This window comes from Gopherus evgoodei, chromosome 11 (genome assembly GCF_007399415.2).
Source record: "Gopherus evgoodei ecotype Sinaloan lineage chromosome 11, rGopEvg1_v1.p, whole genome shotgun sequence".
In the NCBI taxonomy this organism is placed as follows: Eukaryota; Metazoa; Chordata; order Testudines; family Testudinidae; genus Gopherus; species Gopherus evgoodei.
This window is the reverse complement of record NC_044332.1, coordinates 78,841,020-78,907,524: the sequence shown is the minus strand read 5'-3', so window position 1 is coordinate 78,907,524 and position 66,505 is coordinate 78,841,020. Positions and strand designations below refer to the sequence as shown.

The 66,505-nt window shown below is 59.4% G+C and overlaps 4 protein-coding genes across 12 annotated transcripts in view; 2 read left to right on the top strand and 2 right to left on the bottom strand.

Moving 5' to 3' along the window:
• Window positions 1-17,703, bottom strand: part of STK36 (serine/threonine kinase 36) — a 23,677-nt gene extending 5,974 nt beyond the window's left edge. Inside the window, exons 1-22 of one of the 2 annotated variants that reach the window (XM_030580123.1) lie at window positions 17,653-17,703; window positions 16,129-16,227; window positions 14,467-14,607; window positions 13,820-13,897; window positions 12,599-12,729; window positions 12,229-12,478; window positions 11,063-11,156; window positions 10,616-10,785; window positions 9,711-9,925; window positions 9,035-9,167; window positions 8,749-8,892; window positions 8,118-8,297; window positions 7,736-7,833; window positions 7,109-7,214; window positions 6,683-6,824; window positions 5,658-5,785; window positions 3,797-3,901; window positions 3,318-3,416; window positions 2,859-2,953; window positions 2,133-2,196; window positions 1,047-1,157; window positions 743-817 (exon numbers count right to left, since the gene is read on the bottom strand). In XM_030580123.1, coding sequence (XP_030435983.1) covers window positions 743-817; window positions 1,047-1,157; window positions 2,133-2,196; window positions 2,859-2,953; window positions 3,318-3,416; window positions 3,797-3,901; window positions 5,658-5,785; window positions 6,683-6,824; window positions 7,109-7,214; window positions 7,736-7,833; window positions 8,118-8,297; window positions 8,749-8,892; window positions 9,035-9,167; window positions 9,711-9,925; window positions 10,616-10,785; window positions 11,063-11,156; window positions 12,229-12,478; window positions 12,599-12,729; window positions 13,820-13,897; window positions 14,467-14,607; window positions 16,129-16,212 — 2,643 coding nt within the window. In that variant the 5' untranslated portion in view covers window positions 16,213-16,227; window positions 17,653-17,703. Of the gene's footprint in view, window positions 1-742; window positions 818-1,046; window positions 1,158-2,132; window positions 2,197-2,858; window positions 2,954-3,317; window positions 3,417-3,796; window positions 3,902-5,657; window positions 5,786-6,682; window positions 6,825-7,108; window positions 7,215-7,735; window positions 7,834-8,117; window positions 8,298-8,748; window positions 8,893-9,034; window positions 9,168-9,710; window positions 9,926-10,615; window positions 10,786-11,062; window positions 11,157-12,228; window positions 12,479-12,598; window positions 12,730-13,819; window positions 13,898-14,466; window positions 14,608-16,128; window positions 16,228-16,387; window positions 17,399-17,652 lie in introns of those variants that run through there. The other variant, XM_030580124.1, reaches the window with a different exon arrangement.
• Window positions 17,704-17,988: 285 nt separating this feature from the next.
• RNF25 (ring finger protein 25) lies at window positions 17,989-25,481 on the top strand. The gene is made up of 10 exons (XM_030580670.1): window positions 17,989-18,044; window positions 19,558-19,632; window positions 20,235-20,337; window positions 20,441-20,508; window positions 21,397-21,466; window positions 21,630-21,701; window positions 21,923-22,063; window positions 23,039-23,128; window positions 24,082-24,216; window positions 24,645-25,481. The coding sequence occupies exons 1-10, from the start codon at window positions 18,001-18,003 to the stop codon at window positions 25,401-25,403; spliced, it is 1,557 nt and encodes a 518-aa protein (XP_030436530.1). The 5' UTR covers window positions 17,989-18,000; the 3' UTR covers window positions 25,404-25,481.
• A 3,293-nt stretch (window positions 25,482-28,774) lies between these two features.
• LOC115659910 (mitochondrial chaperone BCS1) lies at window positions 28,775-40,821 on the bottom strand. 8 transcript variants are annotated; one of them, XM_030580678.1, is made up of 8 exons: window positions 40,793-40,821; window positions 37,370-37,753; window positions 36,642-36,781; window positions 36,325-36,519; window positions 35,428-35,491; window positions 34,318-34,487; window positions 33,606-33,723; window positions 28,775-32,635 (listed from the first exon to the last, which is right to left on the bottom strand). In XM_030580678.1, exons 2-8 carry the CDS (start codon window positions 37,687-37,689, stop codon window positions 32,383-32,385), a joined length of 1,260 nt encoding a protein of 419 aa, XP_030436538.1. In that variant the 5' UTR covers window positions 37,690-37,753; window positions 40,793-40,821; the 3' UTR covers window positions 28,775-32,382. The 8 variants fall into 8 exon arrangements, with proteins under 8 accessions (XP_030436538.1, XP_030436535.1, XP_030436537.1 ...); XM_030580675.1 differs by lacking the exon at window positions 40,793-40,821 and adding an exon at window positions 40,201-40,286; XM_030580677.1 differs by lacking the exon at window positions 40,793-40,821 and adding an exon at window positions 40,201-40,219 and having other exon boundaries at window positions 37,370-37,756.
• Window positions 40,822-40,901: 80 nt separating this feature from the next.
• On the top strand, window positions 40,902-61,723 carry ZNF142 (zinc finger protein 142). The gene is made up of 9 exons (XM_030580668.1): window positions 40,902-41,016; window positions 45,812-46,144; window positions 46,931-47,617; window positions 49,288-49,551; window positions 51,418-52,230; window positions 53,341-53,518; window positions 55,366-58,612; window positions 60,126-60,231; window positions 61,022-61,723. Exons 2-9 carry the CDS (start codon window positions 45,862-45,864, stop codon window positions 61,495-61,497), a joined length of 6,054 nt encoding a protein of 2,017 aa, XP_030436528.1. The 5' UTR covers window positions 40,902-41,016; window positions 45,812-45,861; the 3' UTR covers window positions 61,498-61,723.
• Window positions 61,724-66,505: the final 4,782 nt, after the last annotated feature.

The following is a 66,505-nucleotide window of genomic DNA, read 5'->3' as shown; positions in this document are numbered from 1 at the left end:
TTACATTTTCAGGAAGCCCGTGTGTGCCTCAGTTTCCCCCCATTTGCGCTGTTACCCCATCGGGGGGAAGGACCGTTTGGTCGCAGGGCAAGCTAAGAGACAGGTATGAATGGCATGTAAGGACTGGCTGACCCCCCATCAATGCAGAATCCGTGAAGCCATCCCCAGGCCATTGACAGCCAGCAACCCAGAGGGAAACGGATTTTCCCACCTCTCAGCAGGGAAGCAGAGCCATGCCCTTCAGCTGGAGAACAAAGGACTGGGAAGGGATGCGGCGGGGAGGGGGGGGGAATCAGGGCTAGTGGCAGGAAGGAGTCAGGGCTCTCGCCTGGGACCTATGGGGTTTGCTGCAGTTAGCTGGGCTCTGGGCTGACCAGAGCGGGCTAGGGATTATCCTTCACTTCTCTCTGTGGCCTGTCGAGACAGTGCTGGGCAAGTCACTGTGAATGCTCAGTGAGGTGCACTCATCCCTGTGGAGTGGGTGGCACTCTGTCCCCACTCAGCAGCGCTCACGGGGTGAAGCAGGAGGCCACGGGGCTGACCCTGGAGAAGGAGTGAGACCTTACGGGGGTCTGGCACACAGAAGGGGCTGCACCAAGAGACCGATCCACAGCTGGGGGCGTAACCCCGAGCGTGTGGATCTGGGACACCTGGTTTGAACCTGGACCACCCCCCCAACCCCCAGCAGCTGCCCTCCCACCAAGGCAGTCCCGGTGCCAGATCCACCCAGGCAGCGAGGTACCTGGGCGAGGAGCTGCAGCAGGAGAAGCAGGAATCCATCGTAGAGGCCGGCGCCCAGGGGTAGGGGCAGGTGCAGCTGGAAGAGAAGTGGGGCAGGAGGGGCCCAGGTCAGCGCTGGGCATGGGGCTCTAGAACTGGGCAGTTCCAATCGCTCCCACGGCATCAGACGGGCCGGGCTGGATTCGTGCTGAGCCGCAGGTGGCCTGGTCAGGGCGTCCCAGCCTGTCCGTCCCCTCGCTGGGGTGCACTGGGGGTTCCTGGCCGTGCCCTCCCACGGGGCAGCTCCCTGGCTGGTCGCCTCTTACCTCAGCAGGCGCGATGAGTGCATTCGTCATGGCCGACATGGCCTCCTCATGCCCCACCTTGATGGCTGCACCGTGCTGGCCGAGCTGAGCCAGCAGGAATCCCGCGGCGCTCTGCAGGGGAGGGGGGAGCTCAGCACTGTACAGTCCGGGGATACACACAGCTGGCCACACCCTTCCTCCGGCATGCCTTCCCCTGCCCATGGGGATCTGGCTGTGAGCATCTCGCCCCAGGTGTAGGAACAGTCAGACTGACCCCCATCCCCTGCCCATGGGGATCTGACTGTGAGCATCTCGCCCCAGGTGTAGGAACAGTCAGACTGACCCCCATCCCCTGCCCATGGGGATCTGACTGTGAGCATCTCGCCTTGGGTGTAGGAACAGTCAGACTGATCCCCTACCCACGCTCACAGGAATCTGACTGTGAGTATCTTGCCCTGGATGTAGGAACAGTCAGACTGACCCCCTAGTTCCCACCCATGGGGATCTGACTGTGAGCATCTCGCCCTGGGTATAGGAACAGTCAGACTGACCCCCATCCTCAGCCCATGGGGATCTGACTGTGAGCATCTCGCCTTGAGTGTAGGAACAGTCAGATTGACCCCCTATCCCTTGTCCCCAGGGATCTGACTGTGAGTGTCTCCCCCAGAGTGTCTGTGAGTGTCTCCCCCAGACTGACCCCCTCCCCCTGCCCATAGGGATCTGACTGTGAGTGTCTCCCCCGGATCTAGGAACAGTCAGACTGACCCCTTGCCCCCTGCCCATGGGGATCTGACTGTGAGCATCTCCCCTGGATTTAGGAACAGTCAGACTGACTCCTTGCCCCCTGCCCATGGGGATCTGACTGTGAGCATCTCGCCCTGGGTGTAGGAACAGTCAGACTGACCCCCTCCCCTCCGCCTGTGGGGATCTGACTGTGAACGTCTCCGCTCGAGTGGAGGAACAGTCCAACAGCAGCCAGCTCCCCGATTGGGAAGGGTTAGGCAGAGATGCAGGGCTCTGCCCATACACAGATGGGGGTTAGGCCGTTTCAAGCCCTCCCGGGATAGGAGCCAGTTGGGAGGGGCTGTGCCAGGGGGACGGACTCACCACGAGGGAGACGACAGCCGATTGGGTGAAGAGCTCAGCAGCAGTGCTCACCACCAGGTCCACCCTGAAACACAGCGACCCAAACCCAGGCATCAGGAGAAGCTGGGAAATCGCTCCCTGCCGGGGACTGACTCACCCCAGCAGGCCCTACAGAGCTGGGCAAACTGCTCACAGACAGCAATCACTTCCCCCAGCACGGAAAGGCAGCCACCTCTGGGAAGCAAGGCAGCAGCTGGGTCCCGGTACACAGCAACACGGTGACACAAGAGCCCGTAAGTCAACAAACCGCCGGGAACTTTCGGGGGGGGCGGAATGAAGCCAGGGCAGGAGAGTCCAGAGCCTGCTTCTTGGGAAAAGCCCGGAGACTAAGGGCTTCAAATGGTACCGCAGCAGCCCAGCGCCCCCTAGTGCCGCACTGGGGTCTGTACTGAGCCCCACATCCTGTTCCCCGCAGCCCAGGGCCCCCTATCGCCCCGCTGGGGTCGGCGCTGCAGCCACAAAGCCAGAGCCTGAAACGCTCTGCCCACGCGGAGGTCCAGCACTAACCACAGCCCTGCCCCGGCGGGGATCCCAGCTAGGAGCAGATCTCGCCACGGCCACCAGCCACTGGGGAGGGGGCATGTGGAGTAGACTAGACCGACGCCCCCCCAGCTCACCCCCCCGCAGGCGCTGACTGGCCAGTGTCCCTGCCCAGGCTGGGTGCGGGGTGGGGGCAGACACGCTTACCGGGGAGGGAGAGCCTGCAGCTGGAGGGTGAGCAGGGCCAGCAGGTGCAGCGACATCTCGCAGGCTGCCAGCCGCAGCTGCTCCCCCATCGGGACCTGCAAAGGGAGAGAGCTCAGGGCAGGGGGCAGAGACCTGGGCGGGCGCTGGGCAGGAGGGCAAAGACAGCCAGGGTGGGCACCACTGAATCACTGGCCTGCTCAGACCAGAGGCCAACCTGGGACAATGGTTCCTCTCCCAGTTACCTCCACCCTCCCTCCCCCTCCTCTCACTAAACTGGACCCAACTCCTCCCCTGCCAGGCCCTGGCTAACCTCCCTCTCCCAGGCCCCTTTCCTCTTCCCCCCACCTTACCCCCCCATGATTCTTGGTACAGTCCTCTCTGCTCATTCTGCACCACTAGGGCCCCACGTCCCTCTCTCCCCCACCCCCTGGGGGTCTCCGTGGGGCGAGAGGGACGTACCTCGCCCTTCAGCAGCCGCACCAGGGAGCTCGGCACCTGCTGCCCCTTTGCCAGGAGCCGGCACAGGCTTCTACTGGCGTGGCAGCAGGAATACAGGACCTGGGGGCCAAAGGGAGAGCAGAGGTCAGCGCGGGGGGGACACAGAGCAGGGAGCCCAGCTAGGAAAGGAGAAGGGGGAGGAGGTGTCCTGCCCCCGGGAGGGGAACAGAGACCCATGCCCACACTGCAGGCCGCGGTGGGCTCGGTTTCATGGTGACCCCACATCGCAGGCAGGCCCCAAGGGACCCAGCGGGCAGAAGGCAGGAGGGCCAAGGTCTGCCCCCATGACAGCAGCGGGCCCATTACCATCTGGCATGACTGGTGCCCGTGGGTGCCGCGCTGTGGGAGCACGGCTGGGGGCCACGCCACCCACTGCCCCATGCCACTGACCCCACCGAGGGGCAATGGAGGCACGGCGGGGTCAGTGCGGGACCCGTTACCTTCAGCACGTTCAGGGAGCAGGCCGGGCGCTCGAGTCCCGCCAGCAGCCTCGCTAACAGCCGGCTGTTTTCCTCCGCCAGCTTCTCTGCCACCTGCTGGGCCACCTGCGGGAAAAGCAGCCAGGAGGATCACAGACCCAGAGACCCGCTAGCGACCGAAGTGGTAGGGGGCACCTGCCGCAGGGAGCTGGGGGCTGCTTCAGCATGGGGCGCTCCTGCCTCTGAGCCAGAGCCTGGCGCTAGGGGGCACTGCGCTGCAGGCACTCGGTAGGGGGCGCTCTGCCCTGGCAGGCAGTGCTGGTCCCAGCACGGCACTAGGGGGCGTGTGCTGCAGGGAGTGGGGTGGGTCAGTAGGGGGCGCTCTCCTCTGGCAGTCGGTACTGGTCCCAGTATGGAACTAGGGTGCTGTGCTGCAGGGGGTAGGGTGGGTCAGTAGGGGTCGCTCTCCCCTGGCAGTCAGTGCTGGTCCCAGCACGGCACTAGGGGGTGTGTGCTGCAGGTAGTGGGGTGGGTCAGTAGGGGGCGCTCTCCCCTGGCAGGCAGTGCTGGTCCCAGCATGGCACTGGAGGTGTGTGCTGCAGGGTGGGGTCAGTAGGGGGCGCTCTCCCCTGGCAGTCAGTGCTGGTCCCAGCACGGCACTAGGGGGTGTGTGCTGCAGGTAGTGGGGTGGGTCAGTAGGGGGCGCTCTCCCCTGGCAGGCAGTGCTGGTCCCAGCATGGCACTAGGGGCGTGTGCTGCAGGGTGGGGTCAGTAGGGGGCGCTCTCCCCTGGCAGTCAGTGCTGGTCCCAGCATGGCACTGGAGGCATGTGCTGCAGGGTGGGGTCAGTAGTGGGCGCTCTCCCCTGGCTGTCAGCGCTGGTCCCAGCACGGCACTAGGGGGCATGTGCTGCAGGGAGTGGGGTGGGTCAGTAGGGGGCGCTCTCCCCTGGCAGGCAGTGCTGGTCCCAGCATGGCACTAGGGGCGTGTGCTGCAGGGTGGGTCAGTAGTGGGCGCTCTCCCCTGGCTGTCAGCGCTGGTCCCAGCATGGCACTAGGGGGCGCTGTGCTGCAGGGAGCAGGGTGGGGTCAGTAGTGGGCGCTCTCCCCTGGCAGTCAGCGCTGGTCCCAGTATGGAACTAGGGTGCTGTGCTGCAGGGGGTAGGGTGGGTCAGTAGGGGGCGCTCTCCCCTCCCAGTCAGTGCTGGTCCCACCCTGGCACTAGGGGGTGTGTGCTGCAGGGAGTGGGGTGGGTCAGTAGGGGGCGCTCTCCCCTGGCAGGCAGTGCTGGTCCCAGCATGGCACTAGGGGGCGTGTGCTGCAGGGTGGGGTCAGTAGGGGGCGCTCTCCCCTGGCTGTCAGCGCTGGTCCCAGCATGGCACTAGGGGGCGCTGCGCTGCAGGGAGCAGGGTGGGGTCAGTAGGGGGCGCTCTCCCTAGCACTCAGCGCTGGCCCAATGCCCAGCACGGCCCTGGAGGAATGCCGCCTTCTCTTTTGAAGAAAGTGTAACTCCGTGGCCCAGCCCGCCCAGGACTGTTAAGACCCTCTCTCGCTGTCTCTGCGCCTCAGTCGGGGTCTTTACCCAGCGTCCTGCTCAGACCCCCGTGGGGCTAATCGCATTTTCCCTCCTCAAATTCCCCCGTGTGTTCCACTGGCTACGGGAGCCTCCTTTACTCCCTGTGCTGAGCTGCTGGGTGGCACTGCTGGGCGCTGTTAGACACCTGCCACTTTCCACCCCAGAGGTGCCTGCACGCCAGTGTCCGCTGGGCAGCATCTGTAAAGTGCTCTGGATCAGGCCAGGGTGGTGGCAGCGACCCCGCTGGGAAGCGTCACCTCCAGCCTCACAGGGCCGGGAAGGAACCGTGCGCGGCCCGAGCTCCTGACCTGCTTTTTGGCCTCCTGGCACCCGTTCCGCCGCACGGGGAGACTGCAGACTGCGGCCAGTGCTGCTGTGAAGACATCTGCCCCACGCTCCCGCTGCTCCCGTGCAGCTCTCACCTCCCGTGCTGGCTCTGGGCAGGGACAAAAGATCAAAGAAGACACGTAATTATGAACAAAGATCGGGCTGCTGAGAGAGACCCAGCTGGAAAATTAGTGCACAGGGGCTGCGGGTCAGGAGTGAGGGGCACCGGCGAGCTGGGCAGGGGCAGGGCTGGGCTGGCAGGGGGCTGCGGGTCGGGAGTGAGGGGCACTGACAGAGCTGGGGAGCCCAGGGCTTGGCTGGCAGGGGGCTGCAGGTCGGGAGTGAGGGGCCCCAGCAGGGCTGGGGAGGGGATACCAGGGCTGGGCTGGCAGGGGGCTGCAGGTCAGGAGTGAGGGGCACCGGCAGAGCTGGGGTGGTGGAGGGGGAGAGAACTGGGCTAGCTGGGGGCTGCAGGTTGGGAGTGAGGGGTCCCAGCAGGGCTGGGGAGGGGATACCAGGGCTGGGCTGGCAGGGGGCTGCGGGTCGGGAGTGAGGGGCACCGGCAGAGCTGGGGGGGAAGGCAGGGGAGCCCAGGGCAGGTCTAGCTGGGGGCTGCAGGTTGGGAGTGAGGGGCACCGGCAGGGCTGGGGAGGGGATACCAGGGCTGGGCTGGCAGGGGGCTGCAGGTCGGGAGTGAGGGGCCCCAGCAGGGCTGGGGAGGGGGTACCAGGGCTGGGCTGGCAGGGGGCTGCAGGTCGGGAGTGAGGGGCCCCAGCAGGGCTGGGGAGGGGAACTGCCTGTTCTACCCCTGGCTCTGATCAGGGCCATCGGCCATTGACTTTCCCCAGCACTAAAGTGAGGCCCAGAGAACCGTGGGCAGTGACTGCAGCTCGCTGGGACTCGCCAGCCCGTGGGGCCGGAGCAAGCCCAGCCTCTAGCCCGATGTGGGGCTACCCCACCAGGGGGGATATCCCCTCACTCATCCTAGGGGCGGGGGCAGCGTTACCTTCCAGGGTGGGCTGCGCCATGGTGGCCCCCTGGAGGAGCGTGTCCAGCAGGGGGCGCTGCTCGGCGAGCAGGCCGGCGTAGAAGGGCCCTGACACACAGGGGCTGCTGCCGTCCATGTGCTCACAGAGCCGGGCGAAGCACTGCAGAGACCCAGAGAGCCGCCATCACCGCAGGGCAGGGCAGGGGAGGCCGTGGGCGGAGGCTCTAGGCCTGAGAGGGGAGGGGCTCCCGGATGATCCTGGGCCATGACCGCGAGGGGCTCCGGAGCCCGCAGGACTGACCCTCCGGGGCAGGACTGGCAGAGGGGCAGGGAGAGGCACAAGGAAGGAGCGAGGGGACGGGAACGGGGCCGCACGCAGGGCCACAGGAGCGCCCGGGTGGTGCCCAGCGAGTGAGCACGGGGGAGCGGGAGGGGCACCTTTACCATGCTGCTCTGCTCGCCGAGCCTCGTCTCGACATCCGTTGGCTGGGCCAGCAGCTTGGGCAGCAGGGAGAGGAAGCCGGCAGCCGCCTCGTGGAAAACCTGCAGGCTGGGGAAGGCGGGTGTTGGTGGAGGCGAGGCACGGGGGGCCAGGGGTCACCCAATGAACTGCACACTTAACCAGGCAAAGGGACCAGCTCTCCCCACGGGATCCGCCAGCTGCGCCCGTACCGCAGAGCCCCCGGGGGAGGGGAGGGCAGCCCAGGGAGGCAGGCATCTGGCTAACGGGCAGGTCAGCCCCAGCGGAGGTGCCGTGGCCCAGTGGGGAGGCCTCAGGACTGGGAGACAGAAGGTCTGAACTCATCAGTTCTGCTACCCTGTGGGATCCGGGGGTATCCCTCCGTGCCTCAGTTTCCCCATCTGATCCTGACTGTCCTCCACAAGTGCTCTGAGAGCTCTGGAGGACACCATGCTGTGGAGGGGCCACATTCAGGTCTCTCCCCCTATGCAAGGATGGAGCCGGCACATGTGGGGCTAGTGGGGAGAAGGGTGGGAGGGGATCTCAGTGTAGTGCCTCTCAGAGACTCCGGTTCCAGTACAGGCCACTCCCCCCGCCGGCGGCCACTCTACCTTCTCCTCCTCCGGCTCTGCTCCAGGTGGGACTCACTGGTGAAATAGGCCATTATCACGCCAACCAGGTCCATCAGCAGCGTGATGCACCAGGGCTGCTGTGGGAGCAGGAAAGAACCCATGTGCCAGGGAGCGCCACTCTGACCGGCTGGCAGTGCCCGGACCTGGGGCACCACAGGACCCTTCCCCCTCTGACGGGCTTGCAACGGAGAGCACACCCAGCGCTGGAGCGGGGCCATAACTGGCCTCCAGAGAGCTCACGCAGCGTGATGACAGAACAGCCTCCAGGGGGCAATAGCCCCCCACCGCCTTTTGCCCCGGCGGCCTGGCACGTCTCAGCACGGGCAGAACTAGCCTCTGGGGGGGCCATGCGCACACCCACCTGCCTGCTGCTGGCGCTCTGCAGCATTTGCCCGAGCATGTGCAGCAGGAACTGAGGTAAATCCGCGGCCCGGCAGAAGCTGCACAGAAGCTCTGAGTCACAGCCGGTGGCAAGCAGGTTGCCCAGGACGCGGAGGGCAGGGCGGAGATGAGACGCTCCCTCCAACATCCCCTCCAGCACCTGGGAAGGGAGAGGCCAGAGAAGGGACCTGTGATGGGGGCACCCTGGTACTGGCATAGGCAGCATGTCTGCCAGCCACAGGGCTCCCCTCATCCCAGGCTCTGACCCCGAGAAGGTGCCCCAGGGGCACCAATGCAGGGGGAGGGGAAGGCTTCCCGTGTCCTAGGTGCTTCCTTCGCCTGTCTCCATGCCTACGCAAAGCACTTACGGAAGAGAGTCAGAATCATGATTCCCCCATTCTGCAGATGGGGAAACTGAGGCATGGGACACAGACACACACTCTCTCTATCCCCCTCCCTCCCTGGGTCCCGCAAGGTAACACGGCTGACAACCGAGTTCAGACCTCCTGCCTCCCAGTCCCGAGCCCTTCCTTGAAGGGCGAGCCGGGAATAAGGAACCGCTGCAGCTGCTTGCTGGCCCCAGCCCGCTCCCCCCGGCTGGCTCCACTCGCCTGCTGGCTGGAGAGCTGGAGCCGGGCCCGGATGCGCTGCAGGAAGGCCGGGTCCCCCAGAAGGCTCAGGGACGTGCTCAGCTGCATGGTGGCGGGTTCCGTGGCCTCGATCAGTTGCTGCCATTCGTCGTCACTATCCAGTTCCTAGGTTAAAGGGCCCAAGAGAGGGGAGACGGCCACTTCGATACCATCAGGCTGAGGGGAGTGGGGCCACGCCTGCCCCAGACTCCCCAGCGCCCTCACGCCAGCTCCCAAGGGCCCCAGCCCGCACCCCGTCACGTCTCACCTCGTTCTCCAGGTCCACGGTCTCAATGCTGCGCCTGCCGTGCGGCCCCACCTCACTGCCCCGCGCCGGCACGGGAGCCCCCATCTCCACATCCGGGAACTCCCGCTCGTAATCCTGTGTGATCCGGTGCTCCCTGCCCAGGAAGGAGTACAGCTAGAGACCTTTCGCTGACGGGGGCCCCCCAGCCCAGTCCCCCCGCCCCGCCCGGAAACCCACAGAGGGCACCTCTGCTGTGACACAGTTGGGAGGGGGGTGGATTGACCTGGGAATGTCCTTTAGTTTTACCGGGGCTGTCTGCATGGGGGATGGGAGAGCAGGGGGTGACTTTAGGGGAGGGCCAGGACGGGGGCTGGGGTGAGTCGACACCTTTACCCAGGAAACTGGACAAGGGGAGAGGGGGAGAGAAGGAGGGGGCAGAGCCTGCTGGAGGGGTTTTTGGTTTCAGTTCTGGGCTGGCTGGGAAGAGGCAGGAACCCCAAGTCTGGGGTCTAAGCTCCTTGCCCCCCAAAAGAACCTGGCTGAGGGGTCCTGGTTGTACCTACAAGTCCTGCTTGGGACTGTTCCTGTCGGCTAATAAACCGTCTGTGTGACTGGCTGGCTGAGAGTGACAGGGAATCGCAGGAAGGGGGGGGTGCAGGGCCTGACTCCCCCACATGCCGCGACACCTGCCCCTCACCGTGGCGTCGGGGGAGGCTCAGTTGTCTCCCACTCTGCCTCATTGGGCTCCTCCCTCAGGACGGCTTGGGTCTTATCTCCAGGAGGGGATCCCGGAGCGCGGGCTGCCTGCTCCCCAGCCCTGAGAGTGGCCTTCCCAGGGGCTGCTTTGGGTTTGTGCCCCAGACCTCCTCTGGCTGCCTCCTTTTTACACGGCGTGTCTGCCTTCAGCTGCTCCTGGAAGAGACCAAAGAGCTTCAGCCAGGTTAGATCTCTGTGTAACTGACCAAGCCCCCACACTCCTGCCTCCACCCCGCTATCATGGGGGTGGAGGGGTCTCTCCCTGTGACCAACCAAGCCCCAGAGTCCTGCCTCCACCCCCCTATCATGGGGGAGGGGGTCTCTCTCCCCGTGACTGACCAAGCCCCCAGACTCCTGCCTCCAGTCCCCTATCATGGGGGAGTCTCTCTCCCCGTGACTGACCAAGCCCCCAGACTCCTGCCTCCACTCCTCTCGGGGGGAGGGGGGGGCTGCCTGTAATTGACAAGCCCGACACCCATCTCCCTGTAACTGACCAAGCCCCCGCCCCCCCCGACTGTCACCCAGCCCCTGGGGCCATATCTGTGTAACTGACCAATCCCTCGGGCTCCTGTCCCCACTCATTCCCCCCAGTCATCAGGGGATCTCTCTCCATGTAACTGACCAACCCCCCAGACTCCCATCTCACTCCTGATCCCCCATGGGCCCTCCCCGTGTAACTGTCCCAACCACCTCCCACTTCCTCGGGGACCTTCAGGGGGAGGGGCCCTGCTCAGTCTCTCGCCCAGCCCCTGGCCATGTTCCCTCCTAGGCCCGGTGTGTCCCAGTGAGCGCTCAGCCCGGCTGCAGTGCAGGCTCTGCCCAGCCCACAGGACACCAGGCACACACCTTCTTCCGGGCCTCCTCGGCCATCTTCTGCCGCGCCTTCCTCAGGATCTTGGACTGGCCGCTCCTGGGGGCCAGCGAGTGAGCCTGCTTCTCCTTCAGCGCCTGCAGCTCCGGGGGCAGCTTGCTGGTGAAGGGGTTCGCGATCCCGTGTTGCTCTGTGTCATCGATCACTGCCGGGAGTGGGGGGGTGAGCCCAGTCAGGGACCACAGCAACCATAACAGGGGGTGGGGGAAGCACCGGGGACTGGAAGGGACAGGCCACCCCATGGGCACTCTGGAGACTGGCATGGGCTGGGGGGTTGGTGTCTCAAGGGGCGTTTGGAGACAGTGCCGGGCGAGGCAGTTGCCCATTGCATCCAGGGGAGATGAGGCAGAGGGGGTGGCCGGGCTGCGGGTGGTGATGGTGGCTTTGCACTCGGTCCAGCAGGAACGGGGGGGGGCACTCACTGGTGACCCGTCCAGCGATGAAGGGATGGCACAGGAGCTCCGGCCACGACAGGCGCTGGCGAGGGTCCTTCATCAACAGGCCTTGCAGGAAGCTCTGCCCAGGGGCACAGAGACCCATTGTCACACTCCTCTCTTCTCTGTGCCCCCACAGTTAAGAACATAAGAACGGCCGTACCGGGTCAGACCAAAGGTCCATCCAGCCCAGTATCTGTCTACCGACAGTGGCCACTGCCAGGTGCCCCAGAGGGAGTGAAGCTAACAGCCAATGATCAAGTTGCTGGCTCTTGCTGGCACACAATGAGCTGGACATGTGCACTAGCCTAATGGGTAGTCAGGACTCCTGGGTTCCATACCTGGCTTTGGGAAGGGAGCGTGGCATAGTGGGCAGAAATGGATAAAAATAAAATAAAATCTGAAGATAGACCTATCTCCTAGAACTGGAAGGGACCCTGAAGGGTCATTGAGTCCAGCCCGCTGCCTTCACTAGCAGGACCAAGTACTGATTTTGCCCCAGATCCCTAAGTGGCTCCCTCAAGGATTGAACTCACACCCCTGGGTTTAGCAGGCCAGTGCTCAAACCATTGAGCTATCCCTCCCTCCCCATATTTCTGCTGAACTGACTGAAATAGTTCAAAGCTTTGATCTCATCATTATGCTTCAGAGTTAACATCCCGTGAGATTAATGGGCCAGTCTACGTCCCTCAGAGCTGCTGCTTCAGGCTGTCTACAAACTCAGGCAGGCGTTGCTGGCTCTTCACAACCGTAAGGCCTGGAAGCAATTTGTTTAAACGGAAGCTGAGATTCCAGAGGACGATTCAGCAGCAGGAGGCAGATCCTGCACTGAACGACACACAGAACATGCAGGGCCCTGACTCCCCTTGCAGCCAGCTCTGTGGTGAGCCCCCGCAGCCATCCAACCGTGCACACCAACACCGCTCACCAGGGAAGGAAGTGAAGAATCCAGTTTGCAAGGGGAGTCAGTGGAACCGCTCATGATTCCCAAGCAGGAATTTGGCCTGGACTGGCCATCCCCGGGGAAAGGGGGGTTCAGTGACCTTGCCTGACGAGGGGCTGTTGGAGCCATGGGAGGGGAGGGGGCTGTCCGGAACTGGGGCAACAGTGGCTCTGTGGGATGCAGGGGCCTGCCCATCCCTCCTCCTCGTTACCTTGAACGAAGGGCTCATGGCTTTGGGCCACTTGATGGGGTCCCTGACGATGAGGCTGACCAGCTGGAAGATGCTGTTGGTGTAGAAGGGCGGCGTCCCCACGACCAGCTCGTACAGGATGCAGCCCACAGCCCACAGGTCGGCCGTGTGGTCGTAGGGCCTCTCCTGCACCAGCTCAGGGGCCATGTACAGCGGGGTGCCCTTGATGGACGTCAGCACCATGGTGTTGATGCTCATGGCGCGAGCAAACCTGCCGGACAAGATGAAGCCCCTTAATTCTGCCTCTGAGAGCCCCGCCCCCAGCCCAGGAACTCTTCGAATGCCCCAACGTTCCCGATGCCAAGGGCATGCGAGTTCCTCGGGCACCTACCCGAAGTCACAGAGCTTGATGACGCCCCCTTTGCCCAGCAGGATGTTCTGGGGCTTCATGTCACGGTGCAGGATCCGGTGGGAGTGCAGGTAATAGAGGGCGGAGACCAGCTGGGAGGCGATGTCCTGAACCTGAGAGACACCGCAACCCTGAGGCCTCCGCGGCCGAGTCTACATCCTGACCACAGCTCTGCCGGCGTTCCTCACTCCCGACCCGCAGCCCCTGCTAGCCCAGCCCTGGGCCCCTTCACAGCTCTGCCGACGCCCCTCACTCCCGACCCGCAGCCCCTGCCAGCCCAGCCCTGGGCCCCCCCCACTGCTCTGCCGGCGCCCCTCACTCCCAACCCGCAGCCCCTGCCAGCCCAGCCCTGCGCCCACCGACTGCTCTGCTGGCGTCCCTCACTCCCGACCCGCAGCCCCTGCCAGCCCAGCCCTGCCCCCCGCAGCTCTGCCAGTGCCCCTCACTCCCGACCCGCAGCCCCTGCCAGCCCAGCCCTGGGCCCACCGACTGCTCTGCCGGCACCCCTCACTCCTGACCCGCAGCCCCTGCTAGCCCAATCCTGGGCCCCTACACAGCTCTGCCGGTGCCCCTCACTCCCAACCTGCAGCCCCTGCTAGCCCAGCCCTGGGCCCCCACACAGCTCTGCCGGTGCCCCTCACTCCTGACCCACAGCCCTCTGCTAGCCCAGCCCTGTCCACACACACAGCTCTGCCGATGTCCCTCTGTCTCAACCCATAGCCCAAGGCTTTTCAGACACCCAGCTCTGCCAGGGCCCCTCAATCCTGACCAACAGCCTCTGGTTATCGCAGTCTTGGGCTCCCCGCCCAGGCACAGAGCTCTGCCATAGCCCTTTGATCCCGACCCACCCCTCATCCCTATTGCAGCCCTGGACACAGGTGAGCAGTGGGCTGAGACGCAGCCAGTTCATGTCACTTGTAGCCTAAGGCTAGATTTGAACCCAGCTCGCGTCGAGGTGAAAGGTGAGTTCTCTCTCCCGCTTGGCCAATCAGAGCCTTCCCGCCCCTGCCTCTGGGCTCCGATTCCTTCCCCTTTGGAGGCTCAGCCCCAGACCAAAACCTCAGCAGTGTCCAGCCAGCTGATATCCACTTGTCTGAAGCAGCAACATCGGCACTTCCTGCAGGACCATGAGCCCCCTGCCACCCTCCTGCCCCTGGCCTGACATGACTCCGACTAGCCCTGATGCGTCAGTGTCACAGTTACCTGCTCCTCTGGCAGATTCCCATCATCTTCCAGGATCTGGAAAAGCTCCCCCTCCGCGTAGTCCGTCACCACCACCACCTGCAGGGGGGCAGCAGGAAGGAATCGTGGGAGCTCGGGGAGCAGGTGCAAACCCCAGCTGGGTCCTGGAGACCCCTGGGGATGGGGTCCAGTGGCTGGAGCATTGATGCTGGGAAACGCACCAGGTGAGGATACTGTTTCTAGCACATCTGGCCAGATCCAGAGACCTGGACTTAGCCTTTGCTCAGACAGCCTCCTAGTGGCACTCTGGGGTGAGGCCTCGGGATTTAGCCCAAAGGGCAAAGGAAACACCCTGCTGGGCCCTGGGGAAGGGGAATCACTGGGGGACCCAGCAGAGGGAGACAAGAGCTGTGCAGTCTGACCGCGGGACTCACCCGTGCAGCAAGGCACAAACCCAGCCGCCGGCAGATGGGGCAAGAAACATGCAGCAGAGTCACTGGAAAGGCCAATGCTTGCTCCTTCCAGCCAGGGCCACCTGTCCTGATGGCATCGCTGGAAGTATCAGCCCATCTCTAGCCCCCGCGGGAAGGGCCCAGCTACGGCTACTTGGGAGAACCTGTGCAGCTGACAATGCATGCGCCACCCTACCCTCACACAAGCCCTCTTACCTCCTTGTCGGTCTCGAAGCTGTCGAGCATCTGGACGATGTTGGGATGGTGCAGCCCCCTCATGATCTCAATTTCCCGCTGCAGGTTCTTCAGCTCCTTCTCCGATCGCCCGACTTTGGGGATGAACTTCAGCGCCACCACCTGCCAAAGCAGACAAAGCTGGGAGCTGCACCCACCACTGCTCCCACCCAGGCCCCCGTCAGGCAAGGATCAAGTAGTGACTGCTAGAGTGGAAGGCTACGGCCAGGTCTACACTCCCCTACCACTGCACATAGGGTGAGCAGATGAGGGAGAAAATATCGGGACATATGAGAGGCGGGCAGGTGGGGCTAGCAGAGCAAACAAAAAAAAGTTGAGAGCAGGGGGGGAGAGAGGAGCGAGTGCTGCCAGGGGAGCAGCGAGAGAGAGAAAAAAAATAAAAAGCCGAGTGCTGCCGGCGGAGCAGCGAGGGAAAAAAAAAATAAAAAAGGGGAGTGCTGCTGGCAGAATTAAATACCGGGACAAATTGGGTCCCGACCAAAAATCAGTCAGGACACGGGACAAACACCTAAATATCAGGATGGTCCCCATTTTATCAGGACGTCTGGTCACCCTAACTGCACGTAACCTTAGCACTGGACATGGATTAAGGGGATCCCAGAGTTTCCTGTGTTTCAGTGTTCATAACTTTTAAAATCTTGAAATGATTTTCTTCAAACATGATTAACTGGTAGATCTCAGCAAGATCTACAAAACAAGCTAGGGTTGAAAAACTTCAGTCATTTTAAAAGTATGACAATTCAGTGCTGGGAAATTTTGTAAAGCGTGAGTGTAGCTAGGTCTGCCCATGGGCAGGCTGCATCTTTCTCTGGGGTTCTGATTTTTAAAAGTTGCCTCAGGTTTCCTGGGTGGAATCTTGCACACACTGACTCGTGCAAATTGTAGCACTTAGTCATATAACTGCCTTTTTCTGCTGCAAATCAGGTAACAGACATCTAAGAGCCACGAACTGCATCTGTAATGAATTGTAGGCAAAACAGTGGGTGAACAGTTGTGCCAGTAGAAATGAAGGTGGGGTGAAAGGCCTTTCCAAAATCAGTGTGTGAACCTGTAGAATTCATGACAGCTGCAGCTGCACAGGCTCAGTAACTAAGCTGCAAATTGTCAGGAGTTAATCAAAACCTATTTTTTATCTAGACCAAACCAAGGTACCAGACCTCAGTGAGATTCTGCACAGAACAAGTTTCAGATGTTGGTTGCTTTTGCTGCACCTGTCTAAAAGGTACAGGGAGAATCAAGCTGTCAAATTCAGAAATAACCAGAAAATTTAAAACAAATTAATTTCCCCATCAAGTGCAAACAAAGCCTAGAATGTATCAGCCCCTAAGGGGAATGTTCCAGAAAGTGCTGAGCATGTAAAAGCAGGGGATTAGAATGGAAACTGTTGTGCAACCTTAAGTACAGTGGAAACTACCAGAGAAACTATCTGGTGAGGATCACACATATGATTGTCAGAGACCCTGGACTTGGAGGCCCAGTCACAGAACCCTGAGCTGTATACCAAGAACTCTTCAGCCCTGTGTTTTGTTTCCCCTATATGTCCTTTTCCCCACATCTCACCTGGGTGCTGTATTCCCATCCCACCCACCTCCTCAGAGAGCCCCTCCCTGGATCTCTCCTCACCTGGGCGCTATATTTCCGGCGCCCCTTGTACACCCTCCCGAAGGAGCCCTCTCCAATCATCTCCAGCACGTGGTATTTCTCCATGGTGGGCACGCCAGCCTGACAGGGCAAAGTGGCACATTAGAGGATATTCAATTCACCTCCTGAGCCTCCCTTTCCCCCTCAGGCCTATATCAGCTGAGAAGATGGATGGTGCAATGGTTAGGGCACTAGCGAGGAGTTGGGGGACCTGGGTTCAAGTCCCTGTTCTGCCACAGACCTCCTGTGTGATGTTGACAAGACGCTGAGCCCCAGATCCTCAAAGGTCTTGTTTCAATGGAAGTCAGGTGCCAAAATACCTTGGAATATCCAGGTCGTCGCCTCTCTGGGCTTCAGTCCCTCCATGTGAAAAATGGAGATGAAAATACCTCTTTATCTCAGGGGGTGGGGGAATGATAAACACATTAGAGGCAAGGTGCTCAAATGCTATGGTGCTACCTAGATGTTTCCCATGGCTCTTCTCTTGGGAGACCTCCAACATCCCAGCCCCATCTCTGGCTGCCCAGTTCCCAGTCTTTCCTCACGCTGCTCCCCATCCTTCTCCAGCTCCTCTCATCCAGGCACCTGGTTCTCCCTCTGTGCCAGCTCCAGATTCCAACCCTTCCACTCAGATTCACCCAGGTCACCCCTCCCATTTCCCCGGGCCTCCTCCGCTCCAGCCTCCCTCATCTCACCCCTCAGCCTATCTGGCATCCCGCAGCCACACTCCTCCTCTTTATCCTCCAGCCTGATCATGTCCTTCCCCCGCTCCCTCTTCTCTCTCGGCATTTCACCTGCCCTCCCGCAGCCTCGGCTTCCTGCTCTTTCCCCCAGACCAAGGCCTGAACGGTCGGCTCCAGGTGGCCGGTACATTTCGGCTGGTTATTGTATTATTAGTTATTTGCACAGTGCCCCGGGGGAGCTCAGCACTTTGCAGGTGGGGATGAGGTCGGGGTCCGTGCCCTGAACACAGGCCTGGTGAGGGGAACCCTCTGATCATCCGAGTCTCCCCACGCCCAGAGCTGGTATCCAGGAACCTACCTGGCTGTCGCCAGGGCTGAGCCCCCAGCATGTGCTCAACACCCCGAGGCTCCCCAGGAGCCCTGACTCCCAGGGACGTGCCCGGTTCTGCTGCCCTCAGCCTGGCTGCCCATGGGCAGGATCTGGTAGGTCAGACCGGACCCTATAGCCAGGATCACCCCTCCCCCCGCATCACTGCGATCGGGGTATTCGCCTCTGGAGGCTGGTTCAGTCCCCGCCCCCCCCGGGGCAGGGATCCGCCCCTCCCCCCCGCCAGGTGCAGGGATCAGCCCCTCCCCCCCGCCAGGTGCAGGGATCCAGCACCCCCCCGGGGAAAGGATCCGCCCCTCCCCCCGCCAGGTGCAGGGATTCAGCCCCCCCCGCTAGGATCCAGCCCCCCCCGGGCAAGGCTCCCGCGGGACTCGGTCCCCTCCCCTCAGCCAGACCCGCCTCCCCCTCAGCGGGATCCGGGATGCGGCCGCTCACCGGGATCTGCCGCCGCGGGACCCCGCTGCCGCCCTGGCCGGTCGTTGGGCTCCGCCCGCCCCGCCCCGCCCCCGGGCTGCCCGCGCAGCTGCCTGACTGGATCCCGGCCTCGCACGCGCACGGAAAGGCGGCCAGGCCCGGCCCTGGCCCGGACACCCCGCCGCACGGACCCCGCGGCCTGGCCTGTCCCGGGGCTCGGCCGGGGGAGGGGCTGCAGCCGCCTCTTTACACAGGCGCCGCCGCAGCCACCGCGCCGCCCAGGACCCCGAGGACCCGCCGCGTCCGCTTCGCTTAGCAACCGCCCTCCGGGGCTGCCGCCCACTTCCGCTTCCGGGGCAGGCGGGGAAGATGGCGGCGGCCAGCGACAGAGAGGAGGAGGGGGTGGCCGACTGGTAACCATGGCGATGGGCGCGGGCTGCGACGGGGGGACCCGGCTGGAACCTGGTCTCCCCCCCCGGGCCTCTCCCCGCTGCCAGGCAGCCCCGCCCTTCGCGGAGCCCCCGCCTCCTCCCCCCCCCGGCCGTGCCGCTTCCCGCTCCCCCGCCTCCTCCCCTCCCCCCCCCGGCCGTGCCGCTTCCCGCTCCCCCCCTCCCCGCCTCCTGCCCCCCGGCCGTGCCGCTTCCCGCTCCCCCCCCTCCCCGCCTCCTGCCCCCCGGCCGTGCCGCTTCCCGCTCCCCCCCCGCCTTCTCCCCCCCCCGGCCGTGCCGCTTCCCGCTCCCCCCCGCCCCCCCCGGCCGTGCCGCTTCCCGCTCCCCCCCCTCCCCGCCTCCTCCCCCCCGGCCGTGCCGCTTCCCGCCCCCCCCCCGGCCGTGCCGCTTCCCGCTCCCCCCCCGCCCCCCCGGCCGTGCCGCCCCCAGCCCGCCCCCCGCTTCCCAGCTTTGCAGGCTGGGACCTGAGCTGGGCTGTTGCCTCCCGGGCTCCCTCCCCTCCCCTCCCCAGACGCGGTCGCGGGAGAGGCGCGCAGGGGTTTAATCTCTGAATGACCCGGGACTCGTCTGAGCCGAGAGATGAGGGGCTGGCAGCGCAGTGCCCTGGATGCAGCTTCTGAGCCGCCCCTCCCAGACTCCTCCGTGGGGAGTGGATCGGCTGCGTTCTCGGCAGTCTCCCGTCTGAATACTGCCCTGTCCCCAGCCTCCTTCATCCCAGAGGTGACGGGGTCAGGTCTGGAGGCCACGCAGCCACAGGACAGGAATGAGAGAGCTATGTCTAAAGGGCTCCTGGCAACTGACATTTGGTCCAAACTAAACGTAAAGCAAAAAGAATTTCTATAGTTCTTGAAAATTTCAAATACATCTTATTTTTAAACAAATAAACATGCTTGTGCGACTCCGATGTTATAGCTTGGAGTCTGAAATGGAAACAGAGCAGAAACAAATGTTAAAGCCGAGAGTCCAGTAAAGAAAATTAAATAAAATAAGTTTTCAGAATTCTTTCACTTTTAATAATCAGAGAAATAAATGTTTGTTAATTTATCTATCATGTGCATGACTGTAGTTCCGTACTGAGGGAGAGACCTCACCCCCTGAAGAGTTTACCATCTCCATGGGGGACACTGACAAAGGTGGGAGGAGGACAGGCCCAGACAAGGGAAGTGACTTGCCAAAGATCACATGACTGGTCAGTGGCAGAGCCAGGAATAGAATACAGGTCTTCTGGGTCCTAGCCTATTGTTCTTTCCACTAGACCCTGCTGCTTTCCACATCACTTTTACCTGGACAGTATCTCTTTAAAACAAATTTCCACAGTATTGTTATTTCTATTTGTAAACGATTGGGAGTTTCTGAGATGCTTCTGCTGTATGAGGTCCTAGGCAGACCTGTGCATTGCTCAGGAAGGACGAGGAGGAGGGAGTCATGAATGAACAAGGGATAGCAGCTCTGTGTGATGTCCTTTCTCTGTTCTCAGGGCTTTGCCATCAGAAGTGGAGGTCTTGGAATCCATATACTTGGATGAGCTGCAGGTGTCTCAAGGAAATGGCAGGTATTTGTGCTGTTCCCGGGTGTCACTAATTCTGAGGGGTGAGATTTCACCACTTTGGTTTGTCTCCAAAGTTGGATCTCAGAGTTGTGCTGCTGGGAGCAATCCTTGGACTGGCTTGTGTACACAGATGTTCTGGGTGTCCAGCTGTGGATTCTGCATTTGGGATTCAAAGCCCTGGTGAGCTGAGAATAAAGTTCCAAAGGTCGCCGTGTCCGGATTGAACATTTGCTCAGAGAGAGGGTTCTGCTGCCTTAGCCCTACACCGGAGCTCCAGCATGCTGAGCTCCCTGACTCGTACCTGAGCTGCTGCCAATCTCCGCCCTCGTTCCTAGCGGCTCCTTTCCTCAGAGCTGCTAGTGAACCTTGGCCCCCTTCCAATGAGCGTTTCCCCTGCAGGGGCATGACAGGTACGCTCAGCCTGCTGGTCTCCTCTCTGCTGCACTCCTTTCACCGTAGCCCCTTTTCAGCCCCGTGGGGCTTTCCTGGAAGGTTTGTGCTGCTGTGACAATACGCAGCGCATGCCACCCTCACTGCACTGTCTGTCCTTCATTAATACTTATGTGATAGCTGGACACTTCACCTCAGCCTCCCTGCCCTCACAGGTCAGCGCCCTGGGAAATCTGCATTACCCTGCACCCTGCAACCGCAGAGGATCAGGACTCTCAGTACGTCTGCTTCACACTCGTGCTGTCTGTGCCCCCACAGGTAAGGTCGTGGTGCCTGACCCCCAGGAGTGCAGCCACCCTTCACAGAGAGGGGCAGGGCAGGACTTTGGGCCCCATTCATCCCTGGATTTGTTTCTTTCTAGTATCCCAATGAAGTGCCAAAAATCTCGATCCGGAATCCGCGGGGGCTGTCGGATGAGCAGATCCAGAAGTGAGTGCTGGGGAAAGGGGTTTCCCCCCTGCCCTCGAGACACAGGAGGAAAGAAGCTTCCTGCATTCCAGCTGGGAGTGGGAAACATGAATACCCCCGTTTCCCTCATACACAGAATTGCTCTGTCTGTTGTCCAGAACTGCATCGGCCTGGCTAGAAAATAAGCAAAGGCCATTGAACCGTCCCGCTTCAGTGCAGGACCAGCCGCTAGCTGCCTGGGGGTAGGAAGAAAATTCCCCCTGGACAGATTATTCCATCATTGTCCACTAGAGGAATCTCTTGCACCTTCTGACGCAACTAGCCCTGTCCTCATCCAGTCCAGCTCCCGTGTTCTTCCCTCCCCAGTCCCAGAGGGTCGTGCACAGATGTGGTGAGATCTGGATAGACTTTTGCTGCCAGAAGGAGGCTTAGATCCCACTGGCTCTAACCCTGGGTGTTTGGCCTGGTTTTAGTCTCTCTGTCTTGTCACCAGTGAGTGCAGCAGAGGTTGGCAGTGGCAGCGTTGGCTGGACTAGCTCGTCACAGGCAGGCTCTGTTGAGTAGAGAATCTTCCTGGGCGTTGGCCTTGACAAAGGGCACGTGTGTGCCAAAGAATCCAGGACAGTCGGTAGGAGCCAAAATCTGGTGCCTCAGACCTGTTCTAATGGGACTCTTCTTCCTCTGCCCCACCCCCATGGGGGATGGGTAGGTAGGGGGAAGGGTCTGAGCGCGTTAACCACATTGGAGCACAGGGATTTCTGTCCCCAGCTTGGCACCACTACTGACCAGTCCAGTGGCTGCCGCAGCCATCTCACCCACTGTATAGCAGCCGCTGTTCCCGTCTTACCGCTGCAGCTCACGAGGGCGTAGCATGGCCCCTCCTTAATCACGGGTTTCTGTCTCTTCTAGGATTTCCCAGAGCCTAGGACAAGTTGCGGAGGCTGGGCTGGGGACAGCGGTGCTGTATGAACTGATTGAGGTAAGAGAGGAGGGGAGGCCTGGGGTGGGTTGGGTGTGGTGCTAGATACAGCCCGATAGCATCACACGCTTGCCTGGTCTCTGTGTGCGGGTTGGTTGGGTCAGAGCCTCGGCCCACCTGGTGCTTTGGGTGGGTAAAGTGTTCGTTCTCCTCCTTTCTACAGAAAGGGAAGGAAATTCTCACCGACAACAACATTCCTCATGGCCAGTGTGTGATCTGTCTCTACGGCTTCCAGGTAGGAACCCCTGTGATCAGTGTGTGGCCCTGCGGTCTGCTGGGGAGGGACTGGCAGCCCGTAGCTCGGCTTGTGGAGATGGGATGGGGGGCTCTGGGAGCAGATGTATCTGAATCAGACCCAGCTGAGGGTGGAGCACTAGTGGAAGGCCCCCTCACCAGGGGAGGGCACCAGGGGGCACAGAGAGGGCTCCTTCCAAATGGCCCCATCTCGTTGGACAGGAGAGAGAAGCGTTCACAAAGACTCAGTGCTACCACTATTTCCACTCTCACTGCCTGGCTCGCTACGCCCAGCACATGGAGGAGGAAATCCACGTGCAGCAGGAAGAGAGAGAGCAGCATCTGACGCCTCCTTCCAAGCAGGTAAGAGGGCTGGGCCCTTCTCCCGTGTCACATAGAGGAGGCCTTTCTCTCCCAGGCCTGTCACACAATCCCCACTGCTCTGGGTGTGGCCATGCCTAAGAGCTCACTCCTCGGAGTTGCCATTTGGGTTACTGACTCCAGATCGGTCTCGCCAATCTCCAGCCCGTGAAAATCACAAGTCAGGCCCCTAGAAATCATGGGATTGGCTAAAAATCATGAGTTTAAAAACAGAATAAACTTGGGGATGGTTTGGTCTGTCTTCTGGTCTGGAGCCTGTAGGGTGAAGCTTTTCCCTGAAGCCACAAGGGCTAGGAACTTTCACTGAAATCACGTACGCTGAGATTCTCACTTGCACACACAACTCCGGGGTTGGGCAATCTATTTAACCCTTCATTTGGGCTTAATAATGCGTCCAGCCAGCAATCCGGACTCAGCACCTGGCCAGTCCTTCCACAGTATGGAATAAATAGCACCCGTGCCCAGAAAACAGGTCCAAGACCCCTCACACCCAATGTCCTGAGAACAGCCCCCGTTGTCAAGCCAGGGGCATCTCAGCCAATACACATTGCCCAGTAGTGTCTGCGGGGAGAGAAGTCCCTCGGGTAAGGGCAACCTGACTTCATGGGTTATAACCAGCTGCTTTAAAGTTATTAATCAGCTGTTAGACTACAACTCCCAGCATGCCCAGGAGGCATAAATTGGCCTAACTCCCAGCCAGCCAATCCAGAGGAATCCCTCGGTGCGTTTGGAGTGGGAGTTACAATAATCAGCAAGGCTATTGCAGTGCTGCTGAAAACGATGAGTCCTAAGCTAAGCCTGGGCAGCCAGGCATCCTCTGCCCTGGTAGAGCAGCGCCTGGGGAAGCCTGGGACCCAAAGAACCGGAGGGTTTGTTTCCTGGAGGGGCAGGGGTGGAGCAGGATGCGGGCGGGTTAGTGCGATAGGGCTGTGTGCCAGCTCGCTCTTCTCCCTGCAGGGAGTCGGAGTGCAGTGCCCCGTCTGCCGGGAAACACTAATCTACGACCTCTCCGCTCTGCGGGCAGCGCCACCCCCGCAGCATCCGGTGGTAAGAAGCCCCTAGCTGGGACCCCGCCCACGGATCTGGGAGGGAGGGAGCATTTGGGGGGTCCCTAGGGCACACAGCAGAGGCCTCCCCAGAGCTGCTGTCTGCTTCTGCTGGGTATTGACTAGAGCCTGGCAGATACTCACTGGTCACATTAACATTTGGGCTTAAATGCTTCCACCTCCTAGCAACAGGCCAGTCCTGACGTAAACCTTCCCCTTTCCCGCCGGGTGCAGACCCCGTCTTCCTTGGGCTGGGAATGGAGACGGAGAGGCGTACCCAGCCACACTCAAGGACATATCCTGTGGTTACTGTTTGCTTTTCTCACTCTGTGGGAGGGGAACAAGTCTGCTTGTGTCTGATGGGTGTAGACACCCTGAAGAGGGACGGGTGCTGCTGTCCCTGGGGAAAGGACGAGGCTGGGGCCCTGCCCCAAAGAGCCTCCAGCCCAGCCAAGCTGCATGGGTAGTGGGATGGAATTAAACCAAGGAAACGTGGCTCGATCTCAGGCTCTTCCTGCACTCCCTAGAGCCCTCTCCCAAAGGACGGGGCAGAGGGCCTGTCGCTTCAGTTAGTTAAGATCCAACAGGCCAAAGCCCTAGAGCACAGACTGGAGGAAGTGAGCCTGCCCCGGCTCTGGGGGATGGAACAGATGGGCTGCCCATGCTTTCCCGGCTCTGATTTCTAGGCTGCACTCAGAGAGAATTGCAGCTTCCCTTCAGTAAGTCTCTAGTTCGTGTTGGCTCATGTAGACTCTCCAGGCCCTTTGCAGGGACATGGTTCAGCTGGTCCAGTCTGCTCTGGCTACCCTGTGTCTGATTAACGCAGGGCGCCCGTGTGGGTGAATGCCCCAGGCAGCAGCGCTGCAGGCGTGGGGCTTGGGTGCTTTACCCGTCTGGGAGCAGCCGCTCTGCCAGGCTGGATAGTGACAGAGCATGGCACTAACTCTTCCCCAGGAGCCGTACAGGCCTGATGCAAAGGCGCTACAGACCCGAGAGGAACTGCGCATAATCTACCAAAGGCAGCAAAAGAAGGGGGGCATCATTGACCCCGAGGCCGAGAGAAACCGCTACTTCATCAGCCTCCAGGCGGTACGCTGCTCCTGGGGCCGGGCGTTGTGGGGAGCTGTTCGGTGCCGCCCTGGTGTGGTGCAGCAGTGGCTCTGGCTGTGTGTGCAGGGCTCTGCTGTTCCTGCCTTCTGGAGCACCTGCTCGCTGTGGGGGCACTGCTGCCATGTGAGGTTCCAACATGCCAGAGAGCGGGCGGGTTTCAGGTCCCAGACTGATGGGGGGGCAGGGAGGTGTCTCCAGAAAGCCGCCCATGGCTGTCCTGGCACAGAGGGGCGATTGAGGGCTGCCTGGTGCTGGCAATGTAGCACCACGCAATAACCAGTGTGGGGCGGTGGCTGTAGGAGCTGGGCCTGGGCAGCAGCCCTGGGGCTTTTCCCTAAAGAAAAGAAAGAGGCAGGTGGTGTGGCAGGCCAGGCCCTTTCCTCACCATTGACCCCTTTCTCTCTCAGCCTCCAGCGGCTGCGGATCCCGACCATGGAACCGCCCCTGCGCTGCTGACTCCTGAAACTGCCATGGCTGCCACCGAGCAGCTCTGCCAACCACCAGCCCCGGGACATGCTGCGGAGCCTGCCAGCCCTCCCCAAGCTCTAGCTCTGGGGAGAGAACCCGGGCAGCCGGCCAAAGCGTCTGTCCCCCTGGAGCACCAGAGCAAGAGAGAGCGGCACCGAGGGGAGAGGCTGGGATTCCGAGGCCGGGGCAGGCAGCCGTACAGCGACCCACAAGCAGCAGCTGCAGAAACTTGCCGCCTTCTCCGTGGCCCTGGGGGACCCAGCGGTTTCGACTGGAGACCAGAATGGAGAGAAGACAGGAGCCAGAGACCCAGTGGGGGTTACAGCCAGGAGGTCTCTAAGCCGCTCGGCAGAGGCAGACTGGCTGCCTTTGCTGGTAGGAAAGAGTCGGGCCCTGCTGGCATCTTGCCCGTGAAAGGGGCATTGGACTCGGAGGAGCAGCCCGCTGTGGGGAGATGGACGCCGGAGCAGGGAGCTGAGACCCTGAGCAGGGAGAAGGAAAACCTGGCCTTAAACCAGCATGACCCTAGGGGCCCCACCAGCTGGCAAGGCCATCACAGGCCCTGGGACTGTGGGAGATGGGAGAAGTCCCGGGGCAGGGAGCATGCTTCCTATCCCAGGGCGCCACGGGGACGAGGGGCATTCAGGCCCAGTGCAAGGAGAGACCTCCACGGCCAAGTGAAGGAGGATGGCTCCTAGCAGGAGGGGGAAAGGGCAGGGGTTGGTGCGGGGGAGGCTTTTCCTGGGGAGACCAATAAAGAATCTATTAGAACATCAGCTATCCACTCCGTATCCCAGGAGCAGGGCCAGCCCAGATCTCTCCGTGGGTGTGGGGGGCGGGCACAGGACACATCTTCCTGGGTAAAATGCTTCTGGGAGAGGAACACGGTGAGGCTGTGATGATGAGCTGGGCACATCGTGGTGGGGGGAGCAGAAATCCAGGCTGGACTCACATCTTAGTAAACGATCGGCAGGTGCAGTTACTAATGGCTGTGTTGCAGGGTCTCTTGGCAGATTGACAGTCAATCACCTGGTTAGTCCTGGGCAGGCAAAATCCCTCTTGGCCTTGAAGGCAGGTCCCAGGAGTAGCCAGATGCCACTCGACTGCAGCCATCTACATAAGGGCTGTGTGGGGCCTTCCCCAGGCTTCAGGCTCTGCGCCAAGGCCAGCCTAGACTGGCTCCTCTGAGCAGGGACAGCAGCCCTGCTGCTAGCCATGCTGGGATCTGCCATGCCTTTGGCGGCAGCAATGCTAGAACTGAAGTGAGGGTGGGACTGTCTCATGAAGCAGAACACCCCCAGGAAGCCAGGCCCGAGCCAGGAACACCCCCAGGAAGCCTTGCTCGCTAGCACCGTAAGGCCAGAGTGTGGGGAGGATCCCAGGCTCTCCTGAGCGTGAACTTCACCTGCCGTTGCTACGGGGTCAGCTCCCCCAGGGTAGCACTGCTGAGAGCGTTGCTTTACTGACAGCCCCCATCCCCGACCACTCACCGAGCTCGACTGGGGCCAGCTCCAGTAGCTTCCAGCCGCCTGGGCCAAGGGGATTCTGGCTGGATTCCTCCAGGCCCTGCCATTGGTTCCATGTCCCTGTTGATCTTATTTAAATGGGCCTTTATCTCTTTAAACTGACCTGTCCCTTTTCTGCTCGCTCACTGCTCAGAACTGATTCTCCTTCCTACCTCGTAAACATCCCTGCATAAGCCACAGTGAACGCCTGGAGCAGCTGGCACGCCAGGCTTCACTTGGTTAATGGCTATTGTCTTCCCTCTGAGAACCCCCCCATTTCCCCTCCAGGTCTTCTTGGCACTCTGCAGTCCCCGGCTCCGGGACGAGCCATCCCCAATAGGGAGTTACTCCCCTGCTCTCCATACAGCCCAAGGCCAGCTCCCCATGGTATCCCAACGAACAACCCATCTGTAAACATTCCTTCACACTTGTCCCGACTGTCCTGTTCCCTGGGATTAGCCCGACCTAGGTCGCATGGGACTTGATCTTATTGTGATCAAATTGGATTATTTCAGTCTATTTGCAACCATTCACTCATCTCTCCAGCCCTGGCAGTGAAGCCGAGGGTTATGTTCTCATCCCTCTCCTGGGACGGTCCTGCCCATTGTTAAAGAGAACTAACCTCCCCTTTGACGAAACAGCAGGGCTGCTAGTGGGGAGGGAGCAGGCATTAAGATCCATGATCCCAGTTTTTGCCCCCTGATATTTGTCCCAGCTAACCTTCCTCTTGCTCACTCCTCCAGGCATAGCACCTGAGTGTCCCACAGCCTGTTTGCAAATGAACGGAGAGATTCTCTGCTGCAGCGCTGACCTATTTCACAGTCGGCACTGACACTCAATGCCCTTGATGCAGTTTTTGTTAAAAGACCCCACACCTGGGTTTGCACAGACCTGGTTTTAGCTCAGACGCTCAGCCCTTGAAGCTGGACGACATGTGAGCCACCAGAGAAGGGAATTTCCACCGCAATAGGAACAGAACCAAATTCTGCTCTGCCAGCCTCGTCCCCTGCTACACAGCAGAGCGCAGAATTTAACCCCCTGCTACTCCATTTGTTCCCCCCAAAGTACCTGGAGCTTGAAGCTGATTCTCTTCTCGGAAACCAGGTGTTTGAAGTTTTGCTGTTCAAACCTTGCAGTCCCCTTGGGAATATTCTTTAGAGCCGTCCTGGGACTCTCATGAGCTAGGAGGGCAGGGAATTTGTCCGTCTCATTTACAACGAGCTCAAATGTTCCTAGAAAAGGTGACTCTTCTTAATATGTTCATCAGAATCCCAGAACCATGAGCTGTCCTTGGGGGGGAGTGTGGCAGGAGGGTGGGGGGACGGAACAAAGGGAGGGTGAGAGACATTCCCGGGGCAGGGGAGCTTTTAGATTGAAAAAATCTACATCTAAATGTTGGCTGTGAATTTGGCAGGGGCCAGGGCAGCTGGAGCTGCTGCTGAACTGTTTGGCAGGGTAAATGGTAAATTCTCCAGTTGCAGCTGGAGGGTTGCACCTCTTGATGCCTGTGCTGTGAGGAGGGACAGCTCAGCTCAGCTCTCCCTCTGCAGCGCTACTGCCAAGCCCTCCCGGGAGCCAGGCAGCTACTGCGCTGACATCGAATACAGAGCAGCAGCGATGTCTGCACTGAACAGCCCCCCACGACTACCAGGGTCTGTTGGGTCTAGAAATGCCACATCCACCTCTCTTCCTGATTTGGTGGGCTGCAGGTAGAGTCCTACCATGGTGTCACTCCTAATTTTGTCCCTGCTATCTTTACCCAGAGACTTTCAACTGGGCTGCTTCTCAGCGCCTGGACCTCAGACCGAGTGTATTCCTGCTCCCTCTTTCCCTGCCTGTCCTTCCCAAACAAGCTGTACCCCTCAAGGACAATATTCCAGTCGTGAGACTCATCCCACCGCTCCATTCCCAGCTCTGTGGTGCCAACTAAGTCAGAATTTAGCTCACCTACTAATCCTTCCAGTTCTCTGTTTACCCCCAGCCTCCTGGCACATGTAGAGACATCTAAGCTGTTCAGCAGATGTTCCCCTCGGATTTCCCTCTTCTTGTTCCTATGACCCTATTGTCGTTTTCCGACATCCAGCCCTCTGTTAGGGTCACATTTTATGCTTCTCTGTGGGCTTTCGTCACTTGTCCCCTTTGAACACAGTGAACAAACTGTCTGCCTGGCCCACCCAGCTGGGCTGTGGGATCAATGGACCAGGTGTTTCTATGGGCAGTTAAATGTCTTACGCTCACTGATAAGACTAAGACAATTCAAAACCCAATTCCTGACTCCCCCCTTTGGGGAAATCCTCGTCTTCGGTACTGCCGCCCGGCCCAGCAGGCACCACAGGGCACAGCCTGCTGAGAGCAAACGGCTTCCCCTTCCCGGAATGCTTTGCCTCTGAGCCAAACCTGCGGTGGAGTTACCATCCCAGCCTGTCTCCAGCTGGCTGCGAGTCACCCTGGGGAGGAGCGCTGGCTGAGGCCCTCTACACGGCTCCTGCCTCCCAAGGGGCTCCGGCTTTCCCTGCTCAGCAGTGGAGAGGGGCCTTGCCCCGGACATTAAACAGCTGCCTGTGTTGGGCGTAGACAAAAATCCAGCATGTTAGAGCAGCAATCACAATACAAACCAGCCGTGCTGCTGGAAAAGCCACAATGACTTCAGGGCAGTACTTTGTCATCAACAGGGCCCAGCCAGCCACGGATTTATCAGAGCTGCGCACTCCCGAGCCTCTCGGACGGATCTGAAACAAGGATGTTGCCTCCACAAGACCCCAGGAGCTGGAGACCTTTCATCTGGGCTGCCAGTGGCGACTGCCGGGCACAGGGTGGTTTGAGTGGACCGGTCATAGGGACATATCGTTGAGCCTGGCCTCGAGAGGGCTGAAGCCACCACTGGCACTTTTTGGTCACGTCGGAGATCAAGTCCCCGCACTTCGAGCCCTGAAAGTCGGACGTGAGGTTAGGAGGGGACATTACCTGGCCACGGACTGGCGGTGGCCACACGGTCATCTGTGATTCACTTGGCTGCACCAGACTCAGAACAACCCCACGGAGCTTCGCAACACCTGGGGTAAAGCCATGGACGATCAGCGCTACGGCCCCTCACTGTCTGAGCACGCTGTGGTTGGGCTGGGACACCACTCAGAGCCTTTCTGAGCACTGCCCGCTGCAGGCCCGACGATGGCAACACCCATCCTTGTTCCAGTGGCCAAAGCAGCCTGTCTTGGGCTTCTCTGGCCACCAGCACTGCCTTTAATGCCCAGAGGCTACGTGGCATCTTCCCAGTCACACCGAGTCTGTCAGAACAGGGAATTGGACCCGCTCTCCTGACTGCCGGGCTGGCGCGCTCAGCAATGGCCACTCTTCCTCTCCTGCACCGAGTGAAACCTCTGAGGTTCCTCCTCTTGACTTGCGACGCCCGGGAGTTCTCCCCAAATGCATCGCGTTGGGGGGTGCCAGCTGACACCCCCGAAGAACAGCTGGCCTTCCTGCCTCTGGAAGCAGGGTCAGTGGACTTCGGGAAGACACCATGGTGTCTCCGCCCCCGCAGGAGAAACACGTGGGCTGGGCTTACGGCTCACAGAATACACCTCAAAGGGTTACTGGGCTATTAAAAGGAAGTGGAGACCCCTGTAGTTGGTCATCACCTGGGGAATTCCAGAGCCCAGAGCTCTTGAAATCACACAATGTTGGGTCCTTCAGCCAAGGGGGTTGAGGTCTCAGGGGCCTGAGAAATCTGCTCGGGCAAAGATTGTGACTTGCTGAAGTTTGTCGTAGAAAGGAATTTTTACTTTTCTTTCCTTGTCCCCCTGCCTGTCTTCACTGGGTATCATGCAACTCTGGGACTCTTCGTTTAACACACTGCAAACCAAGTCAGTGCTGTGATTGAAATAATCATGCGGGGCAAACCCGTTAAATTAACGAGCTGCAGAGAACTGACCCTTTAAAGGAGCAATGAATGTAACTTCTGTGAGGGTTCAGGGAGAGGGCTGGACGCTGCAGGCAGATGGGCTGGGGGAAATTCGGGACAGGGAGGGCATCAGGGTCATTCTGCAAGAAGTAACCAGGTGGTGGAAGCCAGGGTGTGAGCCACATGCTTGGCGGCAGGGCTGACACACAGCAGTGAGGGTACCAGAGGGGCAGGGCAGCGGGTGACACAGCCCGTCACTGGTCTGGGTTGAACCCCAAAATGTTTGTCTGTCCCTCACACACCCTGTCTTCCTGTGCACTGTACTCAGAGGAGTGTCGCAGTCCAAGAGGAACGGCTGCACCAAAGCAGAGCTCAGACGATTGAACCAGTCATAGCTGAGACACCCGACCCCCAGGCGAGGGCCCCTGTGGACAGGGCCAACAGAAGGGCCCAAGAAGTGGGGGGACACTAGCAATGTTATCATGGGTCTCCCTGGCTCCCCACGGGCCTGGCCTGCTCCTCACCACACCTGAAGATGGTGTCCCAGCTGCCCAGGGAACGGTTCCAGGATGAGGCCGACAGTGCCACGTCTCATAGGGATCTCCCGCTCCAGGTACCCAACGAGCTTCGCGGCAGTGAAAACTGAAGTGACCTCGGTATTTACGGCAGCAGCTGCCACTCTAAGGGGAGAGGGGGCACCGGACAAGGGGTTCAGCAGGTACTGAACCCCGCCCCCCCATGCACACAGCTCAGCTACACAGAGAGACAGAGATCAAACCCCAAGGGTACAAGGAGCACACGTCTACTGAGGATTCCAGGTGCATTTCAATTGGCTTCTGCTCAGGCCTTACGTGACCCTAAATGTTCTGCCCGTCAGGCTCTCGCCAGCTGGCAGCAGGTCTCTGGAGAGGGCAACGCCAGGGGTCCCTGGAGCCAGGAAGACTGTAGTTCTAATCCCGGCTCGGACGCTAACCGACCACTTTCCCTTATAGCCTCGCAAACCGATTCGACCCAGATGAGAGCCGACTACAGGCACTGGGTGTAGGCTGGGTCAGAAAACAACCTGCACTTCTCAGGTTTGCCTCTGATCAGGCACAGCTGCAGCCTGCCCCACTCCCGCTGGCACCTCCTGTTGCTGGGTGCTGAGGAGTCGCAGTGTCTCTCGCTTCGCCACATGCTCAGTGTGACAAGGCAGTGGCTGCAGGAATGGGCAGATGTGCCAGAGATGGATCCCGGCCATGGGCAGTGGGAAAGTCCCCAGCACAGGTGGTCCCGACTCCATTTTGGGCTGGGTCTGAAAACGACTCAACCCACTCAGGGTCAGGAGGGCTCAGGCTAGGCTTGAAAATGAGGCTTGAGCAGCCTCCACTTAGCTTCCCCGTGCCTCAGTTTCCTCCTCCATAAAATGGAGATAATACCACCGCAGCGACAGCTCACGTGAGTCAGAACAAGCCTATCTGAGAGCCTGATCCGCGGATGGGGATGGAAAGATTCCCATGAACTTGGGTGCTGGACCATGCCCTCCTTGTGAGCGCATGCAGTGAAAACCAAAGGGCACTCACTTCCTAGGCACAACGGACATGCTTAGCCTGTGAGCCTTGGGGCAGGGACTATCTGGGACAGGAACTGTCGTCTTGTTCTGGGTTTGTAGCGCGACCGGCTCCTGGGCCAGGGCTGGGGCCCCTGGAAGCTCCCCCAGCACAGAGCACTCGGTAACAATACCTGCACATGGAACTTCGCAAAGCACCTGGAAGACAGAAGGCCCCACACAGTGCTTGGTAGCTCCGTCACCCTACTTCACACCGGGCTGTATTTACACAGAACATTCAAAAGCAGCTGGCAGATATTATGCTCCAGAGCCGAGCCAGGCATCACCTCGAGCTTCCGTCTCTATTACCTCTTCACTCAGGCTTTCACTTACCCCCATGGGGGCACAGTGGGTTGAGAGCCATGTGGAGGGTGGGTTATGGCCACGTGATTAGCAGGCTCAGAATGCCCTGGCATTTCAAGCACAGCTGGGTCCTGTGCACCAGCAGCTGCATCTGGGGAGGAGCGATCATGCTGGACAGTGCACTGCGACCGTGGGATTCAGGGTGTCCTAGTTCTTTTTGTATTTTAATAGAAACCCAAGGCCTTGTTGAGGTAGTGAAACAAAGAGCGAGCGGCTCCATGGGACTGTCACAGAGCAGCATCCTCACGGTTATCAAGTCCTCCATGAGTCACTCCCAGCAGTGGCACTGCAAGCCCCTCCCCTGTGAGGGCACCCGCCCTCGGTCACAGTGAAATCGACTGCACGTTTTCAATGGCCCCGGCTGGGTCTGCTTTATACAGCATGAAGTGGCCCTGCACCTGGGCGGCGCTGATCTGCTCCGAGACGCGCAGGGCCTGCTCTGCAAACTTTTCCCCAGCAGCCGCTGGCTGGTCTGGGTAGAAGCGCTGGAACATGCGGGAAATCTGCCAGTGGGAGCAGGGTCCCACGAACTGCTTCAGATCCACCCGGCCAGGGCGTACCAGGGCTGGGTCCAACCTGAGGAGGCAGAGAGACAGGCAGAGGTGCGCTCAGCCAGCAGTCAGAGGAGTCCAATCACCGCTCTCTGACCCGCCCTTCGCTGGCATCCCGAGGGAGTGGTGGGGGAGACAGGTGGGACCTCTTAGCCTCAATACCTTCCACAAGAGCAATGGGGATGCGCCACAAACCACGGACATGTCCTTCCTCCAACGTGACCATCCCCCTTAACTAGCACAGGCTGGGAGGGAGTCCAGCCTGGACCTCACACCCCGTGTACTGTTGTGACATAGAAGGCGCAGGCAAGATGCTGCAGGGGGCTTCTAGCTTGGCAGGGTCTCTGGAAAGCAACTGAGAGAAAGCTGGGGAAGAACCAGACAAAAGAGATCCGCAAACCCTCAGGGTCCCGAAAAGATCAGGCTTCTCCTGGGGCATCCAACCTCCTGGGCAGGTGGTCACTAGGACACGCCCACCCACACACCTGTGACAGGCTTTCTGCTGTGAACCGAGCTGCACCAGATGGAGCTCTGCAGCGGAAACACCAAGGAAGGGGAGAAGGGTCTCCGGGGGGCATCGCCAAAGGGGACGGGAGGAGACGGAGCGAAGGGAGATGCAGGCGGAAGACTGTGGAATGGCAGCGTTAGGAAAAGGGTACGTGGGGAGGGGAGCCCAGTTGTTTGGCTAATCAAACTAGATAAGAGCAACCCCTGAAACGCACACTACAGGGAATAGTCCTGCCCTGAGCAGTGAGGAACCAAGGTGGGAGCCAGTTGGTCCAATCTCATCTCTAGTGTCACTGTTCCCTAGCGCCCAAGCAAGGGGGGTTCTCTGGTGTCACTGTTCCCTAGCGCCCAAGCAAGGGGGGTTCTCTGGTGTCACTGTTCCCTAGCGCCCAGGCAAGGGGGGTTCTCTAGTGTCATTGTTTCCTCGCGCCCAAGCAAGGGGGGGCTTCCTGCCCTGGGGCCCCTCCCCCACAGGAGAGGGCTCTGACCTGTCAACGTGGTTGGTGGTCATGAAGACGATCCTGGCCTCCGTGGAGGCGACGCCATCCAGCGCGTTGAGGAGGCCGCTGAAGGTCAGCCGTCCCATGCCCTGGTAGGCAGTTGGGTCTGGAGGAAAAAGCAGCAGATGTCTCAGATCCAGGGCAGGTCTGGGGCATCCAAACTCTGCCCAACAGACAGCAGCATTGGCAGCTTACCAGCTGCCAGGGAGCCGCCTCATTTGCCAACAATCAACACCATGGGCAAGACGGCTGGTCCCCAGCCAAGGAATTTGGCCACCCTCCATCTTGCGCTCCCGCAACGCCACCTCACTATAAACCCAGCTACAGGCATGTCTCCAGGGATCCTCTCTGCCTGCAGTGCAGTTAGCAGCAGACTGCCCCCCCACGCCACGCAGAGGGCAGGGGAGCCAGCGGGGGACCCCAAGGGGCTGAAGAGGAATATACAGCCAGGCAGGGTGTGCTGCCTCCTCCCTGGGAATCGGGGACTCCCCCGGCCCAGCAGGTGAAACAAAAGCCACCTCAGAACAGCTCCTCCAGCCCCCATCGTTCTGCTCACTGCCGAGCCGGGCTGGGACCTGGGGAGGGGGAGAGGAGAGGCATCTCCACCTGGCACCCAGGTGCTAAAGACAAGGGCGAGGCCTGCACCGGTTTCCCCAGGGGTGGCAGCAGGCCCCCAGGAGAGGGAAGGGCTGGGACTAACTCTCCGCAGCGAGGTCCCGGCTGACGAAGGCCGCGTCCACGTCCTCCAGGAGGATGATGCTCTGCTGCGGCGCCACGCTGAGGAGATGGTTGAGGCGATCATCAGAGAGGCTGCGGTCGCTCAGGCTCAGCAGGCAGATGCCGTACTCCAGCTCCCCGGCCAGGGCCGTGCTGGGAGGGACACAGGGCAGGAGTAAAGCACCAAGCCGCAAGGGAACCCCTGGGGGAAAATGCTCCTTCGCAGTCACGTAGGGCAGGGGGCACCTATATCAGACCCCGCCAGAGGGCAAGGGTGGGCCAGGGGGCTGGCCTGGGATTCGAGACCCAGGTTCCATTCCCAGCTGGGACACGGATCTCCCGTGTGACCTCCGGCAAGTCACCGTCTCTCTACACCCCTGCCTCCCACGTGCCCTGCCCTACCTCCCGGGGTCGGGGAGGAGGATAAATGCAGTAAGGACTGCGTGGTACTCAGTGATGGGGCCCCTGAGTCCCCCCGGCAGAAACACCTGGTGCCGGACTCTCCCCCGCCTGGCCCTTCATGCCGTCACTCAACCGCAGGCAAAGCGAGCACGGGGGGGCAAGTGCTGGCACTCGGCTCTGGGAGTCAGTTGCCCGTCCTGCACAGGCGTAAAGGACGACACAAGGTGCCAGGCGGGTGCCTCCAGACAGATGTGTCAGGCAGAAGGTGGGATCCTGAATGACAAGTTGGTCAAGGGGGCCCGATTTAGTGTTACCCCTAAAGCACCGCTCATCTTACAGGAGTGGCCTCTTTGACCCGTGTATTAGTGCGTTGGGGGGGGCGGGGCTGGGATGGTTTTGGTGTGTGGAAATAAAGCAATTAGTATTACAGGGGGCGGGTGAGAAGCAAGGGGAGCCCCCACCAATTCCTGCTTTGGGCCACCAGCAGGCTAGCAGCACCTCCGGCCACAGTCCTTTGGCTTCCTTCTCTGCAGCACGTTTCTGCCCTGCTGACCGAACCCTCCTCCTAAGCGAAGGGCCAATCTCCTTAGTCCTACAGAAGCACATGCTGGCCTCCCTCCATGGGGCCGAAGGGGACCCAGAACTCCAGGAGATGGGGGAAAGCTGGCGCTGCCCAGCGCACAATACTCACATGAAGCTGCTTTTCCCGCAGCCCGGGGGCCCGTAAAGCAAATATCCCCTCCTGTACGGGATTCCTAGGAAGAGAGGGACCCATCAGAAGCCGGCAACACGCCCCACACCCAGCCTGCCACAGAGCCCTAAAGGACAGAACCGAACTAACAATCACCCCACACCCCTCGAGTCCCAGAAAGCTGCACCGGGCCCCCGGAGCTGGGCTCTTGCTGGCGTCACTCTAACATGTCGTCCGTGGCCAGCCTGCTTTCCTACTGCAGTGCTGCCATCGGCTCTGGTTCGGCTGGGACTGGAGCTGACCCAAGCTACAGGGCTGAGGGGTAACCTGCTTGCTTCCTACAGTGCCAGGGAGAGGCAGACCCCAGGCACAGAACATAGCCTTCCATGCAGCAAGAGGCCCTCAGAGCTCTAAAGTCCCACCGCAGGGCTGCCTAAAGCACAGGGCCTGGATGACCCAGGCAATGCTCCAGTTTCCACCCATGGCGGTGAATCGGGCCCGCTGAGCACAGGAAAGAGGCGCCGCCGACCCGGTGCAGAAACTCCCCCTTTCCGGTTGTGGACGCTGCAGCAGGACGCCGGTGCCCCACAGACACTGCAAGGATTGTACATGATGCCATTTTCATGCACAGAAACCCCAGGTTCAGGGGTCGAATATTGGGGGGGAGGGGGAGGGAGTAAGAACTAAGGCGTGTCTGCGGGGGGTCGGCTGGCCTGCACTAGCTAAGGGGCTGCAGATCTGGATCCAGGTGCATGGGAGAGGTGTGGCAGGCTGGTGAGGAGGCAGGGGTCGGCACACAGCACCTGCCCACATCATCCTGGCTGGAGGTAGTGTTATATGCCTCTCCCTTTGCCCCCAGAGGAAGGGCAGAGCCATCAGCCCAGGAGGGAGCCTTGCCTCTCTCACTGTACCACGTGGGGTTATCGATGAACTCCTTTACATCCTGCACGATCTTCTCCGAGATCCCCTTCTCCAGCACCACGGAGGCAAGTGGCCGACGGCGGCGCGGGAACCCAAATGGCCGCCATTCGGCACCCATGGCCGTGTACATGACTGTCTTCCCCTCCTGCTGCCTCAGAGCCAGTTCCCTGGCTAGAGAGAGAGAGGGGCTGGCAGTGAAAGGGAATCTCCCAGAAGGCACCAGACAATGGCCTGGCTTTTATATCTGCCAGGTTTCAAATCTGCCGCAGCAGGGCCCTGCCGAACAGCCATACCTTCCTGGAGGATGTTGAAGAAGATCTCTCGCTTGGTGCCCAGGGCTGTGAACGTCACTGATTCCCAGGGGGTACCTGTGTGCAGGTCGATCATTTGCTTCTCTCGGTTCCGCTCGATGCGGATCCACTTCCTCCGATACCTGGGAGCAGGAGGAGAGACAGGCTGAGCGGGGGGATGACACGAGACGAGGCTTAGGAGCGACTTCACTTAAGCACTACAGCGGCACAGCTGCGCCGACACAGCGTTTTAAGTGTCCACCCACGCTAACTCTTTTGAAAAGCACTTTTACAATCCCACCCTGCAGTGCGAGTTGCTCGGGTCGGTTCTGCACCCCGTACAGAAACAGATCCCTTTCCGTTTTGGATGTGCGGCGTTTGAACTTCCCCGAGCAGCCTTTTCATTTCGCAAGGGTGCGGAGGGGTATCCAAGGGGCATTCTCAAGGCCAATCTCCGGGCCGAACGAAGCCAGTGACAGAGGTACTAGAGACGAGCTCAGCTTGCTATTTTACGGCAGCCGCGTCGCCTCGTACTCGTCTCCTTTCCAGACTAAGCAGGCCTGGGCGCTGATCCAAAGTCCACTGAAATCAATGGGACCCTTTCACTGACTTCAACGGGCTTCGGATCAGGCCCCTAGGCTCTTCAAGAATTTCTCTTCACATGGAGCCCTCAGTTCCAAGAGCCAGCTGGTCAGTGCCCGGCCCATTCCTCCCCACTCTGCCCCCCTTACCAGATGAAGTGGTTCCCAGGGCTGGGGATAAAGTCGAATTTGGTGCTGATGCGCCCGCTCTCGTGTTGCAGGTACGAGGTCTCCACGCTCAGGTGCTGAGTGTGCTTGGCATAGTGCGAGATCCAACTCAGCAGCCACTGGTAGCTCTTGTCCTTGCTGGGCACCTCCAAGGTGATCATGTAGTGTCGGCGAAAAGCAACCGCCCCAAACTGGGCCCCCTTCCGAGCCAAAGCCAGAGCCGTGCCCACCCCTACCAGGCCAAAGCCAGCCCCGAAGTAGGGATTGTCCTTCAGCGCTAAGACAAAGTCGGAAAAGGGCATGGTGGGGCCGGGGGAGTCACGCGGCTGCTTTCAATGGCATCATCTCAGCCAGCCAGAAACAAACCTGCTGATAAAACAAAAAGCGAAAGCCTGAGCAATGGGGGGCCCATGCAAAAGCTCAGCACAAGGGGGCAACCCAGATGAAGGGCCGAGGTGGCAATCATACGACCCACAGGCTGGATCTGGCCCAGATTATGTCTTTATGAGGCCCCGTCCACGTGGCACGGTCCGATTCGTCACCATCTGAGCTTTCTTTATAATGCAAAGCTAGTTCGTAGCCCTTACGGATGCAGAGAAAACCCTTCCAACCCCGAATCACGGGTACAGCAACACCTGCCTGGAGCAAGACACCCTCGACATGGGGCAGATGTTACAGTCCCAAATGTACACCTCAGCCCACCGAGCACAATTAGAGCAGAATTCATCCCTCTTCCCCTGGTGACTCTTACACCCTGACCGAGAGCATCCCAGCTTGCTTTGGGCACAACTCTCAAACTGAAGCAGCACTAGTGCCCATATGGGAGCCCAGGCACCCCTGTCATCAGGCCGGCTGCCTCCTGAGCGCCCCCTCGGGGCCTGAGGTCATGCTGCAGCAACCCTGCCTCAGTTTCCCCACTTGTTAAGGCTTTCTCCATTACATTACCAAAGCAAACTTTCTGCAAGTTCAGCAACATCCCTCCCAGGGCTGGATTTCTTAACATAACAAAACAATTAAAATGAGTTCTCGGACCCCGATCAATTCTACGTTCCTAGCCCTTGTGGGGGCCTCCCCGCTCTGAGCCTTTTCTCTGAAAATTCAGAGTTCCCTGCTGGACCCTACTCACCTTCAGCACTCTCCAGTCCCTCTTTCCCAGAGCGTTTCCCTCCCCAGCTTCCTGCCACCCTTTACAGGGGAATCAGCTGCTCCCTGCCCAGGTACTCCTGCTCAGTAACTACTGCTGGGCCCTTAAAGAGGACCACCCCCCTTGATATGCAGACCCACAGCAGATTGCAGCCTTCACCATGGCACAGCAGCCAGCAGGGAATGCAGCATCTTGACTTCTGGCCATAGTCCTCAACAGATCAGGGGCCCTGTAACTTTTTGTGCAGCAGAAAGAGAAGCAGCCCCTAGAGCGCTACAATCATCTGGGAGGATGCCGCCAGGTCAAGGCTCTCGGGAGCAGGGACAAGGAGTTCTTGGGGAAGGGTGGAGAGTGGTGAAACACCACGATAGGTCACCAGGAGGAGTCTGGGGGTACAAGAGTGTAAAACCAATCTCAGCTGTCTCAGATGAAAAGTCAAAACTGAGACTTTATCATTAAAAGCCTCCGGGCTGTAAGCTGTGGGAAAAGCCTGTTGCAATTACTGAGGATTTATTGCTGCAGCTAGTCACCATGCATCTCCAGCTGCATCCTGAAGGCATGTCCCAGGCAGCTAGGGGCCTGGAGACGAGGGAGACAGAAGCAGCCTCCCCCGTCTGTGATGGCAGTGGAAGGTCCAAAGCCACAGAGCCACCCTCTATCGAGCTGTGGAAATGGCACCCTTGAAAGGCAGCGTGGGGTAGTGGACAGAGGACTGGAGGGGGTTCTAGTCTTGGCTTGATTTTGGGCAAGTCCCTTCCCTTCCATCCCCCCATCTGTAAAACACAGGTGATGATACTGGCCTTCTCTGCAAGGCGCTGTGAGATCCACCAATGCAACGGCTCTCTAAAAGCTAGAGATCATTATTAACAGGGGCATCGACGAGGATACAGAATTTGGGGGGCAGTTGGGTTTAACCCTAAAGTCCTGTCCCAACCGCTACGTCCCTGATGTTCTCTTGCCTTGTTATTGATGGAGCCTGTTGAGTAGTTTGCCTTACATATTGTAGAAAAAGTGCCATATAAATAAGTTGATTGTATCGCAGGAACCTGCCCTCTCCTTGGGCTGCACCTTCCCACCAATGATGATATCCAGCACGTTTCATATTGATGCTCTTTACATGCCTCAGTGACTTAAGCCTCACACAGCCCTGGGAGGGGAGGCAGCACGATCACCCCTTTTGCAGAGCTGGAGAAGCTGCAGCTCAGAGGTGAGCAGGAGGCTGTGGCAGAGTCACGAACAGAATCCAGGAGTCGCGGGTCTCCACCTGCTCAACAGGCTGACTCCTTGCACAGCCAGGGAGAGAACCCAGGAGTCCTGACCCCAGCCTGTAAGCAGCAAACACACTGCCGCTGCTCCCAGCGGGTAGGGAGATGGTTGGCTTGGTGTGCCACCCACAACAGGCTACGTTAGAAGGGCCATGCTGAGGGAGCCTGACCCTGCTGGAGAGGTGCCCCGATCCTGTCACACCTTCTCCTTTCATGGGGTCTGCCCCTCCCGTAAAGGAGCCAGAACCCCCCACCTGAGTTCCCCTTTCATGGAGTCTGACCCCCTTCTGCCCCCTCCCCACTGTAATAGGATCTGATTCCCCTGACCCCCCCCCCGGCACTGTAAGGCAGCCTGAACCCCCTAGACCAGTTCTCCCAACCCATGGGGTCTGATCCCCACTTACCCTATGAGGGGTGTGACCTCATGGGGCTGGCCCCCAGCAGCCCCCTCTTCCTTCCCTTCCCCCCCCCAGGAGCTCCCCTCCCCTAGCAGCCCCTATTCCCTCCCCCCCATGGGGCCGGCCCCCAGCAGCCCCCCTCCCTCCCTTCCTTCCCCCCAACAGCCCCCCTCTCCCCCAGCAGCCCCTATTCCCTCCCCCCCATGGGGCCAGCCTCCAGCAGCCCCCCTCCCTTCCCTTCCCTTCCCCCCAACAGCCCCCCTCTCCCCCAGCAGCCCCTATTCCCTCCCCCCCATGGGGCCGGCCCCCAGCAGCCCCCCTCCCTTCCCCCCAACAGCCCCCCTCTCCCCCAGCAGCCCCTATTCCCTCCCCCCATGGGGCCGGCCCCCAGCAGCCCCCCTCCCTCCCTTCCCCCCAGCAGCCCCCCTCCCTTCCCCAGCAGCCCCTATTCCCTCCCCCCATGGGGCCGGCCCCCAGCAGCCCCCCTCCCCACCAGCAGCCCCCCTCCCTTCTCTCCCCCCCACGGGGCCGGCCCCCATCCCGGACGCGGCAGGAGCCCCCGCCGTGACCAGGTCTCGTCCCCTCCCCCCGCCCTTACCGCCTGGCAGCGCCGCTCTGTCCCTCCAGCCGCCCTGACTCTATGGTTCCGGTCCGCCGCGGACCCCGCTCTCCATCCCTAGTCTCTATGGTTCCTGCCCCGGCCCGGCCGCAGGCACCATAGAGGCGGCGGCCGCAGGAGAGAAGGGCCGGATGGGGCCGCTCCTGGCCGGAGGCACCATAGAGAGGGGCCGCTCCGGGGGCAGCGCGAGCCGAGCCCCTCAGGTGAGGGGGGGCCGGGGCGCTGCGGCCCGCGGGCGGGGAGGGGCCGGGGGGAGGGGCCCTCAGAGAGGAGGGTCCCGGGGGACGAGGGAGGGTCCCAGGAGAAGGGTTCCCCAGGGAGGGGGGGAAAGGCTCTCTGGGGGGGAGGGTCCCAGGGAGGGGGAAGGGGGGGGAGGGTTCTCTGGGGGAGGGGTTCCCCAGGGAGGGGGATGGGAGGGTTCCCCAGGGAGGGGGAAGGGGAAGGGGAGGAAGGGTTCTCTGGGGGAGGGGTTCCCCAGGGAGGGGGATGGGAGGGTTCCCCAGGGAGGGGGAAGGGGAAGGGGAGGAAGGGTTCTCTGGGGGAGGGGTTCCCCAGGGAGGGGGAAGGGGAGGAAGGGTTCTCTGGGGGAGGGGTTCCCCAGGGAGGGGGAAGGGCGGGAAGGGTTCTCTGGGGGAGGGGTTCCCCAGGGAGGGGGATGGGAGGGTTCCCCAGGGAGGGGGAAGGGTTCTCTGGGGGAGGGGTTCCCCAGGGAGGGGGATGGGAGGGGTTCCCCAGGGAGGGGGAAGGGGGGGGAAGGGTTCTCTGGGGGAGGGGTTCCCCAGGGAGGGGGATGAGAGGGTTCCCCAGGGAGGGGGAAGGGGAGGAAGGGTTCTCTGGGGGAGGGGTTCCCCAGGGAGGGGGATGGGAGGGTTCCCCAGGGAGGGGGAAGGGGGGGAAGGGTTCTCTGGGGGAGGGGTTCCCCAGGGAGGGGGAAGGGGGGATCCCCAGGGAGGGGGAAGGGGGGGGAAGGGTTCCCCAGGGAGGGGGATGGGAGGGTTCCCCAGGGAGGGGGAAGGGGGGGGAAGGGTTCTCTGGGGGAGGGGTTCCCCAGGGAGGGGGATGGGATGGTTCCCCAGGGAGGGGGAAGGGGAGGAAGGGTTCTCTGGGGAAGGGGTTCCCCAGGGAGGGGGATGGGAGGGTTCCCCAGGGAGGGGGAAGGGGAGGAAGGGTTCTCTGGGGGAGGGGTTCCCCAGGGAGGGGGATGGGAGGGTTCCCCAGGGAGGGGGAAGGGGAGGAAGGGTTCTCTGGGGGAGGGGTTCCCCAGGGAGGGGGATGAGAGGGTTCCCCAGGGAGGGGGAAGGGGGGGAAGGGTTCTCTGGGGGAGGGGTTCCCCAGGGAGGGGGATGAGAGGGTTCCCCAGGGAGGGGGAAGGGGGGGAGGGTTCTCTGGGGGAGAGGTTCCCCAGGGAGGGGGATGGGAGGGTTCCAGGCCCAGCCCAGAGGCAGGCTCAGTTACAGAGCCGCAGTCCCAAGTCGAAGGGGGTGTTCACGGTGCAGCAGGTGAGTGGGAAGGATCCCAACGGGGAGGGTCAGGAGGAGTTTAAGCACCTTCCCCCCAGGTGGGGGCAGGTGGGTTTATGGGGCTCCCAGATGGGCTGGGGGCTGGAGTTCTGCGAGGGGAGGGGTGAGCATAGGAGATGGGGCCCAAGACCCAGGTGAGTGGTGGTGTGGGGCCGGTTCCCTCAAATGTCTGTGGCAGGAGCCCAGTTGGTGTGAAATTCAAACCCAGGAAGTGTTTTAAACCAGGGAATTGCTCTCTCCCAGAGCACTCTGGAAACGGCTACTAAGACTTGCCTTTTCCTGGGTTCTCAAGGTGCTTTCCATATATATGTGTGCAAGTGTATAATCAGCCTTGCAAAATCCCCCACGTGTCCTTTGCCACAAAGCTGATCATGAAAAACCAAATAATATCTTACACACCTGCTAAAAATATATATGAAGTTATACAGGTGATTAGAATTTTGTAAGGCTGATGTGTATCTGACCATCCACCATGGAAATGCAGCCCCCTCTGGCATGGGATGCAGTGACGGTTTAATAGCACACAGCAACATCATGTAACTGTTTAGAACAGGCACTGAAGAAGAAGAATCCTGTATCCAGGAGGGAATTGAAGAAGGTAGAATGGAATTGACCAAAGGGAATTTGTCCATTGCATAAGTGTTCATTGTGTGATTTTTACATCCGTGTAGACGTGTCTTGGGATGTGATCGGGACATTTATTGCCACTGAACTTAGGTTCGGAGTGAGAGATGCGGGTTCAGAGGCCACCAATTCGCTGGAAACAGCCTCATTATCTATGGGACTGGGAACCCAGCTGACAGACAGCTCCTGGGAGCAGCAGGCCCTGCTGCTTGGTACATCCGGTGCCACTGGCGAGGTTATTGAGGAGAGTGACTTGGTGAGAGTCATGCCATTGCTAAGCCCACCTGTGCAATGCAGGCACCAGGGTTAGGCTAATCCTTTCGACTAGCAGAAGAGCAGTACTGAGAACTGGTCTAGACTTGTGTCATGGAGTCCCCGGGCGATGCTCTGGAACTGCCCCCTACAAAGCCAGTCAGGACTCTGGTGAAGTCTCCTCTCTGTGAGCAGACTGTCTTCAGGGCAAGCAGCTCACACGGCTTCACCTTCCTGGGTCCGACCTTGGAGCATTCAGCATCCTGTGCCCCTCCGTGCGCTTCCCACAGTGAGTCCACCCAGGTGGGGTCCTGGGGCAGCCAGAGGGTCCTGCACCCCCACTTCGCAGTCAGATGTGAGACTCAGCCAGCCAGTAACACAGAGGTTTATTCGATGACAGGAACACAGTCTAAAACAGAGCTTGTAGGTACAGAGAACAGGACCCCTCAGCTGGATGCAGTGGTGGGGGGCAGGGGCAGCAAGCCGGACAACTCGTCTGCACTCACTCCCTGTCCCCAGCCAGCTCCAAACTGAAACTCTCCAACCCCTCCTCTCTGGCCTTTGTCTCTTTCCCGGGCCAGGAAGTCACCTGATCTCTTTGTTCTCCAACACCAACACCTTTAGCCATCCCCTTGCGGGGGGAAGGGCCCTGGGCATTAGTTGCCAGGAGACAGAGTGTTGGCCATTTATGCTCACTGGCCTTTATCCCACCACCTAGAGACTTAAGAAATGCGTAGGGGAAACTGAGGCACTCCTACAGTATTCAGAGGAAACATTAAGAACAGACCCACTTCGTCACAACTTGCCTGGCTCCCAGCAAGGTTGTTTGGCTGGGGCTGGGAAAGGGGGCTTAGAAGGCTGAGCATTGCTACCAAAAAGCCATCCCATCATGGCACCCCCAACCCTGACACCCCCTTCTACCCAATATACCCCTGCCAACAACAGTAGTGAAAGAGGAAATGAATAAAATCTTAAAACCCCCAAATCTACACCAAGCAGAGGGAGATGCACCAGAGACCCCATGAAATTCACTGAGGACTTCTCTATTGCTCCTGATTTTATGTGGAAGCTGCCCAGAAACTACAGTGACGAGTGGCAGGATAAAACCCATACAGTGTCACAGACCTGGCTTCTGTGTAATAAGATCTGAGTATGAGAGAGAACCTGACGGAGGTCAGAGCGATTAAGGCCAGAAGGGATCTTATAGCCTGACCTCCAGTATATCACACATTGCACACACAAACCCTGCAACTGAAATGAGACCAAATTATTCCAGCCCCCAGGGGACTCGGCTGTTCTGTGCCCCAGGCAGAGAACAGGAGGGACTGAGAGGGAATAAGAGAGGGCCTTGGGGCGGGTGTAGCTTTCGACAGCACAGATCAGCGCTTTGCGCCATAGCATGGGGCATTACAGCTGGACTGGCCAAAATCCTGAAGACTAGAGGAGCTTGGCCAAGGGGCAGTGGAGCCGGTGGCTGAGGAAGCCTTTTCCATCTCTAATCCTGCTACAGTTCTGTGCTCATACCTCATCCCTTGGCTGTTTATATCGTGGCAGCGCCTAGGAGCTCCAGTTATGGCCCGCATGGTGCTAGGCGCTGCATGTACACGGAATAAAAGACCGTCCCTGTCCAAAGAGGTGACTGTCCAAGCATAAGACAAGAGACAACAGATGCACACAGACAGAATGATGGAGGAGCACGAAATCGGCAGGTGAAACTGACCTGTCTAGTCCCTGTCCCAAAATGAGTGACCAGCATAGTCACTCATTTGAAATTGAGTTGGACGTTTCAGTCTTGCAGTGAACCCATCTGATCCCCCCAGACAAAGCAGCTTAAGGCAGAGGATGGTAGAGGAGCCCTAGGAGTTGTGGGAGCTGGTTGTGATTCAGTGAGGGCTCTTGCTCTGAATTGGCCCCAACTCCAGTCCCCCGGAAAGGGGCTGGGGCTGACTCTCGGCTGAGATGTAAAACAGAGTTCTGACTATCTGCGATCTCTAAAGGACACCTAGGCACTTCTCGGAAGAGCCAAGATGTTTGTCCTGTGTCCTGGTCTGGTAATTCTAGTGTCCTTACAACTGCTCCTTCCTTGCATTCATTCCATCCTTCTTCATCAGAGAGCAGCTCATTCATGATGCATAAGGGAAACAAACAAGTAGGTGACTTAGTCGTCCAGTTTCACTCATGTATCTCTACAATTCCCGCGGCATTTCAGCTGCACCCAGAATTCATCACATCCTGGCTTACACCACTGCATAATGTCGCTGTGAGCTGTTAAATAGCTGCATCACGCCGCTGCAGAGGCAGCTGTACTTCACTGTTAGGTGAAGTGAGTCGAGTGTTTGCCTTGTGCATCAGCCTGTAGGTCTGCAAAATGCTTCAGAGTCCTTTGGGCTAGTAGTGGTTATTGTTACAATTAAAAAATATACGTTATTAATGATGGATACGAACTTTAGCCAAGCTTTTAAAAAGAGATTGGTATTTCGAGCACCTTGATATTGGGTATCCAACCTGCGACACCTTAAAAGGAGGCATCTCTGGAGTCTTGTGCTCTCAAGCCTGTTCAGTGCAGCGGGTCGGCTGTGTCACCTTGTCTGTATCTTTTCAGAAGGAGATTTACTCCTCCGCAGCCCAGTGCAGGTTGGTGAGGGAAAGCCAATGAGTGCAGAAGTGGCGGCTGCAGAGCCCGCTGGAGGAGAGATGGATGCCCTGTGCCCAGGGCTGTTGTTGCCCACCTCGGGAGAGGCAGGAACCGGAGGAAGCCGGGGGACCTCCAGTGACTGCGTGGCAGGGACGTCCCCGCTGACTGTGGGACAGAGTTTGTTGCTGACGGATGCGTCCGTGGCGGGGGACGGAGCTCATGCAGAAGCAGCTGAGGTGGAAATATTTGTAGAGGCTGTGGCAGGCAACGTGTCTCTGAGCGGTCCAGGCAATGCCACAGGTATGGCACACATTGAGGGGGCAGCGCTAGACGAGAATCAAAGATCCTCCCGAGGGGTCGTCCCCCTGCCATGCCACCTGCCCATGTGTCAGGGAGGCCAGGGCTCATTCTTTAGTCCCTTCTCTGTGGAGTCTCAGACAGGACGCTCCAGCCAGTCTCGCGGGGCCAGTTGTGTGGATGTGTGTCCCCATGACACCCATCGCCACCATTCGCTGCAAGTGCTGAGCAATGTGCAGTGACCAGACAGGCCCTCTCCAGCCCTGCCCAGCACCGTGGGTGGCCTAGACTCTAAGCGCCGCCTGTTAGAGGCCCTGGCACTGGCACCTTGTGAGCTTAGTCAATGGTGTCATTGTGAATCCGTTCAGTGGGCTGGACCTTAACAGGTGCAGCCTGGGGCATCAGCAATGTGTGCTTCCTCCCCTGCCGCCCCACCCCTGCCTTGGAGTTCAGTCTCCAGAGCCCGTTGAACCCTTGGCTTATCTGCTGAACTTCCAACAAATGGTCCGCCTGGTTCTGGTCTCGATCCTTTCTCCCCTCGGTTCTCTCTAGCACCCCTCACTGTAGCGATGGCCTGTGTGATGTGCCTGCCGTTTCACCAGGAACTAGCCCGAAGGGCCCCCCATCACACACACACACTTCCTGTCTCCTGTAACATACCTAGGAGAGAGGGACTATACTTGCTGCCCTTGACCTGAGCTGCGTTTGAACTGGTGACCTCCAGGCGAAAGGCTCCAGATCTCGATTGCAGCTGTCTGACACGCGCTCTCTCTCTCTCCCCTCCCACAGAGGTCTTGGTCAAAGTGGTTGAGCTGTATTTCTGCCAGAGGTGTGGCCAGAGCTTCTCTGACCCCAGCCTGCTGACCCAGCACCAGTGCATCACGTTAGCAGCCCCCGAGCACCTGGAGCTTCCTGGTCTCCCCCAGCTTCCGGGGGAGCTGCCGGCCCTGCCCAGCGAATGCAGAGGAGAACCAGCTGTCTGCCAGGAGCTGGCGCAGAGCTCGCCAGGAGACCTTGGCTCCACTGCTGAGCGACTGCTGTGCCCTGTTTGCAGGGGGGAGTTTGTGCTGCCCAGTGAGCTCAAGGAGCATTTTAAGACCCATCGCAGCACCCTGGGGGCCTTGACCTGCCCTGAAAAGGGCTGCCACTTCACCCCAGTGGACAGCAAGCAGCTGCGTGGGCACCTGCGGCGCGCCCACAAGGTGTCCCCAGTCTCCTGCACCTACCGCACCTGCCCGCTCTTGTTCCGGAGCTGCCAGGACATGAAGCTGCATCACAGGAGTCACTTCCCCTTCCACTGCGGCCGCTGTGACTTCGTCAGCTCCAACGCCAAGCTCTTCAAGCAGCACACACAGGGCCATTCACCGGAGAACAGCGAGCCCCCCGCCGAGACGGGGAAGATGGAGGCGACCTGCAAGTGCGACTTCAGTGCCATGGCTGGGCAGGTCCCCAGCAAGCCCCTGCGTCTGCGCTGCGGTACCTGCTGAGCCAAGGGAACGGGGGGGATGGGGCAGACTGAGAGCTCTCTGTCTACAGGACAGACACAGTGGCTGGCAACAGGGCAAGTGCCCCTCCTTGCCCCGACCCAGGTGCCTCAGCCCTAGGGCTGCCAGGGGAGCTTAGCATACCAACAAGGGGAGCCCCTCACTGCCAGGTGGGGTGGAGATGCCTGCCCCGTAGCACCTGGCTGAGGCCATCTGGCTACTTCCCGCAGTGGTGAAATGGCAGTGGGGTAAGCGGTCGCTGGTGAGCGAAGCTGTCCTGCTGGGTGGAGCCGTCTGAACACAGGGAGTCGGGGGTGTATAATGACTTCCCAGTGACCCGGGTGTAGGCGACAGATGCCCCTCCTGTGCTGTTAGTCGCTGAAAAGCGGCTCCTCTCCCCAGACACAGATGGGTAGGTCAGCAGTGTTGCTCAGTGGCTGGGGTAGGAGAGAGGGAAAAGTCCTGTCTTCCCCCAGCTCTGAGACTGACTCATTGCGACTCTGAACAAGTTGCTTCCCCTTTGTGCTTCAGTGTCCTCCACTGTAAAACGGGGCTGATGCTCCTGACCCACCACCCAGGAGCGGGGACTCAGCGTCCACAAAGCGGGTGAGATCCCTCCGATGGGAGGTGCAGCATCAGGGCCAAGTGTTGCGTGGTCCCTCCCTGTCCTGTTTGGGTCAGTCCAGTGGCCAGCTGCATGGGGTCCTCATTAATGCGAGAGAAACCCGGCACCCCAGAAGGTGCTGATAGGGGAGGGGAAGACGCCAGGGTCAAGTTTCAGCAGGGGCTGCTTGATCCTTGAGCACTGAGCCTTGAAAGAGCAGGTCCTTCCTGGGCTCTGGTGCTTACCCTTGGGTGCAGCTGGCTGGGGGTGTTGCAGAGTTCATGCAGCCGACCTGAAGGGAAGCTTTATGGCTAAGGTGCTGCGACTGGAACTGCAGCGTGGGAGAAAAGAAATCCAGATCGTCCCTGGAAAGCAGGAATAAACCCCTGAAGAACCAAAATTCTCAGCTGCTCTCTACTAGGATACAATGGATGGTCCATCCATTGCTCTCAGCCAAATGAGCTATGCCTGGAGACTACAAGTCCCAGCATGCAGTGCTCCATCTGATCCAAGCAGCCCGGCTGTACTGCATCCTGGCACCTGTGGTTTTAGCCGAAGGCCCATATTAAAGATGAGGATGGCTGCACTCAGCTCTGTTCCATGCTAACTAAGTGTGGTCCTTAGGCTCCTGCTGAGGTCCTTGGTTTGGGTCATCGGCATCTCCACCAGAGGGGTTGGATCATGGATTTGTCTGGCTCCAAAGAATCATAGAAGATTAGGGTTGGAAGAGACCTCAGGAGGTATCTAGTCCAACCCCCTGCTCAAAGCAGGACCAACCCCAATTAAATCATCCCAGCCAGGGCTTTGTCAAGCCTGACCTTAAAAACCTCTAAGGAAGGAGATTCCACCACCTCCCTAGGGAACCCATTCCAGTGCTTCACCACCCTCTGAGTGAAAAAGTTTTTCCTAATATCCAACCTAAACCTCTCCCACTGCAACTTGAGACTATTGTTCCTTGTTCTGTTATCTGCCACCACTGAGAACAGTCTAGATCCACCCTGTTTGGAACCTCCCTTCAGGGAGTTTAACAGATTAACTCTTTCCTTTTCCTTTTGAAGCTTCTGGGGAGATGGTAGAGGAGGCAGAGAATTCCCTAGATCAGACCAGCTGGGATGCAGCAGAGCAGGTGGCTGTCCACGGCGAGTCTGGTGGCACCAGGGAAGCATCTGACGAGGGTCAGAGATTGTCGGCAGAGGAAGAAGACTCTGAGAGCACAGGTGATGAATCGCTGGAGGAGGACAGCGTCTATGAGGCAGAAGCCAAAGGAGATGAGAAATTGATTTCTAAGAAAGCCAAGGCACCTCGGGCCCAGCAGTTCAAAGGTAGAGTACCTCATTCACACATGAGCAATGCGACTGCTCCGGGAGCTGGCAGTCAAACTTTTCACTAACTGGCACACCCCAGAGCTGGGTGACAAAGGCACAGCAATGGGCAGCGTGGGTGCGTCGGGCAGAGGACATGAGATTGTGGGTTGATTATCTAGGAAAGCAGAAGAGCTGGATGTTTGGGGGATTTCCAAGGGCATGAAGGGAACTCATTGGTCCATCCTTTTATGCTGCTCCATATTGGGAACAAAGATCACAATGGCACTAATATCAAATAGTTCACAGTGAACGGTCGCTTTACGCCGTACCCAGTCAGCGTGCCTCTGAGGACACACTGGAGTGCCTGCTTTGCGAAGAGGCGCTGGATATTTTTGTTAGCAATAATACTTTGTCCCTATTTTAGCAAATGTAACCATCAAGCCAAATGCATGCGGTCAGGAAGAGTTTCCCTGGTGAACTGCACTGCGCAGGGCTTCACTTTGCTATGAAGTATTGGCCACTAGCTTCTGCAGTAGGCAAGATCCTGGGTTTGGTGGGCCAAGTGGTCTGCTCTAGGCTGACCAGCCCTGTGCCCAAAAAGAGGGGACTGTACCTTTGCGCGGCCGGGTGCAGAGGGTGAGCTGGGCCAGGCCAATGCAGAAATCCCAGCGGAGCTAGGGATTCCTGCTGTGCCATCTGCTGGAAGATGTGATGGCCCCCAAGCAGGGCCATTACAAGCCCAGTGGCTGTCCTGGATTCTCTCTGCAGAGAAGTGAGCCCTGTGGGCTATGGGGCAGAGCGTGTTGGCTCTCCAGCGAATCCAGCCCCAGGAGCTGTTACGGTTCTGAAAGTGAAATCAAAGTCTGTTTAGGATGGTGCCTGCAAGTGGCATGTCTGTGGAGCCATGGCTCTGTTCAGGGGATGGCCGTGAGAGCCAGACAAATTCCAATGAGAAATTAGGTACAAATTGTTAGCAGTGAGGGCGATTAACCCCTAGAACAAACTCCCCTAAGGAGTGGGGGATTTGCCAGCTTTTGGTGGCTTTAGAGCAGCCTGGCTGCCTTTCTGGAAGATGCTTTAGCCAAACATGAGTTACTGGGCTCTGCAGAGGGGTAACGGCCTGTGATAAACAGGACTCAGATTAGATGATCTAATGGCCCCTTCTGGCCTTAACTCTGGGAATCTAAGCACACCTGGAGATTCGTAGTGTTGGTTTTCACACAAACCTTCATTTGATCCCTACCTAGCAAAAAGAAACGCAGTGAGTGACACCTGGTACTAGCTCCCCTTTCTGGCTGCCTGATGTGGCCTGAGCCCACAGACGTTAGCATAGGTCCAACACCCAAACGCTTGAATGCTAGACTGCTGCATCTCAATTCAGGTGTGGTAGGTGCAGTGGGTTGGCTGGTCCCCTCTTGCTCCAGACGTGGCTTCTAGCGGCACGTCAGCATAGGCAGAGTTAGTGAGCGTGTGTGACGGGGAGTGGACGTCGCTTGGGGGCTGACATCCACACAGCCAATGATGCAGGTGTCCGCAGGCAGCGGCTGGCTCCGAGTGCAGGGTTTGCTGTTGACATTCCTGAGTGAGGCTGGCTTCCTCTCCAGGAATGATCAGCCACCCCAAATGAGTCTTCGGTTCTGGGTTCCATTTATTGTCCAGATGACCGCAGGCTGCACTTCCAGCCAGCCATGACTCCTGGGCTTTCCGCCTGGAGTCTCCCATCCTCAGGGACCTCTGCAGGAGAGAGTCTCTTCCTGCAGCTTCGCTCTGCAGTTCCCGCCCAGTAGGGCGAGTTACTCCCATCCCTGCTGGGTCTGAGCTGGCAGCTCTCCATGCCCCGTTGCGTGGCGGCTCCGGGCTGACCGGGGATGGTTTCCTTTGCAGGGGACGTGGCGGAGGGCTCCGAATACCTCTTCAAAACCCACATGTGCCCGGAGTGCAAACGGTGCTTCAAGAAGCGGACGCACCTGGTGGAGCACCTGCACCTGCACTTCCCAGAGCCCAGCCTGCAGTGCCCCAACTGCCGGAAGTACTTCACCAGCAAAAGCAAACTGAAAATCCACATGATGCGAGAGACGGGGGAGAAAGCTCACCGCTGCCCGCTGTGCCACTACAGCTCGGTGGAGAAAAACGCCCTCAACCGCCACATGGCCAGCATGCACGAGGACATCTCCAACTTCTACTCCGACGTCTACGCCTGCCCCGTCTGCCAGGAGACCTTCCGGCTCAGCCAGGCGCTCAAGGAGCACCTGAAGACCCACAAGGCCGAGCCCAAGAGGCTGAGCTGCTTCCGGGACGACTGCGGCTACTGCAGCGAAGACCGCAAGGAGTTCGTCCGCCACCTCAGGGAGGCCCACGGCATCAGAGCGGTGGAGTGCAAGTACCATGCCTGCTCCCTGCTCTTTGGCACGGCCGAGGCCATGGAAGCTCACCGCAAAACCCACTACGCCTTCCACTGCCAGCAGTGCGACTTCGTCTGCTCCAACAAGCACATCTTCCGCAAGCACAAGAAGCAAGGGCACCCTGGCAGTGAGCAGCTGCAGTGTGGTTTCTGCCCCTATGCCACCTTCAACCCCGTGGAGTTCCACGACCACGTGGGGAAGATGCACGCCAACGAGAAGATCCACAAGTGCACCGAGTGCAGCTTCGCCACGGCGCACAAGAGAGTGCTCATCCGCCACATGCTGCTGCACACGGGTGAGTCGCCTGAACCTCTTGTCTTCCCCAGTGCGCTGCTCTTCTGGGGGCGTGGATCAGCTGTGCTGTGCCGCTCCACCAGGCGACAGTGTGAACTAGTGGTTAGAGCATGGGACAGAGTCAGGACTCCTGGGTTCTACCCCCAGCTCTGGGAGGGGCGTGGGTTCCAGTGGTTAGAGCAGGGGGGGAGTGGGAGTCAGGACTCCTGGGTTCTACCCCAGCTCTGGGAGGGGCGTGGGATCCAGTGGTTAGAGCAGGGGGGAATGGGAGTCGGGACTCCTGGGTTCTATGCCCAGCTCTGGGAGGGGCGTGGGATCCAGTGGTTAGAGCAGTAGGGAATGGGAGTCGGGACTCCTGGGTTCTACCCCCAGCTCTGGGAGGGGCGTGGGATCCAGTGGTTAGAGCAGGGGGGAATGGGAGTCGGGACTCCTGGGTTCTACCCCCAGCTCTGGGAGGGGCATGGGATCCAGTGGTTAGAGCAGGGGGGAGTGGGAGTCAGGACTCCTGGGTTCTACCCCCAGCTCTGGGAGGGGCGTGGGATCCAGTGGTTAGAGCAGGGGGGAGTGGGAGTCAGGACTCCTGGGTTCTACCCCCAGCTCTGGGAGGGGCGTGGGATCCAGTGGTTAGAGCAGGAGGGAGTGGGAGTCAGGATTCCTGGGTTCGGTTCCCTGTTCTATATCCCTGGGTACATCCCTTAAGCTGGCAGATTGCACTGCCAGAGGGGCAGAATACCAAGGCATATGGCTCTTGTCAGACCTGTCCGCAGTGCAGCGTGGCATTCCGGGCCTCATCCCGTGGGGAGGGAGTAATTGCCCTGGCAGCTCTGCAGCAGAGGACGGTGCCAGATCTGAGTGTGAAGAGAGGTGAAGGGATTTGGGCTGGTTCTTTCTGGAGCCAAGGCGACAGCAGGTCACACAAATGAGAGGAGCCGGTGCCTTGCACATTCCCTCGGAGAAGGCCAGTGGGAGGGGCTGGCAGGCAGAGCCCCGTCACCTGCTGTAGGTCGCTGGCCATCGGCAGCAGCGGTGAGGAGATATGGAGGGGAGAGGGATGTGAACTTACAGCCTCTCTCCACCCCACGTGAGTGGATTCTTTCCCTCCTGTTACTAGGGGAAAAGCCTCACAAGTGTGAGCTCTGTGACTTCACCTGCCGGGACGTGAGCTACCTGTCCAAACACATGCTCACCCATTCCAACGACAAGAACTACATGTGCACCGAGTGCGGGTATGTCACCAAGTGGAAGCACTACTTGAACGTGCATATGAGGAAGCACACCGGAGACCTCAGGTACGTGCTTCCGGGTCACCCCTTCCGGCGACAGCCAATCTGCTCCTCTCTCCTGTCAAAGCCAAAGCCCCGTAAAGAGGGCAGGGCTGGTCGCCTAGCTGTCCCAAAGGCAGCCTGTGGAGACGCAGGCCTCTGCATTTGATGCTCCCTCTTGATCCACAAGGCCTGGCTGCTTCCCATGCTGAGGTCTGTAGGCACTGTGGGAGGCAGGTCCAGGGTAGCTGTGGCCTGTTCCGTTTATTGCAAATTTGAGATGAACTTTGGGCCATTGCGGCTCTGGGATGGGCCGAGCCTGGCTGCCGTTGGCTTAGAGGCCAGTGTTCTGCATACTCACCCGCTGAGCCTGAGCACTCTTCCCAGTCCCAGATTCTCCTCCTGGCCTGCAGGGGCTGGATGTGCTGCCAGAACTGCCATCTGCAGTAACTCCGCGTGTGGGGACCAACCTCAGGGCTCTGATCGGAAGCAGGGCAAATTGGCTGTGAGTTCTCTGCTTAGCTTTCACCAACCAATTATCAAGTCTGAACTCCTCAGGCGCTGTAACAGTCCAACCGTGGAGTCACAGACAGTCCCTCGCCACCCAGGTGAGCCTGCCCTTGTGATAGCTGGTCTCTCACAGCTCAAATCACAGCAGTATTCAGGTTACTTCCCGGTCAGTTGCATCTTAGATCTCATACTAAAGATAATGCTTGTAGCCAGGCCTGTAATAAACTATGTACAGATTTATTATAGAGGACAAGGAGATTAGAGAGTTATTTACAGAGTTAAAGCAGGTGAACATACACACACAAATGAATAACAATCTTACGTTTCAAAAAGTAATAGAAATTATATGTGCTCTAGGGCTAAGCCAGGCTAAGCAGCTGGGAATCTCTTGCTTATACCTAGATACCTTGCATCCCTGAATCCAAGCAGCATCGAGATCCCTAGTTCCTTTTGTGTGGGGTTTTTATCCCCCTCCTGTCATGTGATCTGAGCTGCAAACTCAGCTGATGGGAGCAATCCGCCTGCATGACTCCTCTTCACACACAGGAGAGCAGAACAGCAAACGTCTTTTCTTCTCTTTAATTCCCCGCAATAGTCCCTCAAGTGTTGAAGGACCTTTCCTGCTAGGAAGGATGAACCTTCTGTGGGAAACCAGCAGTTCACACTAGTTAATGTCTCTCTTCTGGCTGGTGATTTACGGTCTCAGAGGCTCACAATGCAACCGCTCCGATATTACCTCGCAGCACGGCACACAGCTGTTATAACTGAGATGAATGCTGGCAGCCACTCGCAAACATTCAATAAAGTCTAAACACTAGCCATGTTCTTATAACCCTAGGGCCTCCCTTACCAGCACTAATGCACAGGGGAGCCAGCCTGGTCCCAGCCCTGAGTTTATCACTGTTCAGTTGAGACGTGGGGACCTTGGTAGGAGCCAGCCTGCCAGCGTCACAGAGGGCTCGCCACTGACCACGTGTGTCACATGGCGTAGCAGCTGTCTCTGTGGCCTGCTGAAGGACAGTGGTAATAGGCCCTGCAGAGAGTACAGCCCTCGCCCAGATGGTTTGGTGATCCCACTACAAAGCCTCCAGATTGGTGAGAGTGAAGCGGAGACCACTGGGAGTGGGGGGATTCCCAGAGGCTGTGCCAAGGAATTGGGATTCCCCAGGCTGGACTGATCCTGAGAGGTGCCAAGTGCCTGCGCTTCCAAGGAGATGGCTCCAGAGCGTAATGAATGACCCTCTGCTTGTTGTCACCTGGGGAGGGGAGTTGGAGCGGGTGCCCTCCCTAGCCTCACTCTGGCAGAGGCGTCCTGCTGTTCCCTGCCGTGTTCAGGCTGTCTGACTGTCTGATGTCTCTGGCAGGTATCAGTGCAACCAGTGTTCGTACCGCTGCCACCGGGCAGACCAGCTGAGCAGCCACAAGCTGCGCCATCAGGGCAAGAGCCTGATCTGCGAGGTGTGCGGCTTTGCCTGCAAGCGCAAGTACGAGCTGCAGAAGCATGTGCAGGTGAAGCACTCGCAGAACTACCAGATGCCCGTCTTCCAGTGCCAGTACTGCAGCTACCAGACCAAGTACAAGCAGGCCCTCCTCAACCACGAGAACTGCAAGCACACCAAGCAGAAGGAGTTCCGCTGCGCCCTCTGCTCCTACTGCACCTTCAGCAACACCAGCCTCTTCTTCCACAAGCGCAAGGCCCATGGCTACGTGCCCGGAGACAAGGACTGGCTGGAGAAGTACGCCAGCAAGGAGCTGGAGATCAGCTCGGCAGACGTGCTGCTGAACTACGACATCAGCGTGGCTCTGAGGTCTGACTCCAACTCCTCCCTGTCCGGGAAGGAGCTCTGGCAGAAAAGCAAACCTGCTGCTGTGGAACCCCAGCAAGAGGCTTCTCAGCAGGCTTTCGTTGTGCCCCTCTTTGACCGTGCCACTGGGCAGCTGGGGGGCAGCGCTGAGATGGCAGGGGAAGAGAGGGGTCCTTCCACCGACATGGGCCCCCTGGAAGATTCCCATGCGCAGGCCTCTTGTGCAGTGGCGGAGGACTCGGGGATGCTGAATGATGCCGGTGACGCTGTTGAAAGCTGCACGTTGCACTTGGAGACGCTGGACGTCTCTGCAGACCCTGTGCTGAGGCTCGGGGCCAGCGAGCCTCCGGCAGCCCAGCCAGGGAATGCAGATGCCCTGAGCTGCAAGGACCCAGCCTATGATGTTCTGAGCTCGCAGGACGCGCTGGTCCTGGAGGAGAACGACAATGGGCTTGAAGACGTCCCTGACTTCGAGGAAGAGCCGGAGGTCCAAGGGCAGGAGAGGCTGGAGGGCAGCACTGGCAGCTTGGCCTGTACCGCGAATGCAGAAGAGAGCCATGAAAAGGACACTCAGCAGGGGCCTGAGGATCGCTGTGACGGGCAGTGCTCCAACCTGCCCAGCATGGCCTCCGATCCCAACGCAGTGCCAGAGACTAGAGAGGCCAGTATGCAAGAGGCCTGGTTTAGCATCATAAAGCCAGCTGAGCAGGGCCATCTTCCTGCCCCTGGAGACCCGGCCTCCCCGTGTGCCGAGGCCAAGGCGGGGCCCCAGTCGGAGCTGGTGCTGAAAGCTCTCCGGAAGCAGGACAAGGAGCAAGCAGAAACGCTAGTCTTGGAAGGGAGGGTGCAGATGCTGGTGGTTCAGTCGGAGAGCCAGATCTTCAAGTGCGAGGCGTGCTCCTACATCACGCGGAAGGAGAGGTCCATGGCCCTGCACGTCAAAGCTGGCTGCCAGAGCCGGAAAGCCCCGCTGGTGTGCCGGAAGTGCGGCGCCAGCTTTAAGCAGCAGCGGGGGCTCAACACCCATCTCCTCAAGAAGTGCCCCGTGATCCTGAGAAAGAACAAGCCTCTGAAGCCAGCCGTTCAGGAGCAGCCTGGCAGTGCAGGCGTGGAGAATGGCAGAGGAGGCTCGGAGGACGGGGAAGCGAGCAGCACTCCCGAGTCCCCCGGGGAGCTCCATCGGGTGCCCGTGAAAGCATCCTCCATGAGCAGGCCCTTCCCCGAGGCGCCGTCGGTGGGCAGCCCAGCCCCCAGCAAGGCACATCAGGATGCGGCTGAGACCACGGTGGCAGAACCGCTTGTGCCAGGAGACCATGCCCAAGTGGAGGAAGCCAAGTGTCCGTCCCTGCCTGAGAAATACCGGCTGGAGCAGGGAAAGCTCCACTGCAATGCCTGCTCTTTCGTCTGCTCCCGGGTCTCCACCATCAGCTCCCACGTGGAGGACGGGTGCCGGAGCCTGGCGCAGTTCCGGTGCTCCCTGTGCTCAGAGGCCTTCCGGTCCAGGCGGGCCCTGAAAAGCCACCAGTTGGAAAAGCACCTCAAGCTGGAGTCCTCCCGAGCTCCGGGAAAGGAAGGCAGCGCACGTGCCAGGCTGCTGGAGGAAGGAGCGGCTCCGGATGGGCCCCGAGAGACCGGGCCAGCCGGCAAAGAGAAGAGCCAGCTCAGCAAGGCTGCGGGCGTGACGGCTGCCAGGAAAGCTGCCCGGTGCAAGAGGCGGCGCTTCTCCTGCCCCACCTGCCCCTTCACCTGCCACCAGGAGCGGGCCATGAAGACGCACAAGAAGCGAGGCTGCGTCAAGCTGGACGAGTTCCACTGCCCCGCGTGCCCCTTCACCTCCAAGGGGGCCAGCGCCCTGCGGCTGCACCGCAGGCTGCACCGCAAGTACCACAGCAAGCGGCCCCCGCTGCAGTGCCGGCAGTGCGACTTCACCTGCAAGCAGGCCCGCTGCCTCCGCCAGCACATCCACATCAAGCACGAGGGGGTGAAGCCCCACAAGTGCCTCTACTGCAATTTCAGCACCACGCGGCGCTACCGGCTGGAGGCCCATGAGTCGCTGCACACAGGTGTGGGCCGGATCGCCTGCAGCGTCTGCAGCCAGACCTTCGGCACCAACTCCAAGCTGCGCATCCACAAGCTGCGGGTCCACGAGAAGAAACCCACACACTTCTGCCACCTGTGCGACTACAGCGGCTACCTGCAGAACGACATCACCCGCCACGTGAACAGCTGCCACCGGGGGGAGCTGCAGTTCTCCTGCATGCGCTGCGAGGCTCGCTTCAGCTCCGAGACGGCCCTCAAGCAGCACGTGCTGCGCCGGCACGAGGAGAAAGTCTCCCACCTCTGCCCACATTGCAGCTTCGTGTGCCACAGCGAGGCCACGCTCAAGTGCCACGCCCAGAAGCAGCACCCCCACCTGGAGTGTGGCACCTGCAAGGAGACCTTCACCAGCCGGGAGGCGCTGGAGGAGCACAAGACTCTGCACTTCAGCCACCGTTGTGACCACTGCAGCTTTGCCGCCAAGGAGCGCCAGCAGCTGGTGCGTCACTACGTGGAGAGCCACGAGCCCGCCGCGCCGCAGGACAGGCCGCTCAAGTGCCCCTTCTGCGACTTCGCCTGCCACCACCAGCTGGTCTTTGACCACCACGTGAAGGGCCATGGGGGCACCCGTGTCTATAAGTGCGCCGACTGCGACTACACCACCAAGAACAAGCAGAAGATCACGTGGCACATCCGGATCCACACCGGAGAGAAGCCGTACAAATGTCAGCTGTGCAAGTACGCCTGTGCTGATCCCTCGCGCCTAAAGGTGAGTGCCCGGCCGGCTGCTGCCCGGCTCCTGCGGGGGGAGAGAGGAGGGAACCTTCCCCTGGGGCCGGGCTCGGACTGCTGCTCCCCAGCTCCTGCGGGGTGTGGGGGGAACCTTCCACTGGAGCAGCGCCTGGCTGGCTGCTCCCCAGCTCCTGCAGGGGGGAGGAACCTTCCCCTGGGGCAGCGTCCAGCTGGCTGCTCCCTGGCTCCTGTGAGGGGGAAGGAACCTTCCCCTGGGGCAGGGCCTGGCTGGCTGCTCCCTGGTTCCTGCAGGTGGGAGGAACCTTCCCCTGGGGCAGGGCCCAGCCGGCTGCTCCCTGGCTCCTGTGGGGGGGGGCGGGGTTTGGGAGGAAACTTCCCCTGGGGCAGCACCTGGCCTGCTGCTGCCCGGCTCCTCAGGCAGGTGAGGGGGAAACCTTCCCCCGGGGCAGTGCCCAGCCAGCTGCTGCCCGGCCCCTGCAGGGGTGCGGGGGAACCTTCCCCTAGGGCAGCGCCTGGCCCATTGCTGCCCACTCCCGAGGACAGGGTAGCAGGGAGTGTCCCCTGGGGCAGCATCTGGCCGCGGCTGCCCAGCTCCTAGCTGGGACAGTCCCTTGGGGCAGTGTCAGGCCCTTCCCTGCCCCATCAGTGGGGGGACTTAAACTGCCCAGAAATGAGCTGCTCACGAGGTACACACACTTCCCGGTGCTCAGGCAGTGAGATCCGAGCAGGGACTGGTGTGTCTGGCTGCAGGAAATATCGTGTCCCCATGCAAGGGCCAGCCTGTGACCGGCAAGTCCCAGTGTACAGAGTAGGGACTACCTGTGCAGGACGGGTAGTTCCCCAGGTCAGGCTCGGGAAGGCGGGGAGATGATATTCCACATGCACGGCCTAGAGAACTGAGCCGAGTGCTGGGTTCGGGAAGTCCCGAGTTCTAATTCTGGCCCAGCCATGGACTCCCCTCATCGCCTCAGTCACGTTGCCTTGTCTCTTGGCCTCAGTTTCCCCCTCTGTGCAATGGGGGGTGGCTATACTGCATCCCCTTCCCCCCGCAGTATGAAGGCCTGGTCAGCGTTGGTGGGTGCCCAGTGCTTTGACGGTGTGCAGGTGCTCAGCATTACTCTAACAAACAGGTCCCGTCATTGGACAAAAGTCCAAGTAGGAAATAGGCTGGGCAGTGTGCCCAGAGGACCTCAGAGCCTGGCGCTGAAAACAACCAGCCCATGGGCATTGCACAGCACAGATGTGAATAAGCCGTAGCTCTTACCTCAGGCCTGTCAGCTGGAGATCTAACAGCCAAGAGGTCGGGATTCTGACCCCCATGGTACAGCTGGGGAAACTGAGGCACTTCCCCATGGTCATCAGTGGCAGAGATAGGAATAGAACCCAAGGCTCCCACCGCCTGGTCCAATGCTCTAGCCAGTAAGCCACACTGCCTTGACCTCGCTATAGAAGGCAGGGCCGAGCCAGGGTGGGCTGGCCAGTGGGGTTGTGTCCGAGTCCCGTGACCTCCGCGCTCTCTCTCTCTCCAGTACCACATGCGAATCCATAAGGAGGAAAGGAAGTACCTTTGTCCGGAATGCGGCTACAAGTGCAAATGGGTGAATCAGCTGAAGTATCACATGACCAAACACACAGGTGAGTGCCGGGAGGGGTGGGAAGCAGCAGCCCCCACAGCTGGGCCGGCGCCAGCGTTGAGCCCTGCGGGAGCTGGGTCAGATCCAGTAGGGGGCTCTTCTCCCACTCAGCACCAGCGGTGCCTCTGAACAGCTGACGGCGCCCGTGAAATCAGCGAGCAGCCCATCAGACGCTGGCTCCTCGTGGGGGAGGTCGCTCTGCGCCGGCTCGGACCAGGTCGTGTCGTCCTTCCTGCAGGGGGTCCAGCCTGTCTAAAGCGGCAGGCTACATGACTCCCCGCGGGGTGGGGGGGTGCATGCTGGGTTCGCCTGCTGCCTGAGGGGTGCTGTGGGCAGGCCCCGGGCAGCCAGCTCCCTGGAGGAGGCGGCAGGGTCAGTGATAGGGCAGGAGACTTAGCTGGGGCTCCTCCATAGGAGCGGCCTGCAAGTTTTCTAAGTACAACTCGCAGTGGCGAGCAATTGGCAGCAGGGGGCACCAGACTCCTAACTTCCTGGACTGCAGGGGTCCAAGTCTGTGGGGTGGGGGCACAAGCCCAGGCCTCTGGCTGGGAACAGGAGTGTGGGGCTTGTTGCTGGCAGGGGAAGAGAAGGGCCCAGCACCCTCGCTCCCCCCATGCGTGGGCGGGCTGGTGATGGGGGAGAGTGCTGGGCACCCCCGTTCCCACAGCCTCCCAGCGCAGGAGTGGGTTGAAAGAACCTTGGAGACTGAGCTCCCTTCTCGGGCAGGGAGCCAGCCTGTCTCCGGCCCCTCTCCTGCCCCAGCCTGAGCAGCTCCGTTTCCCCTCCCGCAGGCCTCAAGCCCTACCAGTGCGACGAGTGTGAGTACTGCACCAACCGGGCCGACGCGCTGCGCATCCACAAGGAGACGCGGCACCGCGACGCCCGCTCCTTCATCTGCGAGCAGTGCGGCAAGGCCTTCAAGACCCGCTTCCTCCTCAAGACCCACCTGAAGAAGCACAGCGAGGAGAAGCCTTACGTCTGCAACGTCTGCTACCGCGGCTTCCGCTGGGCGGCCGGCCTGCGCCACCACTACCTCACCCACACCAACGAGCACCCCTTCTTCTGCCGCTACTGCAGCTACAAGGCCAAGCAGAAGTTCCAGGTCATCAAACACATCCAGCGGCACCACCCCGACTGCGGCCCAGGCGACCTCAGCCAAGGGGTCGGCAAGGACGCCAGCACCCCCACGCTGCACCTCCATGATGTCCAGCTGGAGCCCCCCAAGCCGGAAGGCGAGGACGGGGTCCAGTCGTCAGGGCAGGGCTAGGCTGGGCTGGGCTGGGCTGGAGAGAGGCCAGCTCCCCTCGCACTCTGAGCCCGAGAGAGGGCCCAGAGCCGAATCCTCATGGGCCTCGCTCGGCGCTACTGCAAGTCCCCGTTGGCTCGCTGCAAGCGCAGACCCTGTTTAAAGTGTACGTGTGTGTATAGGCAAATGTGTGTATGGGATGTAAAATACGCGGTTGTATAAAAGGACTCTCCGATCTCGTTTCTAATTCTGGTAGGGCTGAGTTTCTTTGCAACTTTGGCTTCCTTTCACATGCAGCACCATCCCCTCCCCAGCACGTACTGTTCTGCCATTCTTTAACTGTTGCAGCCCGGTATTACCGTATCCCATTGACTGTCGTCGTTCCACCATGTGCCTGTGACGCCTGTTACATCAATATCCTCAGTAAATACCGGGCACGCAAGTTCACTCGTCTTAGCTTTTAGACTTCTACCGTTTGTATACAAGCATGAAAAGAAGCCACAGCCCAGCCCAGCCTCTGGCTTTGCAACCGGTCTCTATTTTATTAGGTCCCTTTTATAGGAAGGGATTGTACAAGGCAACAGAACAGCGACAGCTACTCCCACTTTGTACGGCCGCCTGTTCTCTACATGGCATATAAAGGTACGTTCCATAGAAAGATACCTAAGTGAAGCAGAGAGCTGCGGAGGGAGATGGGGAAAGGCAGCACTGGTTGCTCAGGAGGCTGGGATGTGGCCTTGGAATCCGAGGTGTTTGCAGCTTCCTGGCATGGTGGCTCCAAGATACTTTCTGGGTGACTCCTCTCTTGGCCTTTAGACTCCAGCAAGGCCAGGGTTAAACTGGATTTGCTACTCAGGCAAATGTGCAGCAGCTCACCCGAGCTTGCTGTGCTCTTGGTCTGCGTCTGCGGGTGACTGGCTCGCCTCACTTCTGCGCTCCTCTGTTACCCGTTTAAGCTCTGCTGGACCAGCTGCAGCCCATCTCATCCCATGCAGGATGCAGTGGTGCTGCCCCAGGTCCAGATGGGCCTGCCCTCCATTAGGGAATAGGAGGTGCAGAACGCGGGCGCCGGCTGGCCTGTCCGAGGCAATGGGAGGTGCAGACCGCGGGCGCTGGCTGGCCTGTCTGAGGCAGAGGGAGCCCAGGACCCACCGGAAGTCCCAGCAATGGGGTGGGTACGTTACTAGTTGGGAACCATCAGCTCCTGGACTTTGAGCTGTCTGCATAGAATTCCCCTCCTGGGACCCCGTCGAGCCATAACTTCCTACTGTCCATGCAGAGGATCCATTGTGCACTGGCTCCCTGCGGCGTACTCTTGCGTTGCTATTTGCAAGCAGCCAGGAGCGTGAGCAGCAGCATTACAAGCGGCTTTGGTTCTAGTCCAGCCAGAGTCTGAGGGCCAGTACTCTGGGGGTGGGGGATGTTAATGAACACTCGTCTGTGTGGAGACAGCCTCCGGAAGCGTTGAGGAGCTGGGCGCTCTGGAGTGAATGCCATGCACGTCAGTGATCTGAGTGAGCAGGCCAGCCACGAGAGGCCACGCTGCGAAGCCGTGTTCCAGGGAGGCTGCAAGGCACATGACTGGACGAGTGGGATTGTCTCTGCAACAGCTGTTCCGGCTGGGCTGGATCAGAGCCCAGGGCCATCCAGCCCAGTATCCTGCCTCCACTGGCGGCCAGCACTGCTGCTTCCCAGGCCTGGGGAGTTCAGGGTAACCTGCCTCCAGGGATGTCTCCTACTTCCCCGGATTAGAGGTCGGCTCGTGCCAACTGTGACAGAGTTTTCCTGTTGAAAGTGTTTAATCCACGGCCATCGGGCCAGGCTTCTTGGCCCCTGACTGTCAGGCAGACGGCAAAGGAGCCAAGGCACAAAGTGGGAGGGGACCCGGGGGAGACCACACAAGTCCTGCACTAGTGCTGATGGCCCCTCAGCAGCACAGTGAGGACTGCAGGGGCCATGGCAAACTGATTCACCATCCCTGACCCTGGGCTGCCCGCAGTCTGTGGAACATTGCAGCCCAAGTCGGGGTGCTGGGAGCCCGCATGGCCAGCTGACCCAGGAGGCTGTACAGGTGCAAAAACCCTCCCCAGGGGGAGAACCATCGGGCATGTGCCAGGGGCAGCTCCGTAGCCTTCCAAACCCTTTTGTCTGTTTTCCCCAGTGCACGCAGCCTTTGAGTAGTGACCCCAGTGTAAATATCACAGAGAGATCTCACAGCTCCTGCTGCCCCAGCTAGGGAGGAGATGGCCTCACCTGGACAGATCCCAGCTCCTCTGAATCTCCGGAGTATCCCAGTAACTCTAGCTGTGATACGAGATCTGTGGATAGGGGAACTTGGTATCTGGGCACCAGTGGCTAGACACAGCTGGAGCAAGCCATGGAGACATCGTCCCAGCGTGGGAGACTTCATCCCCAGCTCGCAGGCTGGAGGCTTTTTGATGTACCAGTAATAAGCTCCTGCTGCCTGCATGAGAACGAAGCATTCCTGGACTCAGCATTGTACTAGGAGGTGACACCTTCCAGAAAGAAACTGCGCCTTGATGAACGACCCTGGGAGTGGAAGCCAGCTGCTCTGAGGCCGCCAGCCACTCCTAGACCACAAGACACATCCTGCTACGGCAGAAGTGGCTCGACATGGCAGTACGCCCAGAGTAGGAGCAGTAGTTCTCTGCCATGGCAGTAGCCTGAGGCTCAGCGGGTTAGGTGCCTTCCTGGCCGTGGTATGGGGTTGGGGAACGAAGGGCCCAGCGTAGAGACCTGCGACGGGAATGCAGCGGCACACATGTGACTTGTGAGCGACTCGGTGAAGTGTACTGTCCGGGCTGCATGGGAGCCTGGAGGAGCGGTCAGAGGCACAGCCTGGCTCCCTCCAGGCGCCTGCAGCTGCCGCTGCCCCTTGGCTGTGCGTGAAGCATGGCCACAAACCTCTTGGTGTTTGGGGAGAGATTTGGGCCGATCCTGCTGGATCACTGGCCAAGCAGCCGGGGTCAAGGAGGAGATTGCCTCAGTGACACATTAAACAAGCCCTTGGGAAGGGGGTTTGTCCAGGAAAGGTGTTTGCCCAGCCCGGGTGAGCTCTCTTGCGCCAGGCATCCCTGTAATCCGAACATTAGGAACCAAGGAGCAGAGAGAGCCATGGGTAGAGCAGGGTCATGGGCAAGACTCACGATGTGACAGAGAGACTGCCGAGACTCATCAAGCCCTCGGATCGCTCCCCCTTCCTGCTTCTCCACGTGAGCACCAATGATACTGCCAAGAATGACGCTGAGCAGATCATTGCAGACTATGTGGCTCTGGGAAGGATAAAGGAGTTTGAGGCACAAGTGGTGTTCTCATCCATCTTCCCTATGCAGGGAAAAGGCCTGAGTAGAGACCGTCGAATTGTGGAAGTCAACGAATGGCTACGCAGGTGGTGTCGGAGAGAAGGCTTTGGATTCTTCGACCATGGGATGGTGTTCCAAGAAGGAGGAGTGTTAGGCAGAGACGGGCTCCACCTAACAAAGAGAGGGAAGAGCATCTTGGCAAGCAGGCTGGCTAACCTAGTGAGGAGGGCTTTAAACTAGGTTCACTGGGGGAAGGAGACCAAAGCCCTGAGGTAAGTGGGGAAATGGGATACTGGGAGGAAGCATGAGCAGAAGAGTGCAAGGGGGAGGACTCCTGTCTCAGACCAAGAAAGCAGGACAGTCAGCGAGTTAACTTAAGTGCCAATTCACAAATGCAAGAAGCCTGGGAAACAAGCAGAGAGAACTGGAAGTCCTGGCACAGTCAGGGAACTATGATGTGATTGGAATAACAGAGACTTGGTGGGATAACTCACATGACTGGAGTACTGTCATGGATGGATATAAACTGTTCAGGCAGGGCAGAAAAGGTGGAGTTGCATTGTATGTAAGAGAGCAGTATGACTGCTCAGAGCTCTGGTATGAAACTGCAGAAAAACCTGAGAGTCTCCAGATTAAGTTTAGAAGCGTGAGCAACAAGGGGGATGTCATGGTGGGAGTCTGCTATAGACACCAGACCAGGGGATGAGGTGGACAAGGCTTTCCTCCGGCAACTAGCAGATGTTACTAGATCGCAGGCCCTGGTTCTCATGGGAGAAATTGATCATCCTGATACCTGCTGGGACAATAATACAGCGGTGCACAGATAATCCAGGAAGTTTTTGGAAAGTGTAGGGAACAATTTCCTGGTCCAAGTGCTGGAGGAACCAACTAGGGTCAGAGCTTTTCTTGACCGGCAGCTCACAAACCGGGAAGAATAGGTAGGAGAAGCAAAAGTGGATGGGAACCTGGGAGGCAGTGACCATGAGATGGTCACGTTCAGGATCCTCACCCAAGGAAGAAAGAAGAGCAGCAGAATACGGACCCTGGACTTCAGAAAAGCAGACTTTGACTCCCTCAGGGAGCTGATGGGCAGGATCCCCTGGGAAAATAACATGAGGGGGAAAGGAGTCCAGGAGAGCTGGCTGTCTTTCATTGTGTGACCTGTGATTCATGTGTTATGTGAAGGGGTAAATAAGCCTTCCCTAGTCACTTTCTCCACACCAGTCATCTTACAGACCTCGGTCATATCCCCCTAGTCGTCTCTTTGCCAAGCTGAAAAGTCCCAGTCTTATTAATCTGTCCTCATACAGAAGCTGTTCTAGCCCCCTAATCATTTTGTTGCCTTTCTCTGACCTTTTCCAATTCTCTTTTAGGGGATGGGGTGACCAGAACTGCAGGCAGTTTTCCAGGGGTGGGGGTATCATGGACTGGTACAGGCATTATGATATTCCCAACGTTCTGTTCACCTTTTTGACTGAATGGATGTTTTCAGAGAACTCTCCACAATGACTCCAAGATCTCTCTCTTAAGCGGTAACAGCTAATTTAGACCCCATCGTTTTATATGTAGAGTTGGGATGATGTTTTCCAGTGTGCATCACTTTGCATTTATCAACATTGAATTTCATCTGCCATGTTCATGCTCAGTTCCCAGTTTGGTGAGATCCCTTCGTAGCTCTCCACAGGCTACTTTGAACTTAACTATCT

Bases quoted from the DNA above. Each gene is read 5' to 3' on its own strand.
- LOC115659910 (XM_030580678.1), bottom strand. From the start codon at position 37,689: ATGCCCTTTTCCGACTTTGTCTTAGCGCTGAAGGACAATCCCTACTTC. The intron at 36,782-37,369 runs GTAAGGGGGGCA...TCCTGCTCCCAG, and splicing joins CCTGGGAACCACTTCATCTG to GTATCGGAGGAAGTGGATCC. The intron at 36,520-36,641 runs GTATGGCTGTTC...CTCTCTCTCTAG, and splicing joins CTTCAACATCCTCCAGGAAG to CCAGGGAACTGGCTCTGAGG.
- ZNF142 (XM_030580668.1), top strand. From the start codon at position 45,862: ATGAGTGCAGAAGTGGCGGCTGCAGAGCCCGCTGGAGGAGAGATGGAT. The intron at 52,231-53,340 runs GTGAGTCGCCTG...TCCTGTTACTAG, and splicing joins CCACATGCTGCTGCACACGG to GGGAAAAGCCTCACAAGTGT. The intron at 58,613-60,125 runs GTGAGTGCCCGG...CTCTCTCTCCAG, and splicing joins CTGATCCCTCGCGCCTAAAG to TACCACATGCGAATCCATAA.
- RNF25 (XM_030580670.1), top strand. From the start codon at position 18,001: ATGGCGGCGGCCAGCGACAGAGAGGAGGAGGGGGTGGCCGACTG. The intron at 23,129-24,081 runs GTAAGAAGCCCC...ACTCTTCCCCAG, and splicing joins CACCCCCGCAGCATCCGGTG to GAGCCGTACAGGCCTGATGC. The intron at 24,217-24,644 runs GTACGCTGCTCC...TTTCTCTCTCAG, and splicing joins ACTTCATCAGCCTCCAGGCG to CCTCCAGCGGCTGCGGATCC.